Source organism: Cibotium barometz, chromosome 24 (genome assembly GCF_041138505.1).
Source record: "Cibotium barometz isolate CiBa-2024 chromosome 24, ASM4113850v1, whole genome shotgun sequence".
Taxonomy (NCBI): domain Eukaryota; kingdom Viridiplantae; phylum Streptophyta; class Polypodiopsida; order Cyatheales; family Cibotiaceae; genus Cibotium; species Cibotium barometz.
This window is the reverse complement of record NC_141069.1, coordinates 2,609,409-2,681,497: the sequence shown is the minus strand read 5'-3', so window position 1 is coordinate 2,681,497 and position 72,089 is coordinate 2,609,409. Positions and strand designations below refer to the sequence as shown.

Below are 72,089 nucleotides of genomic sequence, written 5' to 3'. Positions count from 1 at the left end.
GTTTGCTCATGACAAAATGGATGATGGGATGCCTCTATGCGTGTGGAATGAAAACAATAGTGCACATACTACCTTGTGTACAATCTCTCATGATGCTTATGCGGGAAGTAAGGGTGCCAACACATTGAGATTGAAGATCAAGGTGAATGGGAGAACAGCATATGCACTCATTGATACTGGAAGCACGCATAGTTTTGTCAAAAAAAGGTCTTTGAACACTCTCAAAATGCAACCAACTTCTTTACCAAACAAGCACATGGTGCAAGTGGCCAATGGTGATTCAATGGGTTGCAATATGAAGTGTCAAAGTACAGAATTGGAGTTGTCCAAGAGCTACTCTTGCAAAGTTGATCTTTTGGTGATTGAGTTGGGACCAATTGACATAGTACTTGGATGTGATTGGCTGTCCACTTTGAACTCTTTTACCATGAACTTACAGAAAAGTTTCATGAGTTTTGTGCATCATGGAGGGGTTATTACATTGAATGGAATGCAAGGGTCCAAGCTCTTCATGATCAATGCTACTCAAATGAAGAAAGAGTTCAAGAAAGAGGGCTATGTTTATGTACTACAGCTTTGCAAAGAGGAAGATAATAGCAAAAAGAATTGCATCGAAAATGTGGACATGGTTAAGCTACTCAAGGATTATGAAGATGTGTTTACCATGCCAAAATCAATGTCGCCAAAGAGGAGTGTTGATCACGCTATTGATTTGGAACCAAATGCCAAACCAATCAACAAGCCTCCCTATCGTTTGTCAAAGGTTGAAAAGGAAGAGGTGGCAAAGCAAGTCAAAGAACTCATTGACATGGGATGGGTTGAACCAAGTCAATCTCCTTTTGCTTCTCCGGTGCTACTTGTGAAGAAAAAGGATGGTACTTTCCGCATGTGCATTGATTACCGTGATTTGAATAAGATCACCATCAAAAATCGTTTTCCAATACCAAGGGTGGATGATCTTTTGGATGAGTTGAAGGGTGCCACATGCTTTTCAAAGATTGATTTGCGTTCCGGATACCATCAAATAAGGATGAAAAGTGGTGATGAGTTCAAAACAGCATTTCGTACAGAAAGGGGTCTTTACCAACTCATGGTTATGCCGTTTGGATTATGCAATGCACCGGCAACTTTTCAAGCATTGATGAACAAAGTGCTTCAACCTTTCCTCTACAAGTTTGTATTGGTCTTTTTCGACGACATACTTATCTATAGCAAACATGAGGAAGTGCATTTGAAGCACGTGAAAGAGGTTTTGGAGGTCTTGAGGCAAAACAAGTTGTATGTTAAGGAGACAAAATGTACCTTCATGGCACATGAGGTGGAATATTTGGGTCACATTGTGAGCAAGGATGGCATTTGTGTGGATCCAAAGAAAGTGGAATGTATTAGGAATTGGCCGGTTCCTTCAAACACTACTCAATTGAGGGGATTTTTGGGGTTATCTTCATTCTATAGGCGCTTTATTGCCCACTATGCAGAAATTGCAGCCCCAATGAGACGGACAAATTGAAGAAGGAAACCTTCTTTTGGGATGCCATTGCCAACAAAAGCTTTGAAGATATGAAGAAGATGCTCACATCAGCACCTATTTTGGTATGTCCAGACTTCACCAAACCTTTCACAATAAGGGCGGATGCAAGTGGAAGAGGGATTGGTGCGGTACTTTACCAAGACCATGGAGTCATTGCTTATGAAAGTAGAAAGCTGAATGACAAAGAAAGAGAACTCCATGTGTATGAGCAAGAGATGATTGCTATACTCCATGCTATCAAGAAATGGCACCATTACTTATATGGGAGTCATTTTTATGTGAGAAGTGATCATAGAGTGCTGAAGTATTTCCTCACACAACCCAATTTGTCTCCTAAGAAAAAAAGGTGGGTAGCAACACTACAAAACTATGATTTTGAAATCACATACACAAAGGGCAAAGAAAATGTGGTTGCCGATTCCTTGTCTCGTATGTGGGCCTGCTCATTGTATGCTATTTCTGAGGTGCATAAAGATTGGATCATGGAGATACAAGAAGAGTACTTGTTTGATGAAGAAACCTCACAAATAGTGCAGAAATTACAGCAAGGTGTATGTGAAGAGTTACCCCATTATGAGCTGAAAAATGGTCTCCTCTACTACAAAGGAAAAGTCTACTTGGTTCCTACTTCATCATTTATCAAGAAGATCATGGAAGAGATGCATTGTACTCCTATGGCTGGTCATTTGGGTGTCTACAAAACCTTTGATGCAATAAGGAAAAGTTTCTTTTGGAAGGGGATGTGGAAGAGCATTCATGCTTATGTAAGTGGGTGCCGGTCATGTCAATTGAACAAGGATCCTACACATAAACCGGGAGGTTTGCTTCAGCCATTGCCCATTCCCGAAGGCAAATGGAGTCATATATCAATGGATTTCATTACTAACCTTCCGCGCACAAAGAAAGGGTGGGACAGCTTGTATGTTGTGGTGGATAGATTGACCAAAGTGGCCCATTTCATTCCTTCCAAGGTCATATTCAGCCCAAAATGTTGCCAAGCAATTTATTGATGGGGTTTTCAAGTTGCATGGTATGCCATCACAAATTGTGAGTGATCGTGATGTCAAATTCATGAGCACTTTTTGGAGAACATTGTTTGAATATATGGGAACCAAGCTTACTCCAAGCACCGCCTATCATCCCAAAACCGATGGTCAAACAGAAAGAGTAAACAAATGGGTGGAAACATATCTACGCCACTATTGTCATGATACTCAAAGCACATGGGATGATTGGTTACCTTTGGCTGAGTTTGCTTACAACATTATGGTCCTTATCAAGTGATACGAAGAGTTGGGGAGGTTGCATATCAACTCTTACTTCCATCTACAACAAAGATTCATGATGTGTTTCATGTCTCTCACTTGAAAGGATATGTGGGTATGATCGATCAAATGGTTGATGAGTTACCTCCAATGAATGAAGAGGGAATGATTGAATACATTCCAGAAGCTATCTTGGGTACAAGGAAAAAGGTACTTCGCACCCGTACCTTGGTGGAGTATCTTGTTCAATGGAAAGGTTTACCTAAGGAAGAAGCTTCATGGCAACCTATTTCAGCATTGGAGGGATATGAAGCATTGATAGAGCAATATGGGTTGGTGTAAATTCAGCCACATGGAACATTCTTCTCCGAATTTGGGGTATTCATTTGAGGTTTCGAGGACGAAACCATTGGGGAAGGGATGGTTTGTAAGAAAGCGCATTATGGGCCCAAGGCCATGGACAACTAGTAAGTAGGTGTGAACTCTTGGGTGGAGTATAAATACCAATGTAAATGGGATTATGGCTCATTCATGATAATGTTATCTGTTCCAAGAATCAATGGTGAGCTTCTCCCGTGAGATGCTAAGTGGTGACTCCTTCATGAGCCACTCCCTTGGTGAGGGACTAACCCACCCCTATTACTTTCTTTCAAAGATACTTCAGGTGATGAGAAGGAGCTGAAGCTTTTGAAAAGAAAATATCACACCTCAACAGGTGCAAGCTTTTAAGTTGTGGCATGAGAGAGCCAATAAAGTGATGTATTGGTGGTTGTCTATTACTATGTCAACAAATGCTATGACTTATCATATACAGGATGTATAGTATCGACACCTAAGGATGCATGGGATACCTTGGTTAAGTTATATAGCACAAGTACCAAGATAAGAAAGATGCAATTGAAGCAAGAGCTACATAATGAGCAGAGAAATAAGATGAGTATAAGTGATTACTCATTGTTGAATGTAAAATGGATTACCATCGGGTCTATTGAAATGATTTGCATGGGTAGATGGCATGATATGATATTATACCCCAAGCTACATAATGAGCAGAGAAATAAGATGAGTATAAGTGATTACTCATTGTTGAAGGTAAAATGGATTACCATCGGGTCTATTGGAATGATTTTCATGGGTAGATGGCATGATATGATATTATACCCCGAGCTCATAGCGTGATGCCTAGACATTGCGCTTCTTCGTAGACGTGAATACATTAACCACCAAGGTGAGGTTTTATTAGTGTTAAAACACAAGTCAATGGTGAAGTTACTACTTGGGTGAAAAGATGTGGATAGTCCAAGATGCGTCATGATGTTGGGATGCAATCCTAAATGGTATGGTTCTCAGAAGACCGATCCGGAGCCAGATGTAAGACATATTGGTGAGCAGTTTTAGGTAGCCCTGGTGGTAGGCATCTTGTTGAGGTTACATGAAAGGTATAAACGATGTAGAAGTTCTTCATGTGCAAGGGCTTCTTCTGTTGTAGAAATGGCTAGAAACCTTCAATTTTAGTAGTTAGGTAGAAGCAGTCTACACCCCTGTGATTGGGCAATGAGCACTAGGACCATGGAATGATTTGCATGGGTAGATGACGATCTAGATCTTCTTGGAGTGATATGACATTAAATTCAGAGCTGATAGCAAGATGCCTAGAGATTGGGTGTTAAAGCGACGTAGCCGTGCACGTAGAGGAGAGAAGCCCTGGATCACCACATAGCCTGAGAGGTAATGGGGAATCCTCCCCACCGTCGAGCATATATAGAGGCCTGCATGTCCACACATGCTTGGTCACCCATGGAACTCCATCCTGGGTGCCCTCACCCCTGAACCCCGGCTCGTTCGTCGTCCACACTCTGGTAGATGGTCTTGGAGCCGGTCAGGCCTCCTATATGTAGCCGCTATGGGCTACATAACATTACTCCCCCCTTAAGAAGAGTTTTCATCCGCAAACAAACTCCAGAAAATTCTTGGTTAGCGTACTCAAGCGCTCCCATCATGAAGAAGCCTCATCTTCGCGATGTTTCCACTTAACAAGTGCCTCATGGTAACACAGTATGCCTTGTGTTCCGATCTCTAAATCCGAGAATCCTCTCGAGTTCATGTGGAATAGATGGTGGTTCTATCAACTCTCGAGTTCATATGGAATAGATGGTGGTTCTATCAACGCCACCAAAATGCTTAGAGAAACTACATTCTCCCTGACATGAAAAACAAGATGAGCTTGAGAGCTCTCTGGCAACCCAAGTTTGTAAGCTAATCCAGCAACCTTCTTAAGGATTCTAAAGGGACCGCAGTATCTAGGTGAAATCTTTTCTCATCTTTAAAGTCTCCAACTTCGCAGGGACTTTTAAATATACAAAGTTACCTTCTTCAAAGGCCACTTTTCTGTGACCCTTCTCCGCATACATCTTTGCATGAACTTGTGCACTACGTATGCAATCTTTTGCTCCCTGCAGCATATCTTGCATGTCTTCAAGGAACTCCTTAACAGACTACAAATTCTGCTTCTCTAGCCCTATGGCTATAGGAGATCTCGACTGGAATCCATACATCAACATGAATGGACTAAATCTAGGGACAGAATGTTTCAAACTGTTATAAGCAAACTCCAAAAGCGGCAAGTACTCCTCCCAATTGGATTGCTTGTTATTGACATACACACGCAGCATGTCTTCTAACACTTGGTTGACTCTTTCTGTCTAACCATCAAACTTTAGATGGTCTATTGTACTCATGCTAAGAGTAGTTTCCAGCTTTTTAAAGACTTCCCTCCAAAAGTGGCTATGAGACTTCCTTTCTCTATCAGAGACTGTATCTACGGGCAGGCCATATAGTTTGTAGAGATGTTTGATGAACAACCTAGCTAACTCAAGTGTTTTCACCATCTTTTTAGTAGGTATAAAATTGACCATCTTGGTCAATCTGTCAACCACTACCCAAACGGAATCATTCCCTTGATTCGTTCTAGGTAGACCAGTGATAAAATCCATAGAAATACTTTTCAATTTCCCTTTGGAAATATCATTGATGAAGAAAACCTCTGACCTTGAGGCGCTTATGCTTATTGACCTAACACTTCTTGCATTTCAGCAACGAAGTCATGGACGTCCTTAAACAAACTAGGCCAATAAAATTGTTTTTTGACTAGTGCATAGGTCTTATGTATCTCGCGATGACCATCACACAGACTATCGTGACTTTCAATATGAATTTAGGCCCGAAAATCACCAATAGAGCTGGTACACAAACTCTACCCTTGTAGAGCAGGTACTCGTCATCAATGGAATAGTTTCTGTGCCCCCCCCCCCCCCCCCCCGACGAAGTTTATCACCCCCAAGTGAATTAGTATCAAATGATTGTGAAGAGTCCACCCCCAAACTCTCTGACTCGGAACATACGCAGAGACTCATCTAGTCGCTCTCCGGACTAGCGCTCGCTCCGCATCCCGCATAAACCTCAACTAATCTCTCTGGACTAGTACTCCTTTTTAACAAGAGAGGTGGCTGCTACTACTGTGTAGTATAAGTGCAACCGCGTACATCGTGTCATACCTCTAAAAAAGATGAATCATGCTCACATACCCCACATAGTGACTCCAATAGTTCGCTCTTGAAGGTGGTGAAATTTAACTCATTCACCATCGTCATGCGGCTCCGTGCATCTACTACTATGTTAAATTTATCCTTTGGTAACGAAGTGTAAGGTCAAACTCTTGTAGGATCTCTGCCCACCGAGATTTTCTACCCTTTAACTCACTCTGCCTTGAAAGCCATTTGAGACTTTCATGATCCATTCAGACCTCAAATGTAGGACCATACAAATAATGTCGCCACTTTTTTATAGCATAATTAATAACATGTAACTCTTGCTCATAAGCCGAGTAGTTAAGTTAAGCATGGTCAAGCTTCTTGCTTTTAAATGCAACAGGGCATCCCCTTTGCAATAAAACCACCCCAATGGCCTCCCCACTAGCGTCTGTCTCCAAAACAAATGGTTCATTTACAATGCTCAATACTAGTGTCATCGCGATGGCCACCTTGAGCTTCTCAAAATCTTTGAGGATCCCCCCATTGAATAGTTTTATCATTTGTCCTCAACTCATCGGTTAAGCGCACTGCAATCTTCACGTAGTCCTTTACATACTAGAAACCCGACATACCTAGAAAAATCTATAATTTCTCAATATTTCTAGGTTTAGGCTATTTGAAAATAGCATCCCCCTTGTGAGGATCCATCCATGTATCTTTGGCAGAGACATTATGGCCTAAATAATGAATTTTCTTAGCAAAAAATTTACATTTGGATTCCTTTCCCGAAATAGCTTATTTTCCCTAAAGAGTTTAAACAATGAGCGCAAATGTTGTAAAAAGTGTTCTTTCGACTTTCTATATATAAGCATGTAATCAAGGAAAATTACATGAATTTTCCTAAATATGGACATAAAACCTTGTCCATCAGTATCATAAATGTCACTGGAGAATTCGTCAAGCCAAATGGTATGACTAGGAACTCGTAATGTTTAAAATAAGTCCTAAACGCGTCCTTGGGAACATTATGTTCCCTAATCCTGACTTGGTGATACCCTGATCTAATATCAATCTTAGAAAAATACTTCGCACCATTGAGTTAATCAAACAACTCATCAATGCAGAGCATCGAATACTTATTCTTAATCGTTATCTGATTAAGAACACAATAGTCTACACACATCCGCAGAGACTTGTCTGTCTTTTTTACCAATAATGGACGAAGCCCTTGGCAAAAAACTCAGGAGTATAAACCCTTTCTTCACATACTTAGCTAACTGTCGTTTCACTTCCTTTACCTCAGAGTGTCTTAAATTGTAAGGAAGTTTGCTTATAGGTTTTGACCCTGGTAGCACATCAATGCCATGGTTAAGGTCCCTAGATGGTGGAACACCATCTCGGAGATCATCGGGAAACACATCCCTTAACTCTCACAATAAATCCCTCAAAGAAACTATGTACTTTTGTTTTATTGTCTCAGTTTCAACCTTAGTATTAAGGTTTTGTTCAAAAGAAGACAAAACAATGATCTCGACCAAGGCTATTTAAGTTATCATAACTTAAATTAGTTTCAACAACAAAAACTTTATCAACCACATTTATTTCATCTATGTGCAAGAGAGTACTAACATATATCTGTTGTATGTCATCGATGTCAATGGCACGGCACAACTCTTGGGACGAAATCATGGGTACGGCTAGAACCTCTTGCTCACCTTGAAGCCTCACTACTCTCCCCTCATGCACAAACTCTAAGCTATTATCCTGGTAGCTATGACTCAGGGTACGGCCGAGGTTATACAACCACTCCCTGCCTAGGTATATATCAACCCTGGCCAAGTGCATGACCTGAAAATCCAAACTGGCCTCATAGCCCTGCATAGCTAAAGGTATCCCCAAGACCACTGTGTCCCAAACAATCTTATCACGTGACCATTAGCCAATGATACAGTGTACATATGGTCGCTCTTGGTCTCTAGCAATCGTAACTTCTTAACTAATGTGTAGTTAAGAAAGTTGTGAGTGGCTCTATCATCAATCATGATGGTGACTCTATGGCCACCTAACCTGCCATATAAGTGGAGCAAATCATGTGATCCCACTAATGGCTGCCACATCACCTGGGTAATGTAGCAAGCATGGGTACTATTCTTATGTTCAACAGTTATCTCTTTGAACTCTGCGGAACTAAGAGATAACTATTGGATAATATGCAACTGTCGAGAGGATTTACCATCCTTCTTGGCATCACTGAAACTATCTCCAGCTCCTTGCTTTGGACATGTTGCCTGAAAATAGACGCATAGATTTTTGTTTCTAGCTTTCTCGTATTGTTCCTTCTTAGTGCATTTAGATTGATTTTTCTCTCGAAGAAGGCAGAGTTTCTTCTCCCAACGCCCTCTCTACTACTCACTCTCCTTTGTCCCCTATCGCCCCAAAATAATTTTCTCTTAAAATTAGAGCTCTCTTTATCCTCAATTGTCTTGCTAAGCCCGGATTCAGAGCGACATGAAATGTCGTATAGCAAAACCAGAATCCTTGCACTGCTGCGATTTTTTACATGAATGTCTCCCCAGAGGTCCCTAGACTTGTGAACCTTTAAGGAGATCCCACTCGAGACACTACATCCTTGATAGAAGGAAAACGCACCCTCTTGTGTGCAAATCTCGATGCAACAATACTCCTTGCAAGAGTAGCAGAACTAGCACCCAAACGGTCATGAATACTCCTAAACGCCTCGGTCTGGTTTCTCTCCCACAATGCTGGTCCTCGTTGTCGCAAACAACTAGACTAAGAACCCCCTCGAGATATCCATCTCGGCCTCTAACTCCACATCTGTGGGTCGAGTATCATCTCCATAGGCATCCTCATCATCAAGAAGATTGTCCTCAGAGTAATTCTCGTTAGTGTCGTCAGCCTCCTGCAAGGGTTGATCGTCCACTGATTCTATGTTGTCCGTCATTGCGGACGGTCCTACGGGGTCATCTACGAATAGGGAATCATTCGAAGCTATGTCAATGGGAACAATCCCAATCCCTCGCGAGCCCAAGGGAGATCGCGTCATCTCGAACTAGCAAGCGGTCACTACTTAATGAATACGGTCAAGCTCATCCTGGGTGGGCTAGACATGGAGGACAACATTTGAGAAAACCCCCTAACCAACTTAATAGCGACGAACTACCTCCACTAACCATGTTGGATTGGATTTTTCAAGTCTTATTATTTATTTTTTAATATTTTTTATTTTACAGATAAATAACAAAATACGATAAATAAATCAATCACAAGGAAAAAATCTGAACTAGCTACCCATGTCCCATAGAGTGTGTCGGCACCACTGCCAGAGACGCGGTCTCATCGATGTGGATGTGTCAGTGTGCCAACGGTCGATGTACTACAGTGTCGACGGGCAATGTCTTGCACACTACGGTGAGGCTACTCGAAGGGACAACGGCAACACTCTGCGACGATGCGTGCGGAGAAAGACGACCCCCTTTTGCTTGCAAGGCTGCTGCTGTGCAGTCAAGGGGTGGCTAGGGTTGCTCCTCAAGCCAAGAAAGAGAGAGAGAGAGAGGGAGGGAGATTCAACTGGCTTCTCCCCCCCCCCCCCCCCCCGCCCGCCTCCCCCCCCGCGCTACACATGTGCTGTAGCCGAGGTCGAGAGAGGGAGAGATAGTTTACCTCCCCCCAGTCTAGGCTTCTTAGCTTCTTCGGCACTATATGCTGCAGCCTCTCCCAAATTCTTCAGCTTCTCTCCTCCATACAGTAGTGGGCGCAGATGGTGTTGCCAGAGGGCAAGGCTTTCTCCTTCACTTGTTCTTCTAAGGTTGCTGCTTTGTGCTACTGTGTTGGTGTGTCGTGGTGCGGCCGTTGTTGCCCGCACGGCAGTTGCGCTGCTGTGGCTTCACCACCAGCGTATAACTATGTGCGCTGCTGTCCACGCCTGGGTTGCTGCACCCAGCGAATGAGGTATGGGCTACACTTAGTGCCTCTTCTTGCTGTACCCAGCGAAGCTATGGGAGTAATGTTTTTCACGCTAGCTGATGCGCGGGCTGTCCGTGCCAGCGCCTTTGTGTGGGCTATTGCTACTCGTCAAGCTGCGCTTGGTGTCAACTCTTCACACAGTCGTCTCCAGCACGGTGAAAAACGACCCGTTGTGCTCTTGGCTACTGGTGGTGGCTCAACCTGGCTCAAGGACCATCTTGTGTGTTGCGCAAACAATGATGGTTGCTGCTGGGCTGCTATGCAAGCGAAAACGAAAAGTACTTTGTTTGTTGCGCATAACAAAGACAAGAAGGCTCTGGCTATTTTTCACAGTCGAGCCCACATGACATGATGCGATAGTTTCTTTCCTATTTCAGCTATAGCTGCTCTTCTTCTCCACCACACACTATGTGTGTGCTCAGCCATTAGATTCTTCACAATTAAGATTTAATTGAATGGTTCAAAAACCATGGAGTGGACCTGACCCCGACAAACACGAGGCTCTAACACCAATGTCACAACGATGTAGCCGCGCACGCAGAGGAGAGAAGCCTTGGATCACCACCGATAATGGGGAATCCTCCCCACCATCGGGCATATATGGGGGCCTACTGCCCACACATGCCTGACCACCCGTGGAACTCCGTCATGGGCGCCCTCACCCCTAAACCATGACGCGCTCGCCATCCACGCTCCGGTGGACAGTCGAAGCCGGTTGGGCCCCCATATGTAACGGCTACGTAACATTGGGTTTCTTCATGGGCGAATATGTTGGCTAGGGTGAGGTTTTGTTGGTGTTAAATTAGAATTAGAGTAGAGGTTGAATTGTTGTCGAAGCAGAGGTTGCAAATATTGAAGATCTTTGGAGGTACATGCAAGGTTGTAGAGGAATCTCCAATGCGATGGTTCGTACCATGGGCTAGGCTTGTGCTCCATGGTCCCCCCATCCAAAGATGTACTTATAGGGTTAGCATTGACGAGGTTAGTTATAAGTGCATATGTTTGTGTGTGTTGTGAGATATGAGTTATGAAAAAAAAATGATGCTCGTAGTGAAATATGCAGGTGATGTGCATGGGCAATGGATGAAAGGTGTACACCGCCCATGTGTGTACTCCTCCAACATGAAGGTTTCTCCCACTCTACTGCTTTATTTGACATTTTCTCGACATCCCTTTTATTGGGGAGTCAAGATTATTGCATTGTTGAGGCATAGTAGTGAGCTCTGCACATGGTTGCAATGGAGCTGGGCTACCTCTATGGCTCAAGAGATTTGGAATTAGCAAGCACACTGGGGACAGAGGCAAGGTGGTGAAGCCGTTGAAAAGGCTATGGAAGGAAGGTCCAAGCGATGGGTCTAGGCTGACACCCACCATGGTCCCCCCATCCAAAAATTTACCCAAATGGCTATCGACGATCAGGCTTAATCCAGGTGCTTAAGATATCACTTTTTATTCATGTGTTTCTACTAGATGCAGAGCTCATAAGTATATTGCAGATGGCGTATATGGGCATTGGGCAAAAGGTGGACCCCTGTAGAAGCTCTTTCTAGTGAAAACACCAACCCACTTCAACTCTTCCACGTGGTTTGAGATAGAATATTAAGTGTTGATGTGTGGCAAGGCTGGTCGATAAGGGGAGATTGAATGAGGTTGGGTTATCCATGAGAGTTGAAGAATTTAAGATACCCAGTTTGACATGTACGTTGGTAAACTCCGAGCAATGGGTGGCTTACTGGACATGGCCAAATGGAGTTGGGTGTTGCATGAGCCTGTTTAAGTTAGTGGCTACTTGGCCCATTTGCTTAAAGCATGGCCAAGGCGACACAAAGAAGTGAAGCATGACATAATTTGGCTGCGAGGTGAAATTTCAAATAGCCGGACAATACCAATTGTGGTACGTTACCTCTAGGGCATCTCTACCTTGCGTGGTTGGAGGAATGTTTTGCGCGTTGGAGGCAAATTTTGGAGGCAGATGTGGAGCCTTGTTGATTCTTGGGCTTTTTCAGACTTTGGATGTATTTCCAGCTCTTCTCCTAGTTAGGTTCTCTTCCCAGTTCTCTTCTCGAGGGAGGTTTTCATGCTCTCTCTCTCTCTCTCTCTCTCTCTCTCCTCTAAAATAAAGTAAATGAAAAAGCATTAAAAAAATTTGTGATGATGTGGCACCTAGAACCACATGGCAATGTGGGCTTGCGTTGCCATGTGGCGCACACAACCCTTTTTTAGGTGATAATGTGGCACTAGATGCTCACATGACAACATGGACAGAGGCTCCAAAACTGACTCTTTTCGTTACGGCTTCTTAAGGATGCTCACGAAATCAACTATGGCGTTTGGCACGCTTTGAGGTTTCCTTATTGGTTCTATGATTGACTCTAAAATGGGATCAAGGATCTGCTGATGTGGGATTGTTCGTTCGTACTCAACCACTTGCTCAAGTACTAGCTCTACATCTTCCGTATGCATGGGTTTGTTTCATTCGCTCCTTCAACACGGAGGTGGGACACTCTTTAAGCTTCTTTGGAAGGTTTGCATAGTGAATGGGTTTCTTCACTTTGGGAAGAGCTAGTTTGAGTAGGAGATCACCCATTATCTTTGCGACGAGGGAGGCATCTTCAAAGCTATCGTCCAAACCACTTTCAATGGTCACGTCATTGCCTTTGACAAGTGATCATGCGTTGCTATTTTGCATGCTCTTCGAGGTTTTCTTTTGTTGAACTTATGGTTTAGATTTGTTAGCCTTCTCATGGGCTACTATAGGCTTTGGGGATTGCACCTGAGGCTCTTTGGCGGCTGGCTTCGAGGTTGATGCTCAACTTTCTACTTCTTAGCTACCTTGGATGTTTTCTTAGAAACTGCCCTGACCTTGGTCTAGAGTCTTGTGATGTCATTAAGAGGGACCATATGAATAAGTTCTCCTTGTACGCTTTTACAAATTAAGGCTCACCAAAGTGGAATACTCCAGCCACTAGAGTGATTGTCACTTGGTTGGGACAATTATTGAAAGCATGTTCGAATCCACACTTGTAACATGTGCCTCCGTATGAAATGACATGGGGGTTTGGCACTAGGGATGGATTTGGGATACTTGATGTGACAACTCTATGAGGACACTCAGCAACACACAACAAAGTTGCCATTCCAACTACTCTAAAGTCTTTTCTTCCCTATCGCCAAAACAACAACTGCTCCAAACAATGCATGACTGATTTCTCTGGAGAAAGTATGTGAGTCATTGCTACCCAAAAATTGGAAATGATGAACTCCATCGGCACAACTACTTCTCGACCATACACTAATGAAAAAGAAGTGTGACCTGCTGTTGCCATTTTATAGTTGTCTAAAATTCGTAGAGTGCCGAATATAATTTTTGGTCCCAATCTGTCTAATTCTGATTTTAACAATCTTTTTCAAGATTTTATGTAGCACTTGATTTATGGATTGAGCCGAACCATTGACCTATGGATAATCAACTATGAACTTTTTACGAATTATCACATGATCTTTGTGAGACTCTTGATGACCTCGTTCAAGAAATGTCCACTTTGTTAAAGTCTCTCCTCCTTTGTTGCACCATAGCTTCAAACAAGGAGGCATAGTCATCAACAATTACAGAGAGCTGAATAGCTAGTCCCTTTGAGCAAGTCTCTTCTAGCAAGCACAAAGTAAAGAAGGTGTACATCTATCTCCATTATAAGGTGGAAGCAAACCAAGCGACCAGCAGGCGGGAAAGTAAGAGTGGTGGCAACATTTAACACAAAGGGAGCACAAAAAGTGCAACAACAGTAAACAAAACAACCAAGGCTGTTGTCTCAATCAACACAAGCAGGTAACGTGCTTGCAGGAAGAAGAGGGAAGGTGGCCATCTTCAAACAATCAGCTTGTGCAACACAAGAATAGATGAGAGCAACATCAATTCTTCGAACAAACTCTCAATAAGCGCATGTGGTGGGTGCATAGCTATGGCAAAGAGGTATTGCATCCTTGTGTTGTTGCATGGTAACACTAGGCAGTATAGCTAACGTTGAGCAATCATCATGGCTAGCAACAACATTCAAACTAAAGTTGGGCAATAATCATGGCGGCTAGCAACAACACTCAAGCAATGCATCCTTGGTAGTACCTCCTATTATTGTAGGAATAGCAATAGGCAGTATACCTAACGTCAAGCGATAATCATGGCCAACAACAACAACAATCAAGCAACCACAATCATCCCCTAACAGACAAGAAGAACCTAGTAGTACCGGCTAATGTCGTCAAGAAGAACTACTACTTGGGGTCACCGCGTGAAGAAGCATCATGAGCTCGCAACAATGAGCAATTAGTTAGTGTTAAAAGTGTCCCTTTAAAAAGGGTGTTTCACGAGATTTCACAAAGTCAAAATCGCTAACACCTTTCATGATACATTTTTCCATGGACATCATCGCTATCTCCCTTTTGGAAGACCTTTGTTACGTTTATTGTATTTATGAGCCATCTCCCTTTTGGGAGACCTTCGTAACGTTTGTTGTATTTATGAGCACGCATGTGGTGTGAACCAAAATTTAAATGTGATATGTGGAACCAACTTGGACTTTCGAACTCACTAAATGAGTGAGAAAAGTTGAGAGAAACTATAAGGCAATGGAGGCAAATAGAGATGCTTCTCTCTCATAAAAGATGGGAAAAGAAGAGGAAGCTAATGCACCTACAAGCAAACCCATCTCAAGCATGAAAGATTCATTACAGCACAAGCAAGCAAGAATGAGAAGAGGAACTCACAAGTATTATATTGCAAGGAAATGATTGTATATTGCTTATTGTCAAAATTGACTTACATAGAAATGAGTAGTTTTCACATTAGATTGACTTAACTTAAAAATGGTCCAACCTCTATTATTAGTCTTAAGCAAGTATGTATATGAAGTCCTTAAGACTTTCCCTATTTCACATTTTATATGAAGTCCTTAGACTTTTCCTATTTCACATGAGCTCAAGGTTGCATTCATATATTACGTCATCATCTTATAAAAGATAAGTGCACAATGGAGCAAGTAAGATGGCAAAGCACCTTACAATATGTTAATCTTACAAGTAATTGCAAACATCAATACTACTGACAAATTGTGTTCTTTTCTCTAACATAGAATAGGTGACTCCTGGGTTAAAGTCTTAACACTAACGCCCACATCTCCATAGACGAGGTTGCATGTTAATCTTACTTTTGTAGAGACATGTAATTTGAGCACCCCTCCCACAACACCCCAAAAAAAAAAGAGAATAGACAAGTACATACATAATTAGCATAAGACAACTAGAAGTGGGTGAGTAAGCAAGGAAACACCTTAATAAATACATAATCCGTCATTCATCACATAATCATCTTATATAACAGAGACTTACCTATTAGAGATCAAATTTTTTGTGCCCATAAACATAGGTTTATATAATAGACATGCATTCAAGCACCACATTTTCATATACAATTCAAAAATATTTTCCATGCTTCAGACCTTTGCAAAACATTTGGTGACAAAGAGGTGCCCACACCGAACGGCAAGGTTTCTTTCAAGTACCAAGCTCCGGAGTGACGGCTTCTCTTCGAAACCTCAAAAAGATCAAAGCCAAACTGGAAGCCATAGGGTTGAAAAAGTATACACTACTCCTCCCGAAAGTCATCAATGCTCAGCACTGAGCAGAATTTATTGAGTCCTACGGTACAAGGACAAAAAACAAGTGAAGTGACATTGCCAGATGGGACCGCCAAGCAGGTAATGATCAAAAAAGATGATATCAAGCAGGCCATGTGATTAACCCCATGACACTTTGGGCATTTACAGACTATGCCCATTCTCATACAAAGCTTTAAAAGAGATAACCAAAGCAAATCCCCCAGAATGCAGCAAAATTTTCAGTTCAGCTGCTTATGCAAGAATGTTGTACAAATGAGATTTGAACAGGCAAGAATGTGATGTAGAGGAACATTGGGTCAAAATCAACTTGTCAGGACACATACATAGGGGCAACAATGCATGAGTGATTATCTCCGAAATGTACCCCAAGAAAAACTCTGATTAACCCGAAAGTGCACCTAACGTTACTCTAATCCTACCTTTAGCCTACCCTAAATCTATTCGAACCTTAACCCTAACCCTACCCCACCTTAACTGAATTTAACACTGAACCTAACGCTGCTCATGCATTACAACATTCAAATTTCTTCAAGATCTACAATCCATGGGTATGTTTTACTAAAGCACCAAGTTACCCTCTTAAATTTCGCCAGGTCCACTCTGTTCTCTTAACCAACGCAGCAGCTATCTGCTTCTTACAAAAGCCTACACTTCCGCCAGATCTGTTCAACCTGCTCTTACGGAAAAAAATAGAAAGGGCACCCAGGTGAAGCAAAAAGAGAGCCACTCGTATTTTTGGAAGAAAAAAAAAACAGAGTTCACATAATAATAACATGCGTTGTGCTGCCTGCCACTCATTCCACATTTTGTTATCCGACTACCCCTTTCACCAACTATGCTATGATGAGGTTAGCTAAGTTGTGGTTTGCAAGAATGAGACCTCACTATCCATACACTTTAAGTATTATATCATATTCCAGGTTGAGGTTGAGGTTGAGGTTGAGGTTGAGAATATTCGCCAAGGTAATGATATTACTATGGCTTGCAAAGGCTAAACAATCGACCTTGAAGATGTTTACATAAATCATTGACTCATTAGTAAATATTCGATACCAAAATAAATCCCCATGATTGAGCAAATCCTTAGCAGTTCCCCAATCAATAACCTAATGACAAGGTACTTCACACACCATTGCTCTGGTCCAACCCATATCCCTACATTCTATCCTCAACCCGTTACCTGCACTAGAGTGCCATCTTAAGGATATGTGGTCTTTTGGCTTGGCTATGATATTGATTCTCTTCGAGCTTGCAAGAAACTCAAAGCTCACAAGAGACACAAGTCTAGCATGTCCAACTCAAGTCGATTGACCAATGCAAAACTAAACACCAATCTATGGACTTTTCTTATGGTCGTGCATCTTAAAACATCAAAAAGTTCACCCCTTCACTTAGGCCGACTTCACTAAATTAGAAGCAAAGGTGCCCCCCAACAGGAAGGAAAACACTGCTTACTCGCACCATCAACTCTAAGCCTACACTGCAGGATAGCCATAAAGTTACAGACGTTTTCATTACTGCTTGAATGACAATCCCCGAGCAAAAAATGTTTAACAGTAACTATAATCCATAACAGCACTACCAATGCCATAAAGCACCCAAAAACCCTGAATGAGACAGAAAACAGTCATGTATGTCTGCCATTACACCTATTCTCCAACATCCCAATACCTGAACAGTTGTGTCAAGACATCTATGATATTGGTACAACCTCACCTACCTCAAGCTGTTCTGACTTGCCAGCTTCAGCTAATGCCTTGGCAGCTGCTTCGCCAGGAGGAGGATGATCAAACTTGCAACTTAAAGCATACTTGCAAGTACCAGTCTTCATATAAAAAGGGCACGACTGCTCCCCCTGCCATTAAACATTTTGAGCTTTGACAACAGGCAGTAGTAAAGGGCACCCAAGAACAACAAATCTCTACAACAGTAACCAACCTACCTCCCGTCTAGGAAAGCCTGCAAGCGTAAGCTTCACGACAGGCTCTGCATGTGTAGGCTCTTTTCGGTTAAGGGGATGGTGAAACTTACAACTGCTTGCAAACTTGCAGATACCCGTTTTCATGTAGTACTGCAAAGAGGTATCAGGTTATTGCTTTGCTAGCAACAGAACTTTATGCAAAACAAGTCAACCATCAACTTACAGAGCAAGTAGCTTCGCCAGGCCTCTGTGGGTAGATGGGAGCCTGTGCTAAACTCGGCAGTCCAAAATCAGATCCTGGCAAGTTCAATCCATAGTCTGGGAGAGCCTAAAAAAGGGTTCAAAGATGGTTAGTTTCCAAGTAGGTCTAATATGATTGGAGAGAAAATTTCATAGAGACGTAATTGAGCAAATGAATGTCACTCACCCCAGGAAATATAGAGAAATTCCCATAACCTCCAGGAAAGCCTCCAAACAGAGGAGCTACTTTTGTTTGGCTTTGTTGTAATGCCACACTTGCTATGCACATCAAAAGAGGCTAGTTACAGACATATGCCGAAGAACTTAATAGTGCAAGATAAAACCTTCTGGTAACCTTGTTGTACCTGGCTTTTCAGGGTGATTAAAACGGCATGCAGATCCAAACTTGCAGCTGGCCAAAAGAGTGCAAGAAATGTCAACGAGGCATCCACAAGCAGGCATGCCAAGGGACAAAAAGTGAAACATGCTCAGAATGCTGAAATGAAATAAAAGATCCAACTTCACGAACATATCTTCACAAGAATCTACTCGCAAAGATTCAAACCAACTCCCTAGACTACATGCTATGATACCCCAACTCTACCGTCTACCCTAAGGACTTATAACATGTAGACAACCAAGCCATCCATTACCAATTAAGACTGCAAAGGCGGAATTCAATAAAAGCCAGAGACACTACCTTCCAGTCTTCATGTAAAAGGCACACTCACTTTCCCCCTGCGCAACAAACAGACAAGATGGCAACGTGCTCCACATAATTGAGAATAACTAAAAACAATTCTTTATCCAACATCCATCTGTTGATCCAAATCTACATATTTTACTGATATACAAATGAAGGTAAAATAATGACGATCATGATCAAAACGCAATACAGTTTGCAAAATATCCTTACAGGTCTCACAGGTAGCCCTTTTGCATTGAAAGTAGTAGCAGGCTTAGCTATTGCACTTGCACCTTCTACCTCTCCATTCAGGCCTGAAGTGGCTATCTTTGCAGCAGTATCATTCACAGTAGTATCACTTGCAGTAACCTCTGCCTTCAAATTTCCATCAGCACTCTCGTCTGACTTATTTTTCATTACAGCAGTTGAATTATCTTCAGGATGGTTGAATTTGCATTTTGAGCCAAATTTGCAAATTCCAGTTTTCATGTAAAACTACATTAAAAACAATAGAAAATGTATAATTTAGAATAATAATTATATTGAATCCTTTAATAGATTAGTGCAATGAAAAGTCATGATGCAGTGGGAGTCAATTTACAAAAGAGATCCAAAAATTCACGTAATGTGGTGATGTTTAAAATTAACTAACAGTGGCCTGTTTCACACATACCCCTGAATTCATGGCATATCGTTGATGCTTGACCCATGCAGAGCATTACGAGAACTAGAAGAGTGTAGAAACTAATGTGATGTGAAAGAAATTGCATACAAGATGATATTAAAAGTAGGACTCAAATTATAGCTCCAAGCATATCTGCACACATCCAATAGGAGCCACACTAGCCGTTCCTAGTAGATAAACAAGTCAATGGGCTTACTGCACAGTCAGGCTCTCCAAAGCGCACAGGTAAAGACTGGGTTTTTGTTGCAGTTGTGGAAACCTGTTGATAATAAGATAAACCCCCCCAAAAAAAAAAAAAAAGGAATTAGGATCTCAAAAACTCTACTGCTTTAATACCAGCCAATAAACAGACAACTGAAAAGCACATTCCAAAGATGACCCAAATTCTCCCCAAAAAGAAAGGGTACATAATCTGCCAAAACTGCAACTTTTTAATCAGCATTCGCTCGTAGATGCTAGCCTTTTACTGATAAACAGTAAAGCATGTATAGCTTCCATCTGGAAGACATGCAAACCATCACAAAAGGAGGAAGAGAAAGATAAAACCAGTCATTTATCAAACCTCCAAGGTAATTTAGGTGAAAGAAAGACTGTTGTGGGTCCTAGTTAATAAAGGGACAAGATCATTGAGTGATGGTGAGGCAAGGGATGCCCATAGATATACGACTGTGATGGGGTAATCAGAGCCTAAAGGCATTGGCCTATGAGAAAGAGCAGACCCCAAATACAATTGCAGCAAAGAACATTCAAAGCAAAATCAGCATGGAGCAAATTTGGAAGTAATTGGGCACAAAACTCTATTGATGCAGAGACAAAAGGAAACCCCACCACGCTACTTGGAAAACACACTAATAGTCAAATTTTAAAAAAACTTTGGTCCAATTATTGAAATTCGACTTAGATTTATTGATAAGTTACTATAAGATGCACAAATACACATTATATTGTCAAGCACCCCAGATTGGCAATAAAATAAAGAATAGACAAATCTGCAAACAAGAGAATAATTCTTCTACTTTTTTTCCGGAAACAAGATCCTTCTATTAGTTAACAAAGAACAGCCTCTAAGGGCCAAATACAAACTCGCCTCCATGTTCAGGCGAGGACCAAAGAACAAAAGGGGAGGAAGGATGCGATTCTCCTCCGGCTGGCCGCTCTATGAGAAGAAGGCTATCTCATACAAGGGGTGGGGGAGGGAATAACCCCACTAGTGGTCTATAGTGCCAAGTGGGCTCACCACCTCTATCTATGAGAAAAAGGCCAGGTCGCCAGAGCGTTAGGAAGGCTTCCTGACGCTTCCGCATACAATCAGAACCACCCTAAAGCTTCCCCCACTGGCCGCGAAGGGTATGAATGATGTCAAGCCAAATGCTCCCGATGGACTCCGCAAGCGGAGTATGGGTGCCTTCGATGGCTTTCTTGCATCGAGCTCTCCAAATGTGCCATGCAGCAGTGCTGCTACAAATCTCCCATCTTTGGCACGAACCAGGAGTCTAGTGACCAGTAGATGGAGCTAGGACTGGCATTGTTGAAATGTGAAGGTGAGAGACTTGACGGAATAGCCCCCCAGTGCCCACCTTCCTCCTCGTATGCGATGACAACCTTAGCCTCAGTGGCCCAAGCAACAGTGCCCCATGTAATAGTACGGGAAGAGGCCTTGTCCATAGTGAAGATGCAAAGAATCCGCTGCCAAACCTGCTGAGCCTTTGGGCAATCCCAAAGACAATGTTGCTAAGACTCCTCGAGGTGGTCACATCTAAGACCAATGAGCCTCTTCCAAAAATCTGAGAGAAAACACCGTGAGAGGCCTTGAGACTGCCAGTGTCCTACTGCTGCCAGAGTGCTCTCGACCTCGGGCATCTAGATCCTATGGCCAAGCCGTGCGATGTATGTGCAAAACGGGGTACCCAGAGTCTCCTCCGTGTCAGCAAGATCACACCCGTGATGGGCCGGCTCTCCCAAATCCATAAACGCCAATTTCTCTCCCTGGCCACCTTGGCCGGAGGTGTGTCAATGTACCACTTATGTGCATGAAATCCAATCATCCTCACCCTCTGTAAGAGGCATCCACTCAACTCATCCAAGGGGGGCTCCGATCTCTCTAATCTGGCATGAGGTCCAATCGAAAAAGTGAGCAAGGCAGAGCTCTCATCCGCGCAATGAACTACCAAGAGAATATCATGCCTTGTAAACACTCCTAGCCACTACGGGGAAATAGGATAAGGGAAAGGGGGTCAACCACTCCGGAGGAATAGCAGAGTCAATGTCGAGACTGAGTCTATCTCTGCCCTTGATCCCAGTCACGACTCTCCTCAGCCTCTGGTGGAAGCTGTTTGAATACAAGCCAATCTCTAAGGGACCTAGTAGGTCCCGTGCTCAACACTCCCCAGGATACATGAGGCCAGGCCCCTAGCATGTGGCCACCAAGTAAACGGATCAAGGTGTTCCAAATCAGTGTGCGACAATCATGCCCAAAAGGGCAAGGGTCCAAGTAGGCCCTCATTAAAAGGCTAACAAGTTTTTAATCTAGTCGACCAAGCTGGCCGACAGGGCCAGCCGACCTGATCAGCTAGGGGGGGGGGGGGGGGGGGGGGGGGGGGGGGGGGGGCTATATAAAAGCTTGTGCGTAGTGCCCCCCCCACCCCCCCCCCCAATCAATCATCATCGGCTCTACCCCCTGCACAGCATACCACTGCAACGGCCCATCTATCAACGCATTCATCATCGATCATATTAACCAACACAATCGAGCTTCATCTTCATGGCGGCCTGCTTCTTCACCATCCGCCATTCAGTAGCAGCGCTCTGCCCACATCATCGAGCTCAACGCAAATCATCACAGAGCATTCAGTTGCAGCAATCCTGCCCCACAGCATACCGCATCAGGCATACATCTTCAGCATTCTACAGCGCAGCACTCTGCCCCTGTCGCTACAGCACTTCCACAGCTCGCCTTGCCCCTCCACCTACATATCCATCCGCCGCCGCCCTGCCTTTTGTGCAGTCTTGCGTTTGCAGCCTTCGACCTCTACATCACTCGGAGTGCCACCGCTGTCCCGACGCAAGCCTTCGTCCTCAACCTTGCTTCATCACCAGTCTACTAATTAGAGGCGCTTCATCAGTACCTCACACAGAGGCTCTCTTGTACTGGATTACATTCACCATTATACATATATTCATTCATTCATTTCATGCTGTGTTGATTTGCTCTAATCTCTCACACATCAAGTTCTTTCATCCCTTTGCCCTCACAATCAGGGGCTGTCGAAGACGCTCCTCGGAGGCTACCGAAACTTGGCTTGGAGGGCTGGCCTGAGGTGATCCCAAGCTCATAATAGGCTGGCTGCAAATTTGTCCTCAAAAATCAGGCTAAAGCCACCCGCCTGCATCTCCATGAAGATCCATCTAGCGTTCTGTGGCCAAGGCCCCCCCAAGCTCGGTGTACGGGCTGAAATCCTCACCAAGAGGAAATCCTTCCATGACTTGCCGCCTAGGAGAAGTCCTCTAACAATCAACTTGCCCAACAAGGCACGGCTCTAAATGGCAAAGTCGATGATGCCTAGGCCTCCTCTGTGGCGCGGCTGTATGATCACTCTCCATGCCACCTTGGCCTGAGCAAGCCTCCCATCGCTGCCCGCCCACTGAAATTTGCGGATCAACCCCACTAAACCTGACCAATGAAGGCCCCGGAGAAGGCCCGGCAAAAAGTAATATACCACATGGTAGCAAGAAGAACCTAGTTCGCCACCACCACTCAGCCGGCTAAGGAAAGCCTCATTGAACTCCAGTATAGAAGCTTTTCTGAATGCTCAAAAGAAGAAATGTTCAGAAACTGTTCACACCCATCTTTGGATTCACTATGAAGGCTTCTTAAACTTTGAGTTCCAACGAATTTTGGGCTCAACTAAGTAGCTTACTGATATTTCGCTTCAATTAGGAGAATATTCCATTTAGTCAATATCCATAATCATATGACCTAAGACCCCTAGCTAAAAGTCTCACTCCCACCTACAGACGGGTGAGCAATTTCTGAAAATTCGATTTGGTTCTTGTTTTGGGAGTTGGTTTTAATTGCTTGGCAACAAGGGTATGGGACGCCAAGTCATCTTGCAACGCTTCTCCAAGGATGTAGCGATGTCTCTCCTACCGACTACGAGTAAGTGTAGAATGACGATTGTCGGACAAGGAGCGAAGCTCATCCGGTACATTCTTTAGCTGCATCCAAAGAGTGAAAACCCATCCTTTAGAAAGTTTCACCACTTCATTCTCACGACCACCATGTCCTTGCTGAAAAGCACGAGCCTAAATAGACTCCAAATCCAGAACACTACGTGCTCGAGGATTATGTTCCACTCTATCCAAACGCGAAGACACATTTGCCGAAAGAGCCTTGTGTTCCTCCAAGGACGCCTCTATGCTAAGAAGCAAATATCTGTGAATCCATGATAAGTTGCCCAATACCAAGGATAAAGGATGATTGCGAGGATTGTAGCCTTTAGTATTGAGGGAGAGTGGGTGAAATATATATTACAGAGGACACCTATACAACAAAAAAACCCAAATAGTGACTTTTCCCAAACTCGAGCTTGTGCACCCTCGGAACCTAGGGGGCTCTACCCTATAGAAGCAGTCAATGCACATGGGTGTCAAAAAAGAATAAAAATAGGCAAGTTCACTAGCCTCTAATACCAATTGTAGAACACATGTGCCTATGTGCAAGGGTTTTCAAAAACAGAAAAGAGTGGGTCGGATATAGCGGGCACCTATACACCAGATAATGACTTTTTCCAAACACGAACTTGTGCACTCTTCTAACCTAGGGGCTCTACCCTATCAAATGAGTCAACGCACACGCATGCCAGTAAAGGAAAAAATTGCACGTTCACTAGGCTCTGATACCAATTGTAGAGCACTTGTGCCTCTGTTCTAGGCCCCTATACACCAGAAAGAACCCCAATAGTCCCGAGCTTACGCACTCTTGCAACCTAGGGACTCTGCCCTATCCAAGCAGTGAATGTACACAGGTGCCAAAAAGGAAAAATTTGGCAGTTCACTAGGCTTTGATACCAATTGTAGAACACTTCTGCCTACGAGCTAGGGTTTTCAAAGATATAAAAGAGTGCGGCAGAATCATACATACAACACACACAACTACTAATCTGTAAGATGTACAAGAAAGAAGTGTTACAACGGTACCTCAAGTACAAAAGATGGCTGAGAATAAAGGTGTCAATTCTCAACCGACACTCTACCTAACTCCTTGACCAACCTGTACTGCAGAGAGATGCTTTGCAAGCTCTTTGATCATTGAGGAATGTAGATGATTATGACGATTTTCCAACATGCATATATGTAGCACCCTAATATGATGGTTGGCAAGCATAAAATGGTGTCAACACGTTCACGGCCTTCCACGTCATCACTTGCCGCATGGCATTTGCGCTGATTGATTGCTCTCGCACTTGCTGCCTGATTGCCCCGCCCCCTATTTCCCGATTCCTACAGGCCAGCCACGTGTACCTAGGGTGAGGCGTGTCACAAGCAGGTACAAGCCATACGGCTAGTCATGTACTAGTTGTATAATAATGCACGCTCTTACTGTCAGTCACGACTAGCTCATGCGATCTAGATCTCACACTCTGAAGTGGTTTCAGATAGAACCTATGGTTGAGAGTTGAGCTGCTAGGCAGATCTCTCATAGTCTCCGTCAATTCATGGCAGTTTTCTTTAATCGAGGTGTAATACAGAAATGCTCAAGACTTACATGGAGAAAGGTCTCATAAGACCAAGAATTTCTCTATATTGTTCACCTATCCTTCTCATACAGAAGAAGGATGGAGCATATGAGATGGCCATGAACATAGTTGCCATACGTTTCAGAAACACTCCATACAATAAAGGGGTAAAATAGTTTATTTTTCAGAAACGTTTTTTATTTTTCAGAAATATTTCTAGAACTATTCATACAATAAAGGGTAAAAATGTGCATGTTTTAACTTGATAAATACAAAAGTACTGCAATTTTTGTGCATACTAACATCTAAATAGGTCTAAAAGAGCTGCAAAAAACACTGAATTCAAAGTAAAACACCATATAAGTGCATGAAACTATAAACATGAAATATGGCCCAGAGTCCATCATCCAAGCTCCATCGCAAATGCCAAGGTATGCTGCATGCTGCATAATGCATCACAAATGTAACAATGTCTGGACTTTGGACTCTGAATACACCACTAAATGTGGTTACAAATAACTGCCAGTTCCAACTGGTAATCAAATGAGTACAAGTCTCAACTTTCAAGTTGAAATCTACTAGGTCTAAGCTAAAATCAAATAGTTGCAAGCACTAAAGTCAGAGACCCTCCTCCTCAAGTCTCAAGATCCTCCATCTTCTATTCCTCACTCTTATTGCCACTGGCGGAGTGCTCTAATGTCTCCCTATCTAGATCTCCTAGTGTAGCACTGATACTAGCCTCTCCAGTAGCAACAAGAGATCGTGTCACTTGAGCCGGAGCCATAATCTCCTCGTACATCATCACAAATATGTCTCTCCTCCTAATGAATTTCTGGAATCTCCTTGAATCTGGTGATGTCGATCTTATCCGGATTCACTTGTCTAGCCTCTATGAGATGCCCCTTCTACTCCAAACGAAGGTTGCAATGGCAGTACACAAGCCACTCCAACTATTCAATGGGGAGTTTGTTCCTCTTCTTTGTGTGGAAGAGGGCTCTCACATGGACCAGAACTGCAATCCTTTGACAGAATTCTCAAGGCAATGCGTCTCTACAAAGCAAAAGCAACACAAGTGCGCAAGCATAAGTGATACTATCATACTAGATAGATCATACAACAGACTGCAAATTGTAATGCACTACAAAATTCTACTTTCTTACCAAGGCTTTGGAGCACCAATGCCTTATTTCTCCGACCAAGACACAAGCTCCAACTATATCTCTCACAGGCTCCAACTGTCTCTCTCTTATAGCCTATGAGACATCCAAACATGTGGCTGCCATTGCAAAAAAGGAAAGCCCAACCCTCCTCAAGCTCTTCATTGAGGTACTACTACTCATTTCAACAAAGAGAGTGCAATATGCGTGCAACGGTGTGGATTGGCCTATGAAACCAATCCCGACGCCGATTCCATATCTCGATGTTATCATGAACTCTACATGTACGTTGTAACATAAAAAAGTTGAACAACTTACAAAAGTCTAGTAAGTTGTTATCAAATGCAAGTATTAAGGCCCAAGAGAGATGTGGTGGTTGGTAGTAGGTACCTCTCTGTAAACAATGTGGTGCAAAGATTGAGGGTTTCCCCAATCTTATCTATGAACTCATAAAGGAGTCCAATGGTGCTACCCTTCCAATCAATGAGCCGGAGAACATTGTACACAGGCTGAAGTGCCTTCACAAGACCATCTGCATCCTACCACCAAGTGTCTCTAACAACCATACAAGCAAATGATATTGCCTTTGGCTCATCTCGGTCCTCCCATGTTGTCCACTCTCGGCATACCATTGTGCACAATAGACCATGCCGCACCTTGCATAGCTTGTCCACCACAATAAACATGTATGCAAATCTCGTTTTGGAGGACTTTAAGAGCTCAAGATCAGTGATGGCCCAAGACATTGCCAACACTTTAGGCCTTTTGTTGACAAAGTTCACCATGCTAGATGCTACCTTGAAAATGCGGCTAACCAAATCAAAGATTTACATCCTCAATTAACAAAAGTTGTCGGGGCCAATATCCAATATGGCTTGGCGTATATGCCTCGTGATAAACTCCCTTGTCACTACAATCCTTGCCATTGATGCATCTATAGCACGAATAGACACGGTGCCTTTGCATGAAGACATGAGAATGTCAAAAATATTTGTCCTCCTCACATCTATCCGCCCATCACAAAGTAATGTGCATCCATAGTTTGTCCATGTAGCCTTCAAAGGCTCCATCTCTATCTCCACGGCATCTTTCTATTGGCGAAACTTTGTGGTGCACAAAGCCCCATAAGATGGACCTTCCCACTCATCACAACCAATCCATGAGACCACTTACATTGCCTTTCTCCATCTCGAAGTCTAGACAATGTGAAAAGACAAGGCAAATTGTATAAATAACTTGGTCAATTCTCGTGTTGCCTCCCTAGTGGCAACCTACTGAAACCCTACCCTCACATTTCCTTTCTTAAACATTGGCAAAGCACTTCTTTGAGCTCGAGATGCCAAGCTAGTACCTGCCCCAACCTCACCTATGACTTGACTTGGCAATGCATGTAGTTCCTGCTCTTCACCACGAGGCCTTTTCAGAGATTCCTCATTCTCTTCTTCAATCATAATACCTGCAACAACTGAAGCTTTTCAAGCCGACAGGTTGTCATAGATGTGTTTTGGCACAACATTATACAGCGTATGGCCCAATTCCAAAACCCTTGGCACCTTAAAAATGTGCCTTAAGCCTCGTAAGGCTTCCATGATACATTTCCAAGCAAGAGTTGCACTTCCACTTGCCTAAACCTCAGTCTTCTCCTTGGTCACATTGTTCCACAGGGGACTTGATGTCCAAGGCATGGTGCATGCTGTAAACAAAAGATCACCTACTTCCTACACAACAAGAAAACATGAAAAATACAAAAATGCAACATTTGCAAGCCAAAAAAAAAAAAAGGACAAAAAATCACCCCACAATAGCAACGCGAAGCTTTAAGTTGCTATGAAGACCATTGGACCAAATGTTTTTTTTTTTTAACATTTGCAACCTTAAAAAATTTAGGCAAAAAGCCTCACACCAAAAAAAAAAAACAACAATTATGGCTGACCAAAAAACCTATGTAGTATAGCAATGTTGCAGCAAAGAAATCGAGCAAAAAAAAACATTTTTCAAAAAAACAAAAATGACTAAAAGTTGGGCAAAAAGCCTCATGGAGAAAAATCAACACTTCATGGCTGAAACAAATTAGGCATACATCCTTTGCAGTAGAGCAATGCTACGGTAGAGAAATTGAGCCCAAAAAAAAAAAACGTTTTTCACAAAATTAACGAGGCAAGAAGACCTAGAGGAGCAATGTGACTAAGGGAGAGCTGTAAGGAAGTAGATTCAACCTGTACAAGCAACAATGAGCTGTACGGAGACATGTTCAGAAGCCCCAAAAAAGGCCGTGCACACAAAACAAGGAACGCGGACAACTACATAGCAAACGACACCTCACATTTTTTATCCATATATATTTTTATTTTTATTATTTTATTTATTTATTTGTATCTATGTATGTATGTATGCATGTATAATATAGTATTTTAGAAATGTTTCAAACAGTTTCCTGCTCTCAGAAACATGTTTCTATGCAACTATGACCCGCGAACAAGAACTTATAACACAGATCTTCATCCAAATATTTTGCCTTGGATCAATTCAATTTAAACAATTGTTTGCAAAGAAAATTTGTCTCCAAGGGAGCAACAACAGTCTTTGGGTGAAGACTTGCCTTAACAACTAGAGATGAAAAGACAAATTGTGACATAGCGGAAGACTTCATGCCTTTAATCGTTGCCCTTAAGCACCCTTGAGAAACCTTAATGCAAAACGCATATGAGAGAGAGAGAGAGAGAGAGAGAGATTGGTTTTCAATATATGTAATATATGTACATGAAAAGGTTACATGTATGCTTGGCCGATGGCCCTCCAAAATATGACTTCTACTTCTATTGATGACTACCTTTGACCAATCTCCAAGAGGGGGAGAGATGATTATGACTGAATTATGACCCTTCTATTTATAGGACTCATCTACTATTGATCGGTCTACTGAAGCTACTGTCGGCCTACTAATATGTGCACACAACCGGCTGCTTTTGGCATTAAATCATCGCTTCACATGTGTACAAGCTGTTGTCCCCAGATCTGGCCAAACTAGACACCAACCAACCTAGGTCTCTCTTCTTTACCTTGACCAAACCTAAACATGCTACCTAATCAAGGATTAAATATGAGGTTAGCCATGTCCACGTTGTGTGCATGTGACATTCCCTCCTATTGAGCTTGATGGGGGTATCCAACTTTCAACTTTGGATGATTGTCATCACCCCCCCTTGACTACGCTAGGACTCCAACTTATCATACTTCTTCCCTCGCAACTTAACTGAAATCCTTGCCATACCTTTGAATCTACTCCATGACTCGCATTGAAAATGTGCATATTGTTCCACTGATGTTCCCTTGCTTGCATACCCATGTTCCTTAATGCACTGAGGATTCACCTAATGCATGCATTACCTTCGTAATGCTTCTTAAATGCTTGCATTTACCTTCCTTGGACATGTACACTCCTTATGACAATGCCCTTGAGAACTACGAAAATGCCCTCGTGGTACAAGTATGACGCCCCTCGGATCGAGGGCGATGAAGGTAGAGTGGGTGTGGCTACTAGTCCTTGCAAGGCTACTCGTCCGAGGTATGGGAACTTCCAATATTCTAATGTACATTATTGGGACCTCTGGTACTTGTTATCTAGCTGCACTTGCGATCTAGTGGAACTCGTGGCGCTCGAGGGACTAGGACCTTTGTATTCCAAGATAATCCCCAATTCCCAAAGCTCTGATACTAATGTAACTCGTGGCGCCCGAGGGGACACACTTGTTGATACCATCAAAGCATAACATTTAAACATGGCCACAGCCTTAACAACACATATCCATCATCACTTTGCATAAAACATAAAAGCTGGACAAAATAACCACAGATGCTGAAAATGGAGCTTGCACATGTGACACCACATTGAGGCCGAAATGGGCCGACCCCCCCCCTTGGAGTATTTTATTACCCAAGGAGAATAATATCATGTACAAGCTTTAAGGGCCTTACTCTCACCACGGGAGATGCCGGATTATCCATATACAAATGCCATAACACATCCCAACAAAGTGGATCAAAGTGAGACAAGTGGCCTCACACTTGTCACTTCAGCTATTGTGTGGCTCTCCACTTGTCATTGTAGCCTTCTCTTGCCATTTTAGCTCATGGGAGGTCCAAATCTATAAATTGGAGCCCTCTCTCTTCATTAATAGACTCTCTTGCTGCACACTAGCCTCTACCACCGTTACAAGCTGCCCTAATGATGGCTACTCTCTTTCTCTCTCTTTTGAAGGCTGCCCATGAAGAATACCGACTGTTGGGGACTGTTTTGGAGGTTTCCATCGTGAAGAAATACATTAAGGCAAGGGTATTTAATAGTTTTATTATGATTTCTAGCCATTGTACTTGTTGTACCATCCCTTGTACTTTCTATACTTGTTGTACCAGCCCTTGTACCGGTTGTACCAGCCACTGTACCTCATGTACCAACCATTGTACTTGTACTTGTACCGACTGTACCAACCACTGTACCTCATGTACCAACCATTGTACTTGTACTTGTATCGGCTGTACCAACCACTGTACCTCATGTACCAACCATTGTACTTGTACCGACTGAATGGAGAGTTGTACTTGTTGCACCAGCTCTATTGCACGAAGACCCGTGGTTTTTGGGGAAGAATTAGTACCCACACGGAGGTATATGGATTATATTGTTGGCTCGGCATTTCTACAGCCTATGTTCTAGCTTGGTTGCCCGTGTAACAAGTGTCAGGTCACTTGTCTCACTTTGGTCCACTTTCTTACCACATGTCCCAATCTAAGAGATGGGTCCTTCCATAAACTTTATCTCTAAAAATATCCCAACTGGTAGACATTCTGTCATAGGTACTTTGCCAATTCTTGGTATCTGCTCAATTCGAGATGTGATGACGCGAACAGAATTTCCATCGGAGTCGGGCCAAAAATAGCAACTCTCCTAAATTTTAGGAGTGTAGTCCTTTGTATTCCATGATAATCCCCCATTCCCAAAGCTTGTACTTTCCAAATATTTAGACATCTTGGAATCCACAAGACCCTTTTCATACTAGGAAATATCCAGGCTGGTGACATCTAGGGTATGGGAACTTCAAATATTCTTATATACATTACTTAGATATCTGGTACGTGTTATGTAGCTGCACATGCTGTTCTAATACCAATGTGTCATAGCGGAAGCCTTCATGCCTTTAATCGCACCCCTTAAGCACCCATGGAGGAACCTTAATGCAAAACCCATGAGAGAAGAGAGAGAGACTGGTTTACAATATATGTAATATGTACATGAAAAGGTTACATGTATGCTTGACCAATGGCCTTCAAAAATATGGCTTCTACTTCTATTAATGACTACCTATGACCAATCTCCAAGAGGGAGAGAGATGATTATGAATGAATTATAACCCTTCTGTTTATAGGACTCATCTATTGTTGGTCAATCTATTGAAGCTGACGTCGGCCTGCTAATATGTGCTCACGTCTTGCGGCTTATGGCATTAAATGATGTTGCCATCATTGCTTCACTCGTGTAAAAGCTATTACCCCACTACTCGCCGACTATAGCAAAGCTGTCGACTGAACACCAACCAACCTATGTCTCTCTTCTTTACCTGTCAGCACCTTAAGTTTTAACCAAACCTAAACATGCTACCTAATCAAGGATTAAATGTGAGGTTAGCCATGTCCATGTTGTGTGCACGTGACACCAATTAAAAATTGATAAGCTCCTTGATGTGACAAGAATAGCTACAAAATTTTAAAAGATAGAAGTAGAACAAGAACTCAACTTACTCTAGCATATCCAAATCTTCCAATTCTTGTCATAGGGAACATATAAATTGGCCAAATTTCAGCGTGGTAGACTATGCATATTTTGGGTCCTTGGGCAACCTTGGACCAACCCCAAACAGGTGCCGAAGGGCCAAGGTTTTGAACATGAAAGGGCCACAAGGGTTCACGACGCATACTAAGGAATTTTACCCTTTCTGGGAAAGTATAGTAGGCAACACGGCTGGTGGAAATTTGTCTTCTTTCAAAGCTTAACACCTTTCAAGAACATGCTTGATGCAAAATGCATAGAGAAGATGGAGAGAAGAGAGAGAGAAAGCCGTATTGTCAATATATTAATAATGTACAAAAAGGTAGTACAATCCTGGCAAGCCATAGGCTGCCCTTGAAAAGGTGATCTTGACTCAAAGAGTCCTATTCTACTAATCAAGCCTATGATTATCTAAATCTATACCTTGGGTTGCTTATCAAGCACCAAAATAACCAATCGGCCTGCCTAAATCTATGCCTTGGGTTGCTTATATAGCACTAAATCTATGCCTTGGGTTGAACTCCTATTGTCACCTTTGGTTCCTGAGTGCTAGTCTAAACCCTAAACAACTTGTTCTACTGCCTCCAGCCTTGGATAGTTAGCCATGTACATGAGTGCACATGACATCCCCTCTTGCTAAACTTCATGACCGGATTCCAACCTTGAACTTGGATGACTGTCATCATCCCTTACCTTTGTCTCCTCATGAATTCCCACACTTGTCATCCTTTCTGTTCCTGGCAACACTTCCACTAAAAAAACTCCAAACTCTCTGTGACTCCACTCCGAATCTGATGAAGATCTGTGCATCTGTTCCACTTGTCCCCTTGCCTTCTTGGCCTGTCCCTGAACCTTTCTTTGGTCTCCTTTTCCTAAGTATTGAGTCTAGCACTCTCACTCCACCCCTTGGAGGATCATCCTCCCTTGGAACCGTTGCTTGAAAGCCTTTTTGGTATGCTCCAAGTGACATCCGACTCACAAGACTACCATTCCCCTTAGGTCTTGTGGAACACAACCAACCAACAGTCAACCTCCTAGGAACTTCTTCCATGTCTTGTGTTACTCTCCTTGGACTGTGCACCTTCATCTGGGACACCATCAGTGTTTAGCGTTGCTGAGCCTGATGCCAATGTCACATGTGGAAGCTTTGGGAGTCTTCTGTCAGCCCTAAACACCTTTCAAGAACATGCTTGATGCAAAACGCATACAGAAGATGGAGAGAGAGAGAGAGAGAGAGTTGTGTTTTCGGTATATTAATAATGTACAAAAAGGTAGAACAATCCTGGCAAGCCATAGGCTGCCCTTGAAAAGGTGATCTTGACTCAAAGTCCTATTCAATTGATTCAGCCCCTAATGGACTGAGATAATCTAAATCTATGCCTTGGGTTGCTTATATAGCACCAAAATAACCAGTCCGCCAGCCCATCTACCACCAACCTACAAAAACAGCATTAAATGCTGTTGCCCCCACACATATGGATCCAACTGAACTTCTAATGTTGCCTTTGGTTCGTGGGTGCTTGTCTAAACCCACCTCCAGCCTCGGATAGTTAGCCATGTACAAGAGTGCACATGACAAGATTCTTGTTGTTGTGTGTTATTTTGCACGCGCGCATGTGGTGTGTGTGTGTGTGTGTGTTGTTTCGGTGGAGGTGTGTTTTTTTGAGGGGTGTGTGTGGGGGGGGGGGGGAGAGAGAGAGAGAGAGAGAGAGAGAGATTGAGGGTAGCTTATTTTGCTATCAAATAATTCAGAGCAGCAAGTCTTTAATGAGAAGGAGCCACTTCCGCTAGATGCTTAGTGAATAAAACAGTGATTATTTCAGAAACTACATAAAGCTTCTAAATGCACACAAGGGAGCATTTTGGCTAGTGTGGATGGTGTACGGAAGCTGAGAGAACAAGCAGGCAGCATGGCAGCTTATCTTAGGGAGCACTACTAATAGCAAACTTAAGCTGTTTAGGAACAGCCATTGGCCATACAAGACCCGTACTAAAACCCTACAACTCTTGTACTACTACGGCTATGAATGTGTTAAAACAGAGAGAACAGCAGAAGACTTGCAAAAACACAATTCATACACTAGCATCTACTCTAATCTGTTTTCACAGAAATAATATATAAAAGATAAATGTAGAACAACTTCCCCTAAAAGGATCAATTTACTCATCTCAGCCCGAGTTGCAGAGAAGCCATGTTTTCCATGTCACTTGCATCGTCCGCGTGAGGGCAAAGTGTTAAAACCCTACAACTCTTGTACTACTAGGGCTATGAATGTGTTAAAACAGAGAGAGAACAGCAGAAGACTTGCAAAAACACAATTCATACACTAGTGTCTCCTCTAATCTGTTTTCATGGAAATAATATATAAAAGATAAATGTAGAACAACTTCCCCTAAAAGGATCAATTTACTCATCTCAGCCTGAGTTGCAGAGAAGCTATGTTTAGCATGTCACGTGCATCGCCCGCGTGAGGGCAAAGTGGACATAGCTCTAGACATAGAGGAGTATCCCAGGGCAGCAAGGGGAGTTGTGATTCAGAGAAGAAGACTGTCATGTGCATGAACCCTGGACATGCTTAACCCCAGGCTAATCCCTGATTGGGCAGCAGATAAACACAGATTTAGGACATGATTAAGGTCTTGTCAGGCACTCAAACAGATCCAGGTGGACAGGTATGAAGTCAGCTAGGTGTGGAGAGTCTTCTACTAGTGACCATGCAACATTGTATCAGCATCAGGCTCAGCAACGCTAAGTGCTAAAAGTGTCCCAGAAGAAGTGCACAGGTCCAAGGAGAGTAACTCAGCATGTATCAAGACCCCCAGAAGCTGGTTGGTGTCAAGCAAACCCAAGAAGGGTTTCATGAGAGTCGGTAGCCATTTGGGGCTGCCAAGGAAGGCTTTTATGCAGCTCCAAGGGATGAAGATCATCCAAAGGATGGCGCCAAGGGTGCCATGATCAGTTTCAAGAAGAAGGATTCATGTTTGTGCTCAAGGATAGGGCAAGAAGGCAAGGGGACAAAGTGGAGCAATTGCACAGATCCCAACATCAGATTTGGAGTGCAATCAAAGTTTGGCAAGGTTTTTAGTAAAAAGGTTGCCAGGAAGGAAGTATGACAAGTTTGGGAGTCCACAAGGAGATAAAGGGATGATGACAGTCATCCAATGTCGAAGGTTGGAAGCCCATCATCAAGTTCAGCAAGAGGGGATGTCACGTGCACACATGGACATGGCTGATTTCCAATGCTAATCCTCGATTAGGCGACAGATATAAACAATAGGATTTAAGCATTAGCAACCTTAACAGGTATGTGAAGGCTTGACTATAGACCAAGAACCAGTCGGCCAAGTATTGGAGGCGTCTTCCTTGGTGTCAACAGCATATCTAGATTTATGGGTCCATGGAACTCGCTGACCAGCAATCGGTCAATTGAACAAGTCCTCCAAGAGCATATAAATGGCATGCTTAATCCCAAGCTAATCCCTGATTGGGCAACAGATAAACACACAAATTTATGACATGAATAGGATCTTGTCCGGCACCGGAACAGATCCAAGTGGATAGGTATGAAGTCGTCCAGGTGTGGAGAACCCTGCAACATTGTATCAACATAACGCTCAACAAGGCTAAGTGCTGAAAGTGTCCCAGAAGAAGTGCACAAGTCCAAGGAGAGTATCTCACCATGCGTCAAGACCCTCAAAAGCTGGTTGGTGTCGAGCAAACCCAAGGGAAGGGTTGCATGAGAGTCGGTAGCCATTTGGGGCTACTGTCACATGCACACCCTTCGGGTTGCACGGTGACAAGCTGCCATCATCATTATCTACAACATCATCAGCATTATCAACTTCATCATCATCATCTCAAGCATTCAGGAGGAGCATAAGTGCCCACTCGGCTGCCAACAGGGGACTTAGGCAGCCAATCGACCAAGTATAAGGGAGGCCACAACAGAGGTGGATTAGCCAGGGATTAATCGCAGCATTTATTAAGGCAATGGGTGTCCATGGAACTGGCCGACTGCCAGTCGGCCAATTGCATAGTTGTTGGCATACGGTCATGCGATACAGTGCAGTACGATACCTTACGAAAATTTGCCGTACCGTGAATAGGATACGAAAAAGTACAGTTAAAAAAAACACTTATAAATTTATAGATTATCAATTTGAAAGGATAGAGAGCTCAAAGGTTGTTACAAACCAAAGTCCCATTAAAAACAAGTTACAAACAATAGTACAAAGCATAGTACTAAGGGAGACTAGACCATAAGATCAGTGCAATGCGCTCTAAGCGCAAGTACAAAAAGTGAGTACAAAAAAATGGATAACATGGTGGAGGCTAGAATCTAAATCGTAGGACCTAGATGGAGAAGGTATTGCTACCGGAGCTCTCGCTGAGCTCAACTGTAGGAGAAGAGGGCACCCTCCAAGCCCTCGCCAAAGTCACCAAGGCCCAAGAGAGGAAAGCTTGAGAGGCTAGAGCTATGAGAGCTTGAGCTTGAGAGCTTGAAACTTCTGATGGTGGAGGAGAGCTTTTTAAAGGGAGACCAAAGAGTCCAAGGCACCAACCAAGGCCAAGGACCAAGGGCCAACTGTTGGAAGATGGTCTACGAAGACGCAGAGAGAGGGAGGTAGTTGAGGAGAGCCTTTGCTTCTTGTTGCCCTAACTAAGGAAGGTGCATCACCTCAACTCTCCAAATACGGAACAATGATCACAAGGATAGAGAGAACATATCCTTTGCATCCACACCAAAAGTCAACATCCACAGATCCTTGGCTGCTGAGCCTAAAACGAAACCAAAAGCAAGCAAGTCCCATAATAGTCAAAAACAGCCATAAACGGGCAAAATGGCCAATTTTTTCAAAAAAAAAAGGATAAAAAGAGCAACAATCAAAAACAAGGGAGGGGGGAAAATAATAATTAATAAATAAATAAAATCGAGCCGTACAGTACCGTATGACATCGTACCATACCATACGACAACAAGTTGAATAAGTCCTACAAGAGCCTACAAATGGACATTCTTAATCCCACGCTAATCTCTGATTGGACAGCAAATAAACACAAATTTAGGACATGATTAGGGTCTTATCACGCACCAAAACAGATCCAAGTGGACAGGTACAAAGTCGGCAACTATTCAACATCATTTGTCCAAAAGACCTCGCCGACCAGCACTTGGCCAAGTCATGAAGTGTTACAGATATTAAGAGACTAAGGTTATGTAAAAGTAGAGGAGAAGGGTGTGTGTGTGAATGGACTTATGGTCCACTAGCTCACCTATCTAAAGGTGGAGCTAGAAGGCATTTTATAAGCATGAAGCTTAGTTGTATTTTGAGCAACTTAATAAGCAAGATCTTTTCTTGTATTTTGTGAGTCTCTCTCCTCCACATATTTGATCTAGCATGAGCACCACGAAATTCTAACATGGTATCTAGAGCTTAGCAAGATTAGGTCATTTTTGTGGTGTAGAATAGGTCAATTTTATTCCCCTTTTTTTTGTGGAGCTGAACCTCCTGCAAGTGGAGGAGCTCTAGCATCTTGTGGAGGCAAGAACTCGACGAGTTTCCATCTGGGAAAGTGTAGAGGAGGTTCGGGCACTCAGGAACGTACAGCAAATTTATGGGTTTCTCTTCTCCTAGCCGCGTCACTGCGTTCTGAGCAAGCCGGCGCACAAAATCAGCAGCGCTGGTTTTTGTACATCTATTCGCCTTGTGTGAGTAATCTTTAGCCACACAAGCTTAGGGCTTTTGAAGCCCTAAGCCTCGAGGTCCTACAACCCAGGTCTCAGCCCTAATGGCGACCTGAATCGAGCGCTGGAGTCAAAATACCAATCGACTGTCTGGTTTTCAGCCATGGAAGCTTGTATAAAAGCTTTATAAAAGTGTTTTAAACACTAATTAGCTTTCATGCTTATCATTAAAGGAGTACTAATCTGTTAAGTGCTCTTGTGAGGGTCATTTTCCATATCCTTGAAGTGGTGGACATACACCATGGGGTATTCATAAGTCTCATTGCCATCAAGCTTCATCAACATCTTCAAGTGCACAAAGCTTCTCAAAGTGTGCTTATAGGCACTAATAGTGTTGATTAACACTAATGAGGCTACTAATCTAGCAAAGGGGAGCCATTCCAAAGTGTTTCTAAACACTAAGAGTGTTCTTAAACACTAATGGTGAATCTAATCACCAATGCAAGTGTCATTAGATGCTAGAAATGTGCTCTTTAGCACTAATAGTGTTGCTAAACACTAATGGTGATCTTAATCACCAAACAAAGTGTTCTTTGACACTAATGAAGCTAATATAAATCAAAAATAGTGGTTGGGCACAAACCCTAAGTGCTAAACCATAAACTTCACCATCTTAATCTCCTTTTTTATGCAACATCCTTAACTTGATTAAGGGTTGTTGCACTCTCATAAGCCTTTCTCTTTCTACTTAAGCCAAAACATCACAAATTTCTGGTTTTTTCTTCTTCATAAATCAGCCCATTACTCTCTAGTAATCTCCTTCAATACCCAATGTCAAAGGACAGCACCCAAATTAAGAAGTTCTCAGGAGAGGGCTTCCACACTTGGCAAGTCCTTGTCAAGTACAAGATAATGTCCAAAGGTTTTTGGCCATTCATCTCCGGCACTAAGGTTATTAATCGAACTAAGGCTGAAGATATTGAAAATGATGAGAGGGCACAAGCCATCATCATGCTTCATCTTGATGAGACTCTCATTCACCATGTGGACCAGCTTCCGAGTGCAAAGGAGAAATGGGATGAGCTTGACAAGCTCTATGGAGCTCGTGGTAAGAATTCCAAGATCTCACTTAAAATTGAATTTTTCAGCTTGGAACTCAAAGAGAGAGACGGCACTGGAGCCTTCATCTCTCACTTGAAGGGCCTTATGGCTCAACTTGCATCAGTGATGCAGTGGCTCTTTTGCTAAAAGCAGTCAAGAAGGTGTACCCCACCTTAGTCACCACCCTGCAGAACATACCTAATCCCACCCTTGAAGGAGTTATTCAATCTTGTCTTGATGAAGAAAAGAGGCCAAAGGAAGGAGCTGAATCTTCAAATACAACAACTTCATCGAATATCGAACAAGCTTTGTCACATCAAGTGATCAAAGTAAGATGTGTCCATTGCAAAAAGATGGGTCATTTGGCAAATAATTATTGGATCAAATATTCCAACAAAATGAAATGTAACAAGTGTAAACAAACGAGACATATCACTTCCAAATGTCCTAACAAAGAGTCAGAAGCTAACTTTGTATCAGTCTCTAACTCCACTGAGAAATTGTTTTAAATCTCAATGTAACCACACCTATATTCCTAACCTTGTACGCCTAATGTTATAAAGGCATCCTATGTCCAATACCACCTATTCTAATTTTTTCATAGTTGGTATTGAGGGGGGATATTAAGGGACTAAGGTTATGTAAAAGGGGAGGAGAAGGGTGTGTGTGTGTATGAATGGACTTATGGTCCACTAGCTCACCTATTTAAAGGTGGAGCTAGAAGACATTTTATAAGCATGAAGCTTAGTTGTATTTTGAGTAACTTAATAAGCAAGATCTTTTCTTGTATTTTGTGAGTCTCTCTCCTCCACATATTTGATCTAGAATGAGCACCACGAAATTCTAACAACAAAGGCCTATAAAAGGCACATCGTTGTTCATTGTTAGATTACTTCCCAAGGTGGAGCAAGTCTAGATTTAGGTATTATGTTTCCTTTTTGCGTAGGCCAAAGGCCACAAAACATGTACTTTTTGAACTATATGAAATGTACTGAAATTACAACACTTCTCTCTCTATATTCTCTATCTATGTTGATTGTTCTTACATCAAGAGTTCCTATGCAGTACTTAGGGCTGTAAGACGACTCCCGAAGCTTCCGTATGTTACAGGAACAGCAGGTAAGCTTTAATTTATGCATATAGAAGTAACACTAGCATGATAGGAGATGGGATTTGAGTGTAGGTCCCAAATCAAAATTGTGCATATTCATGTTTTTAAATATAAACAGTAGATTTGGTCTACCTTGCCTCTTTTGTATGTAAATTCAGTTCCCAGAACAGCAAGTAACCTTCTGTTCATGCATGTGACATTAATGCCAGCCTGATCGGAGTTGGGATTGGAGTCTAGATCCATGATCAGCATTGTACACGTTCATGTTTTGCAATATATGCACATGATTAGGTCTATATTAAGGTCTTCTGGTAGCCAACCCCACACTGCCTAGCGTTTGAACCTTATGTCTGCCCAGCTGGCCTTCCTGCCTCAGTCCATCCACCCCACTGTTCATGCATGTGACATTAATGCCAGCCTGATCGGAGTTGGGATTGGAGTCTAGATACACGATCAGCATTGTACACATTCATGTTTTGCAATATATGCACATGATTAGGTCTATATTAAGGTCTTCTGGTAGCCGACCCCACACTGCCCAGCGTTTGAACCTCATGTCTACCCAGCTGGCCTTCCTGCCTCAGTCCATCTACCGCACTGCCTACAGCCGGCATCCAGCACTGCTATCCAGGGAAAAAGTTGTGTGCTATCCAGCTAGCCTGCAAGTGCATTCAAATTTAACAGCCGGCTGGCTTGGGCGCTGCTGCTTGGCTGCCCAGCCAGTCTATTCTGTGGAGTTGGATCACAGCAGCAACACAGTGAAAACAGACTGAGATAAGAAGCCGAGAGGAACCACACCAGATCTGTGAACGTTTTGACAGGTGTTTAAGCGCCCAGGTATCACAAGAACCATAGGGATTGTCTGGTTGCAGAGTAAGACGCAGCAGCTGAGATATACATCAGTGTGCTGAGCAGCTGATTACAGATACAGAGGGTTGTCAAAGGGTTGTGTCACCTGCATCCGTCCTCAAAGGCGTGTGACAAGGCAATCTGAGAGCATGTACAAGGAGATGTGCAGGTTGTGTCATGTGCATACATGGAAATGGCTGGTTTTCCAGGCTAATCCTTGATTAGGCAGTACATAAACAGAAGGTTAGCAGCCTTAGGACAAGCCAGAACCCTGTCGGCCAGCCAAGGGGAGCAGTCAGCCAGCAGCATCCGCTCGCACGTATGAAAGGCGTCTCATTTAATGCTGAATATGCAAGTCGTGAGCAGGCCAACAGCCCGAAGGGCAGACCGACCAGCATTGGGGGCCTTATAAAAGGCAAGGCCAGTCCTATGGACAGTTTTGTGTACTATATAATATACTGAAAATACAGCTCCCTCTCTCTGTTCTCTCTTTGTCTTTGTTGGTGATTAGCATTAAGGTTCCTATTGAGTTGCTTAGGGCGGCGCACTCTTAGCAGCAAGTCGAAGCAAAGGGGAGCGGGGGCGAAAGCAAGCAAAGAGCCAGGCTCTAATACCGTTTGATGGTATAATGGTTCGCTAAAGCTATGGTGGATTGAAGGTTTCCATGATGTGCACAGAGAGAGAGAGAGAGAGAGAGAGATGACAAAGCTCAAGTGCATGACTCAATGATGGCACATTAATTTATGCTGAAACCTTTTACAAGTACATGCTTTTGTAGGCTAGTAGCCTTATCTTTAGACCCATAGAAATCACACACATACTATACTAAAGACACATGGCACACTTACAAGTACATGCTTTTGTAGGCTAGTAGCCTTATCTTTAGACCCATAGAAATCACACACATACTATACTAAAGACACATGGCACACTTACCCTATCCTCTCATACACATACTGAGCCCCAAATCCTAACCATGGCATCCCATAATGTCACATGCACGGCCATGGACATGGATAACCTCATCAATAATCCCAGATTCGGCAACGTTTTAGGGGAGATTAAGGGCAGATTTAGAGCTGATTTTGTAGCCCAATGAACCAAATACTCTACAAAGGGTAGAAGGGAATGCAGGCACGAGTAGGGAAGAGGGGAATAAACAGATATTTCCTCCTAAAATTCTGCTGAGTTTAGGGACAAACATGGATGTTTTCTTTGAGTACATTAATTTGCTCTTTCATAAGCAGGGGATATCAAGATGCACAAATCAAGAAGAATCTGGTGCCAAAAGGTTGAACTAGAAGGAACTTGCAACAATGAAGCCTAGCACTTCAAACCAAGGCCCACACAACGATAGGGTGTATTAGCACAACATTTTTTTCCTCTAAATTGCCTCAATGACATAGCAAATAGAAGTTATTTATCCTAAATTTCCGGTTAACTCGACACCGGCAAAATTATTCAACCCAAAACCTCTGGTTTTGATTGCGGTTTTGATTGCATACTGCGATCGGGGCTTGATTCACACCTTACAAACAGTTTGGAGCCTGAACTAGAACACAAAAGACTGTTGAAACCAAAGTTTTCTGCCAACGGCATGAAAACGCTTCATCAAATCAGTCAGAGTAGAGAGCGATAGGCATTTTGGGGTGGCATTCTGTTGCTGACCGCTCTACCCTAAGTCCTTGTTTATAGTTCAGCTTAACAATTGTTAAGCATAGCAAGATTATCTCTCAACATTGGAGCAAGTCAAAAATAAACAATGAAAACAAAAAAGTTGAAAGAGATTGCATTAAATATTTGCCACAATACCCGATATGGTGAACTTAATTCGGTTCAGTATTGGCCATAAACCACAGAGCAAGAAAACTAGTCAAACAATCCTGTAGTCTTTTAAGAGAAAGGACCTACTAAAAAGCCTATGACTTCTTTTGTAAGTGTTTCCTTCCCTAACGATGAACTATTCTATAACCACAAGCTAGAGTATGAAGATTGCACCTCCTTCCAGTCTGGAATGCCACCAGCTGGAACCCACGCAGGATGATCATACTTGCAATTAGCTCCAAAGCTGCAAGTTCTTGTTCTCATATAAAATACACAGTCCTTTTCTCCTGGTCTTTGGGGATAAAAAGGAAGCGTCGGAGCCATCTCAAATCTAGCTCGCTTGGACAAAGCATCACCAGGGTAAAAGACTTCACATATCATAATAAGTAGTCCATAAGAAAAAAAAATCATTTGATTAAAACCACAAATAAAGAAGCCAAGTAAGGATAAGTACGAATACACAAATCAGTGTACCGTTACGTAATGTGCAAGAGTAGAAAGCACAATAAGGAGAGCACATATTTTGTACAATACCGCGATGTTAATTACCGATGTAGCATGACCATCATATATGGAAAGAGGCCAACATATATTGTAATATCATCATATGCAGTATCCAGCAAGTCCGAGTAGTTATATATGTACCGATGCAGCAGCACACAAAAATAGATGTCAGATATTTTACAAATAATGCACTACCTTGAAATACTGTAATGTTTGCCATAGTACGATATTTTAAAAAAAGAAAAAGAAGTGGAACACAAAAGCTTCTCTAGTTAGCAATCTTCTTAGAGATAGATACCAAGCTACATAAGTAATCCTACTTGCAATCTTCTTAATCGTAAACCTAATTAAGCAAATATTTACACACCAGACTATGCATATTTGTAGAGACCAAGATGCAAGCCTCTCTGCTTTTGAAATCAGAAAACGAGCTGGAGACTGCTGGATTCCCAACAAGAATAAGGGGAGATGTGGTTCAAGGCACAGACCATCCCGTAGTTCTAGTGCTGAAGACATGCTTCAAAGGCTTAAACAAAATGCGTCCAAACCACAAGGTGGGGGGGGGGGGGGGGCAGTACAGGCTGTGCATTTTCTTTGTGATAGCACCTGACGACATCTTTACAACATACTACATTTCAGTTCTTCCGCGTCACGCAACATCTTGGCAGAATTCTGTAACAATTTCAACACAGTACCGCCGACTGCGATTTTCTGAGCTCTCACTAATTCCGACAGTGAGTGTTATGGCTACGGAATGCAGGCCATGCTGTCTGTGCAAGGAAAAGATCGTTTCTTCAGCATTAAGATTTTTTTGGTAGCAAGAATACGCGAGAAGGCACTGTAGACAGTCTAACTCTAGGGTTAGCAAGACAGACAAAACATTATTCTCACAACTGCCATGACCCTAGGGTTAGGAATATAATTAGGGTTACAGACAAGAGAACAGAAAGAACATATCAGATTTACGGTAAGGAGACAGGGGGCATACCTTCGTCTCCGGGGCGTTTGAGCGAGGGGAAGAGCGGATCCAGCTGCTGCCAAGAAGCGCCGGAGGAGCCGGCGGGGTTGCTGGAGAGGTAGGACGTGGAGGAGGAGGCGTATAGGGAGAAGGGGTCGGAGGCGTAGGAGGAGCGGAAGGGGGCGTCGAGGCGCGTGGAGGCCGCCACGTCGGCGGCGTATGAAGAAACGGAAGACGAGGCGGTGCCACCGTAGTTGCCATTCAGGCCTCCGCCGGTCGTCAGCGTCGAAAGGCCCGTGTAGCTCGGAAGGCCCGAGCTCTTCTGGTACAGCGAAGATAGAGACGACATAACACCTCCTCCTCCTGCTGCTGCTGCTGTTGGAAAAGAGAAACGCCAGTGTCTACTTCTGACTGTTGCGACCGAGAGAATTTTAAAGAAAGGGTTTAGTAACTATTTAATCTTTTACTTGATCTTGTTTTGCGCCTAAGGTTTTTACACATTCTACTTTATAGTCTTGACAAGTACCGCAGGACAGAGCTTTTCCTTTAGGGGATCAATGAATCTACCAAAAAAATCTCTTCCTTCTTTTTTGAGGTGAGTTCTGTGTCAAAATTAGATGCCATGAAGGTGTATTTGAACCCAATACCTCCTCTCCTTGAGAAGTATGGACACTACCAGCAGGTACTCTCCTCCTTGAGAGAAGTATGGACACTATCGTTAGCCTACATTATAAAATTCTTTTAAGCACACCACAACTTGTAAAGGCAATCTAAGAGCGTGCTTTTTTTTCGGCAAAGAATACATCACACACACATGTCAATAATCTTAGCTCTATGAGAAGTTTCGACTAATGAGTTGTGAAATATCTAGAAGACATCAAACCTTAACATATAGGGGGTAGTAGTAGAATATTTAGTAGGTCACATAGCGGCTTTGAAATTGGTGTGTATGCTTTTAGGTGCAATACGATACGATTTTCTCGATTGGAACCCGTGCGACATTTTGCTAAATGTCAATTGATGGGGCGAAGAGAGTGCTTTGTTTCAAGATCATTCTTACTAGCCTTGTAACCCTATCAAAACTTATGCATTTTTTTCCCTTTTCTAACAAAACTTGCTCATTTCAGCTTTTTTAGTCAATTTATCTTTGTAGTTTTAGCTTTTTCACTCAAACCTTAATCATTTAAGTTTTTTTTTGTGGGGGGATAGGGACATACTCTAGAGCAGTTTACATTATAAATCTCAAACACGTGTGATCTAATTTAATGTAGTGAACCATTTGCTTATATTGGCATCCAGGATCACACGTATGGAGGATGAAAGATATCCATGATGGGTGTGAAGTAGAGTGCAAGTAGAGAGATGAGATGGAAGCTCAAGCCATGATACACAAGGGAGAGATGATACTCAAGCCAAGAGAGCAAGTTTGCATGTGCACTTTTGCCGCACAGGTCGTAGCTGGGGACTTGCCGAGCACCGTGTGCGAGCCACGAATGGCTACAAGCATACAACCAGGAAGGCAAGCTCAAACAGAATGCAAAAGGTGTGTCACTCACCGCTTAACCGCCGCCTTGAAGGATTCCCGCGTCGCAGCCGTGAAGGAGGAGCCGCCGTCGCCGCTCTACCGCCGTGCCGCTACACAGTGCTCGATCGCTCTCTCACTCTCTCTCTCTCTCTCTCTCTCTCTCACGCAGGAGAAGGAAACCAAGGAGATAAGGCAAGAGCACTCTTGTATTCACAACACATGAGAATGAGGATTTTAGGGTTACATTTGGCTCTTATAGATGACTTGGCCGTTCACACTTGGGCGCCCATACATGGCCGGCCGATCCTAACCCTTATCCTACTGATATTCAAGTTGTGCCTCTCATCGGCGATCACCCAATCCCTTCATCCTTAACATATGGTGCCGACAAGCCCGGCCCATGACTCAGAATATTTAAATTAATGACGTAAAACATAGTACGTCTGAATGTCCGTCATAGGTTAACATGCCCCCCTTCCTGATGTAGATTCCGTCCTCGGAAGCTATGGTATGGTAAGCTCGATAGGGTTGTTGTGGTGGACCGTCTGCAAAACAGGGAAGTAGAGTGAAAGTATGCTGGAATTCAAAAGATATAAAGTGTATAAATTCAAGCATGTTAGACCACAATGGATGTTGCTATGAGAACTTAGTTTAAGGGTCACATGAATGAGCTAGTGTAGCAAATTAACAGGAGTTTAAGATTATTGAAAGTAATTCAAGAGTTAGCAAGGTGTCCAAGGTTAATCAAGATTTATAACTGGCCTAAGTCAAGGAAAATAACCAAGCTTAATAAATAAACAGATGACCACACTATGTCTACTCTAAGAACAAGTTAATACCACGAGCCTAGGGACACAAGAAACATCATAGTTACAGGAGCCTTTTTTTTTTGCACGTGACAATTTTTACACATAATGGCGACCTTCCTAAGGCAAAACTAACATCGATCCTGGTACCATGTTTAACACAAAGCATTCTCCAAGAATCTATTAGTTCACCTTAGGCAAGGCTACCCCCTACCAACCAAGGCATCGGTCTGGAGTAGAATACTCCTCGCCTACCAAGTATTAATAAGGCGATAGGCCAACATTAAAGCACATCATAGACTTGCATTGCCATTTATTGTAGGCTTTTTTTTAAAAAATTTAAATTTCTTTTGATCTTCGCTCAAAATGTGTTCTTACATCCTTTCGACAAAGGGGTAAAAGCTATGTCCTAGAGATCCACACACACACAGCCAGGTGTCAAACATTAAGATGGTTTGATCCTAGACCTAAGACAATCGTATTCCAAGGTTAACTAAAGACTGCATGCATTTTCAAGAATATATCCAATAAGGTTAAACTCATTAATGATTCACACTAGCACGTCATGCAACTTCAAAAACTAAGTAGTACATTGACAATTTCCATGTGGTCATGCATTATAGTTCATGCAATTAATTGAACAGAAAAAACGAAAGAGAGTGGGTATGGAAGAATTACACCTGTATTTTGGAGATGTCCTTGATTCGATGAGAGAAATGCCCGCAATTTGATGAGATATTTATGTATGAGTGTTGCGGCTATCTCAGGACTTGAAAGCGAACCCACCTCAAACTTTTCAACCTGTACAATCAACTAACAAGCACTATACCTCGAGAGGCACATCAGTGTGAAAATTTCAAGACTCGTTTAAGGAATCTAAACTAGAAAAAACTTGAAAACACTAACCTACCTACCAGTCACCACACTACTACTGAGGATACGGTAAGAGGATGTTGTAGAGTCTTGGCTCTAACCCTAAGGCTAAGCCTCTATCCGCATCATCCAAACAAATAAAGTCAACCTCAGTAGTGCCATGAGTTTCATCCGTCCATTCATCATTGTCAGATATTCCCTTTTCATTTTTCCATCCACATAAACTCATCAAAAATGTAACCATGCGAGGATAGTCATCTTGTGGAAAAGGAAAGCATTGGGCTATCGGGGATATTTCCTCTACGGAGTAGGGGTCAGTCATGGTCAATAGGCGAATTAACCATTCTAATTCCTCAACATTTTCCTCTCTGGCTAGTACATCTATATGATCCCATTCAGTTTCAATTACAGGATAGCACATGTGGAATATCTGAGAAAGGTACAAATGATACCTCTCACCAAAGGTAGGAGTGGATGAAGTGTATGATGATCGGGCATCTGCCATATCTACAAACACAGATATAGCATCATTAGGTTTATGACAGGTCAATCTAGTTCTTGATTGTATACGGATATTTCTCTTGTTTCTGTGCTCTTGCTCTTTTTACTATTTTTTGTTTTTCTTTTCTTTGTTTTTTTTAATTAAAAATGTATGAAGCTATATATATACATCCCCTTGAATTTGGCAATTACATGGTCAGGGGAGAAGGTTAAGGAGGAAGCAATAGAATGTCGAGCGTGAGTACATGCTCCCCCTTTCCTTGGGTAGATCATATTATTTGCAATGATGTTGCAGCTTCTTGGAACCAATTTGTCCAGCGGGTCATAGGTTGTGATGTGGGTAGATAGCTTTTTATGACCCTTGTAGCCACATCCAATTGCAGAGATGGTAGTGTACGCTCCCATTGACGAATGGAGGAAATGGTTTCCGATGATACTTTTACAAAGGGAGACATAGACTCATTGGTCTCTTGTTGGGTGTTGACAAGAGTAGGTGTAGAGCATGAAGAAACTTCTATATCAATGTGTGTTTGGCATGAAGAGCTAGAAGCTTCATGTGACTCCCCCCTTCCTGAGCTAGGTGGTATTGATCGATATCGTTTGGGAATCCAAACTAGCTCTGGAAGAAGTGGTGCGGAGCACTCTGTTACCTTTTCCTTACCACGGTCTTGAATTGTCATCGGGGTGGCAACAATTGGTTTGCAAGGTTTTATAGGTGATGTAGAGGGATTCACCTTATGTTTAGGGACCTAAATGTGGTCATTCCCCTCGTAGTACCCTTGGGCTACTAATAATTTTTTAGGGATCCATCGCGATGTTACATTGCCCTTTCTCGGGTGGGTAGCTGCTTTCCTTTTACGAGGCTTCTTGGTGGCTGAACGAGATTGAGTAGGGAAAGTAGCTATTAACGAAGCTTTTGGGACCCATTTGTATGTGTTTTTTGGCATAGTAAGCGGAGCTTTAGAGACCACCCTGCATGTTTCCACTCTTGACGTTGAAGCGTTAGAGGGGTGGCAAACAATCAAAGATGGTTTTGCCACTGGACTTGGTGATTTTTCGTTATCCAGCATTTTGTCCAGAGTCGATGGCTTAGGAGCAGGATTTTGAGTGGTCATACTGAGTGTTGGTTCTTGCGTTGTGACTCGTCTGGTTGCCCAATCGATATTGCACTTGGTGGCCAACATCCATTTGCGCCCTAAGTTTACAGTACCTTCCATGGTACCAGCAGGCATAACCAAAAAGCTTTGAATTACGGTCCCCTTGTCATAGGCAACCGGAGTGTGCAGAATTCCTGAGACAGGGGTTTTCTTCTTGTTGATACCTTGAACTTGGATAGCACTCTTGGATAAAGGTGGTTTTCCAAGTTGACACCACACGCCATATGATAGCAAATTGTGTTGAGCTCCTGTATCCAATAATGCATTATACAGCACCTCCCCGTAAGGACTCTGTAACTCAATTGGGTATCTTAGAGGTGGGTCAGATTCCAGTGCATCCTCCTCTGCTTCCTCGAAAAATACTTGCGTAATTTCCAAGTTGGCTTCTCGTTGTCGCCTAGCACGCTGTTGACGTTCTTTGGCTTCGACTCTCGCTTGTATCTTTTTAAGCTCAGCTTGTTCTTTAGCTGCCTTCTTTTGATGGATTGCATGTAACTCCTCCTGGCTCAGGGGGTCATAGTATCTTTTGAATTTACTCCCATTAAGAAATCCAATGGTTTCAACTCCGTCGAGAGTCTCCACTCTGATGGTACCTTGCGGGGTAATTTCACATACTCTATATGGTCCCTTACCAGCATATTTGAGCTTCTTCTTGTCGTTACGCACTCCATACATCAGGACTTTATCCCCAACCTTGATGTCCTTGTCCTTGAGGTGGCGATCAAACAATTTTTTCCTTTTATCCTTCTCCACAAGGTCATTGTATACAGCCAATTGTCTTTCTTCGTTTAGCCGCTCAAGGATATATAGACGCTCTACTAAGGGATTACCATCCCAACCCTCCTGAGTAGCAACACGAAGACTAGGAATGACAAATTTCCACGGCATGACTGCTTCTTGGCCATATACCATTTTGAATGGTGTGCAATTAATAGCCACTTTGTACGCAGTACGATAGGCCCATAAAGCGATCGTAAGCTTTAGATCCCAATCCATGCGATGAGCTTCAACTGTCTTTGTCAAAACAGAGATTAATGTCTTGTTTGTACTCTCGGCTTGGCCATTCGCTTGCGGATAATAAGGAGTAGATTTATGATGGGATATCATGAAATTTGTTGTGAGCTCCTTAATCACTTCATTTATAAAATGCGTACCATTGTCGCTCACAAGTTCAAAAGGACAACCGAATCGTGTGATTATGTTTTCAAACAAAGAGGAACTTGGCTGTTGTCCTTGCATCTGCCTTACGTGTCGCTTTCGCTTCAGCCCATTTGGTCATATAGTCAGTGGCCACAATAATATAGCGAGATTGTGTGTTTCGGGCCGCTGGGCTAATCGGACCTACAAAGTCTAAACCCCACTTTTCAAATGGTTGGTTTACTTTGATTGGATGTAGAGGCATCTGATCTTTCCTCTGGGGTTTCTTGTATCGTTGGCATTCATCGCAACCCTTCACAAAGAGTGATGCATCTTGGAACATAGTGGGCCACCAATACCCTGATTGTAAGATCTTTCGCGCAGTTAAGTCTCCTGAGAAGTGACCACCGGCTACGCCCATATGTGCCCATAGATACTCATCCTCTCGGGCACAACGCCTAAGAACGTCATCCTTTCCTCTTTTATAAAGAGTCCCGGCTATCAGGCAATAGGGTTCGCATTCTTTGATTAGCTTTCGAGCTAGATCTTTACGAAGCTCCTTGGGTGGAAAGCCATTAACCAAAAAGTTAACAATCTTCTCACTCCATTCAGGCATTGTCTCCACCATGAACAGGGAAGTGTCCGGTAAGTCATCATCAACCCCCGTAGGAGCCTCACCATTAGGTATGCGAGACAAATGATCAGCCATGACATGTTTTTTGCCAGGTCTCACAACAACAGTGAAATCAAACTCAAGAAGAATCAATAGCCATCGTGTGATTCTTCCTGTGGAGCATGGTTTGTTTACCAGATACAACAATGCTTGATGATCCACATAGAAAACAAACTTGGTGGCAAGGAGGTAATAACGAAATTTCCTTACTGCATATATCATTGCCAACCCTTCTCGCTCCATAGTGGTGTAGTTCATCTCAGCATCGTTCAACTGGCGACTGGCAAAGCTAATGGGGTAGTCTAGCTTGTGTTCTCCAGGTTGAGTTAACACACACCCAATAGCAAAGTTTGATGCATCAATATGCACATGGAAGAGTAAATCCCAGTTAGGCATTCTCAAGATTAGAGCACTCGCCAAGGCCTTCTTTAATAGCTCATAAGCACGGTCACATTCTTCGCTCCAAATAAACTCGATGAGAAGCTTATACAATGGTCGAGCTATCTCGGCGAAGAATAGAATAAACCTTCGATAATAACCAACATGGCCCATAAACCGTTGGACTCCCTTGTAGTTGGTGGGTGGCGGTAATTCCAGAATGACCTTGATTTTACTCTCATCAGTGGAAATCCCATTTTTGGACACTATATGCCCTAAGATAACTCCGTGTTTAACCCATAATTGGCATTTGAAAGGATTCAATGAGATGCGATATAATCTACACCTTTCAAATATTTTTCGTAAACACATCAAGTGCTCATCCCAAGAGGAATGAACACAAAGATCATCTAAGAAAGCTTCACAGAAGTCCCTTAGATATTCCTTAAAGGCCGTGTTTATTTAATCGTTGGAATGTTGCAGGTGCATTGGTCAAGCCAAAGGCCATGACGCGAAAGGCAAACACTCCAAACTCCGTGATAAATGCTGTTTCAGCTTGGTCCTCGACTGCAATTGTGATCTGATTGTAACCCGAGTACCCATCTAAAAAGCTATATGCCTCCTTGCCTGCCACTCTTTCAAGCACATGTTCAGAATATGGCAAGGGGTAATGATTCCTTCTGGTGGCTGCATTAACCTTTTTAAGATCAACGCACACTCTGAGTTTCCCATTCTTCTTTGGCACTGTAATAAAGTAGGAACTTTATTAAATAGGATTAATAATGGGGACAAGTCCAGGTATAAAAGAGGGGGCTTGGCCCATGGATGTAACTTTTGATGATCATTTTTAGAAATGGAAACTTATGTTTCTTGGAGCTCATGGCTTCTTGGCTTGTGGAAGGCTATTTCCATTCTCTTGGTGTGAGAGACTAAACACACTTAGGCATCATGTTTACATGGTGATTTGCTCTTATTTTCATGCATTACATCCCTTCATTCCAATTGGTATCAGAGCTCTTGATTTTGATCATGGGCATGCATGGGTTGTTGGGAAAATTTGCTTGAAAATTTGAGTTTCTTTTAATTTTTTTCTCATTTTCTTGTAATCCTTGAGTGATTCTTGACAAATCTTCTCTAATCTTGCTTAATCTCATGGAGATGGTGAGCATTTCATGGAAATTGCTTGAATTTTGAGTGATTTTGGCCAATTTTGCCATTTTTGGACCAAATTTTGGGCCTCTGGACCAAAAATTTGGGGCAGTCGGGCCAAAACTTAGGGCAAGTGACTAATTGCAATTAACTTTTCTGTTAATCATGATTAGTAATCATCTTCTTCTTCCTCAAGCTTTCCATAGCCATGGGATGCTCTTCCTTTACCCGTTTTGATGCCAAACCTTAGGGTTTTTGTAGAGCTTTCTGAGATCTTTCATTTGAGCCTCTTCTTGCTAATTTTTTTCTCAAGATTTGGGAGCTTTTGTTCATTCTTCCATGGCTGAAAGTTGAGCTTAACCTACCTTCCATTGAACCATATCTTGCATTGCTAAGCTTCTAAACATTTCATATGCATGATTGGCACTCTAATCATCTCATGGAGGGAGTAAAGAAGCAAACGGCGGGCTGCTGCAGGCCAAATCTGCGCTGAAAATTGGTGAGGGAAGAGCTAGGTGAAGCCTAGCTCTACTACCTCAAGACATGGAAGCTTTGCAATAGGGTTTTTAGCTATTATTTGGAGCATGTTTTCAAGCCTTATTCAAGCACATGGGAGGTGTATTGTGGCTGCAAATTTCAGAGCAAAAGAGAGCTACGTTTTTCTTCAACAAGAGGCTTCTTCAACATTTTCTACCATTGAAGCTTTCCGGATGACATTGGTGAGTGGTATGATCAATTTCTTGCAAGTTTGAAGCATTTGGTGGAGCTTGGGAATGGATTAGGGTTGGACACATTCAAATTCCCCTAATTTTCAGAAATTAGCCATTAAAGCTTGACCATTCACATGCCAATATTGCTTCTCCATGCATTATTGATGGCAATGGTGAAGGGAATTGATTCCACATGAGCTTGGCCAATTCATAGATCATATTTTTGGAGATTCTCTTCACTTTGATTCAATTGGCATGCCATTGATGGAGTATCAAGTTTACTCAATGCTTTTGGGAGCCATTCATGCTTATCTTTATGCCACATAGATGCCTTGAATCATCTACATAGCCATTCAATGCTATGACTTGCATTTTGGCATAAGAAAGCATAGCTCTTGGATCAATTTTGGGGGATTGAACTCATATTTCACAAGTGTCAATGTGTTGTGGGATGTTGTTGATGTTGGAATTTGTTTGATGGATGGTGAACACTTGGAGTGAGGAGAATGAGCATGAGTTCATGCGTATTGATTCATGAGAATATTGTAAATGGCATGAGTCATGCCACACACATGTAAGTGATTTTACCTTCATCCCATTTGTAAATTCCAAACACATACACTCACCATTGCATTCACTTTCATTTCCTAGTGAATCTAGCAATGTGTGAGGGTACCTTGGCGTTGGTTGGAGAGGCCAAGGGGAGCATGTTTTGAATCTACCGTGTCGTGATTGCTTTGGGAAAGCGATACGGTGGAGGATTAGGTACATGGTGGTGAAGACATGGCCTCAACCTTCACCTTGGAGGAAAACTTGGTGAAGGGGTGAGAAGGGCTTGGCCGGGAGATCGGCAAGCTTCAACGTGCGTCCTCAACAATCCTCACATCGACTTTATGGATGCATTTGGGCAATGGGGCCCCTATTCCATCATATTGTGTGGATGTTGCTAATGCCTTGATGGACAAAGATTGCATAAGAGCTTTCATGGCATTGTGGGATGCAAAGAGCATTGTATTTTGATTTCAGAAATTGCATTTTCAGTTGAGATTTGGCTCCATTTACAAAGGAGACTATGGCGAAATCTTTCCAAAATCTTGGCTATGCATGGCAATTGAGGTTGGTGAAACATTAATTGCAGACCTTGGGATGCAAAGGAAGTGCAAAAGGTGCTAACAAAGGTGTGGGAACAAGCAAGGATCATTGGGGGCACAAAAGGGTCACTTGGGCAAGAAAATTGCAGATTTACAAAACCCTAATTCAGTCCCAAACCTTTTGGACTGAATTAAAGGTGATCATATGAGCTCTTAGTGCTTCCTTAGAGCTACCCAATGAGCCCTTAACCTTTCCATTTCGATATCTCTTTGGGGTAGAAATTAGGGTTTTTGCAGAAACAGTAAACCCTAATTCAGTCATAGGGGTTTTAAGGTCTTCAAGATCTAATCACATAGGCTCGTAGTACTCATCGAGGGCTTCGATTTGAACTAAGAAGTTTTGCATTCGGATATTTCTAGCTCAAGTTATGCTCAAAATACTATTTCAGCCTATAACCCTGTAAACCCTAAAACAGAGAATAGTAGCACTTCTCACCTCTTAAGGGTCTTTGTATAGTGGTCTAGTACACCTCATTAGCTCTCCAACAAGCTCTAGACCACTTCAATCGGACATCCCTACCTCAAGTTAGAGCCAAATCTTTGAAACCGATACTTTCCATGGGAACGAGGACAAGAGGGCGACCAAAGCATAACACCTTGACTCCCGACGAGGTAGAGGGAGAAGAAGCAATTATGGAGCAAGGAATCTTAGATGCTCCGGAAGATACTTGTGGGCATACTTCAAGGGGAGTGCATGAAGAAGTGAATGTTGGAAGTGCCCACAAGCCCACCCCACAAGCGTCACATACCATCCCCATCGATTCGATCATGCAAATGCTGATGCAAATGAATGCGAAGATGGACACGATGGCTACAAGGGTGGAGGTCAATGATAGACTTGATACTATGGCCACAAGGATGGAAGTCTTGGAAGAGAGGGTGGCTCGGCCAATGAGCCAACCTTCATTTGATAGTGGTCATGGTGTTTCACATGCAGGCAAGCAATATGGGACAGCTTTTGAAGGCCGTAGGGAAGGCAAGCTACCTATGGCACAAGAGGTTTCTCCCAAAGTAATGCATGAGCATGCCACCAAGAATGCTACTTTTGGATTCATGGCGGATGCACGGAGGCCCCTTGTCAAGGACATGTTTCATTCTTCTTTTCACTCGGGTCCATCTAATTCCAATATGCACATGATTGATGAAGAGGTGGTACTCGATTGGAACCAATTGTCCTTTGCCCAAAGACAAAGGGATGCTCATGAGAAGTGGATGGAGTTACCAAATGATATCAAGAGGGACTACAAAGACTTTGCGCAATTCATGGAATCGTATATGAAGATGCAAAGGTTCAAACCCTCTACCCAACATGACAACCCATCCTACACAGCTTCTAAGGATGTCAAAGACAAAGTCTCACTATCAAAGTTCAAAGGTGATGGATCATCTCCGCAAGAGTTGGAGGAGTGGGCTACTAAGCTTGACACTTATTTCCAACTTTACCCAAAAAGTGAGCGTGATATGGTACAATTTGCTTCCTTACACCTTGAAGATTATGCACATCAATGGTGGAGGCACTTGGTCAAACAAGGGAACACGCCATCAACTTGGGAAGGATTGAAGCGGGAGATGAACTTGGCCTTCATTTCACCCCTAGTGCTTGACCGTTACCATGAAGAATGGTATGAACTTTCTCAAAAGGGGATGATGGTGAGAGATTATATCAAGAAATTTTTGAAGCTTTCAATGTACGTGGAAGGTTTGAGTGAAGACATGAAGATGAGAAAGTTTGTGCATGGGCTTGAACATTTCATCAAGGCGGATGTGTCGGCTCAAAGGCCTAGCTCTCTCAAAGAAGCTATGAGGTTAGCCGAACTTTATGAGCCAAAGTACAAGAGGTCTCAGCCCATGACCTTCGCCATAGACACACCCAAACCAACCACTACTACTTGTAACCTTGGGAAGGATCCTACCTCCACATTACCATCCTCTACTCCAAGGTTTCCTACATCATGTGGGAGTGGACAGCCAAAGGATGGAGTGCATATTGATGCCAAAAAGGGTAGTGATCCTACGAAGAAGCCCTTTCAACACTTCAAGGAGATTCAAAGAATGGATGATCAAAACATTGAGGAGTTGAGAAGCAAAGGGCTATGCTTTAAGTGCAAAGAGAGGTGGTCACCCGGGCATGCTTGCAAATCAAAGAAGATGGTGATCACTATGATCCTCATGGACAAAGAAGAGAACAAGTATGACTCTCATGACATTGAGGAATGGGAGGATTGCAATGATGAAGTGCATGAGGATGGTGAGTTTCCTTTTGACCCGGGAGGGTGAGTTAAGGAAAATCTTGTGGATGGAGACATGCCTACCAATGCAGAAATTTCAGTTTGCATATGCTCTATCTCACAAGATGTATTGATGGGTTGCAAGGACCCAAGCACACAAAGGTTGGTGGGGCCTAGAGTGCTGAAACTACCTTGCCAAATGGATACAATTACCCATGAATATGGCTACTTGGCAATCAATGGACTATGCCCAACAACATGGCTTACTTGTGGATGATTTTCTTGGCCAAGTGGTATGATTTACTTGAGCAAATTGGGTAATATGAGGAGGATTATACATGCTGTAATTTCTGGACAGCTTTGGAAAGGTCTACTATTGGGCCTATTTTTCTACTCCAACAAGCTTCATTCGGCATCAAAATGGAAGACCATGATGTGGGACATATATGGCTGAGTGTACATATCATTTCCAGCCCATTTTATGGAGTTTACATGAAGAATTTTCAAGGTACTTCATCGACTAGAAGGGCTGTCATAACAGTCTCACTCATACTTTTTGGACTTGGAGCTTGGCGGACTTGTGTACATCCGGATTTTCATTGCATATGTGCTTTGGATGTACTTGAGGACTCTCAACCACTTCCCATTGATTACATTAGAGTCTCATATTTGGAGATTGTACACATTATAGATTTTGAGGACAAAATCTTTGGGAAGGGATGGTTTGTAATAAAGTAGGAACTTTATTAAATAGGATTAATAATGGGGACAAGTCCAGGTATAAAAGAGGGGGCTTGGCCCATGGATGTAACTTTTGATGATCATTTTTAGAAATGGAAACTTATGTTTCTTGGAGCTCATGGCTTCTTGGCTTGTGGAAGGCTATTTCCATTCTCTTGGTGTGAGAGACTAAACACACTTAGGCATCATGTTTACATGGTGATTTGCTCTTATTTTCATGCATTACATCCCTTCATTCCAGGCACGATGACTATCGGAGAAACCCATCATTCTGAGTGCTCAATTGGGTATATGAATCCACATTTTACCAGCTTTTCAATTTCCTCTTGTACAATCTTTGCGTACTTAGGATTCATTGGGTAGGGACGTTGCTGGACTGGTTTAGCAGTGCTAATCATTGGAATCGTGTGTTGCACCACCGAGGGTGGAACACCCTTCATATCATGATATGTCCAAGCAAATATGTCCTTGAATTCTTTAAGAAGCTTCGTAAGTGCAGCTTCTTCCGCCTTGGTGAGGTCTTGAGCAATAAAAACTGGTTTAGACTCCTCACCCGGATCTGCTAAGTCTATCTCCTTAACTACCACAGGGCCATCGTAGACACCGCTACTCCCATTGGTAGGCGTTCGTTGGGCTTTTGTGTAGACTACTTTACGTTCCCCTGTGGTGAATGATTTAAAATGCTCGGGTGCGGGATGTAAGTCTACTGGTTCTTGTTGTGCCCGGTTTTTTTCTTTTAATTCCGCCTCCTTTTGTTGTTGAGCCAACTCTTGGTTTTGCCGCCTTCTTGCAGTACGACTTAGTTTTGGCTTCTCTTCGATTTCTAATTGGGCAACGTCATGAGGTTGCGGAATACACCACATGACACTTTGGAGGTATTGTCCCCAATTATCCGCTAACTTCCGATGAGCATCAATGGCTCCTACATAACTGAGCCATTCTTTGGAGGTATTGTCCCCAATTATCTGCTAACTTCCCCAATGAGCATCAATGGCTCCTACATAACTGAGCCATTCTGCAGTGGATCTTTCCTTGTTTATTGCAATGCGTACATTAGCTCGATAGCGTTGGCGTTTATGTCTCGTTTTCTTCTTACCAAGTTTTTGATTTTTGTTTCTATCAGATTCGGACTCACTTGGTCGATCTTCACTTTCGGATGAACTGCAGGAGGTCACTATCCCAGGCCTTGAGCACCTTGCTTCCACATTTGGGTGAATATTTGATTCATTTTTCCCCTCAGGCTCAGGGTCAGTTTCTTCTTGAGATTCATACTCAGAGTTGCATTGGTCAGAGTCTTCGCTACTTTCAGTGTCAGTGGAGTTTGCCACTTTCTCGCCATCAGGAGTCGTGCATAACACCTATCATGTTTATTGGCACCTATCATGTTTATTGGCACTAACGGTGGCATATCTTGCCCCTCAGGTGTTACCCAACTTGTGCCTCTATTTCCCCATGTGTCTGTGGTTGCCGCTAGGTGTACCCAATCCACGTTATCCGACTCAGTCATACCCTGTAGGACATCCATATAAGGAGAATCTTTCCCATCATCAGTCTCTTTTTTGCATGTATAGCAATACCTTAATGGGGCAGAGTGAACAGTGGTATCCGAACGATTATCAATGATAACCTTGCTTCCTAAAGGATGTGCACGACCATTCTCAAGATCAACTCGAATGACAGAGTCCTGGAATTGTAGGTAGACATGGTTTTTCGACCAATCATGCACCATTTGTGCTTCCCTCATGAAAGGACGTCCTAAGATCATTTGATATGACATAGGATGCTTGGAGAAATCCATTACAATGAAGGTATGTCTTACCTTATACCCCAGAACCTTGATCTTAAGGTCCCTTAACATTCCAATAGGTTTAACAATAGTTCCGTTTGCCATCTTAACCACTATGTTTGTGACTTCGAGGTGAGGTCACCCCATAGATTCCCAACAGTTTTTAGTCACAATGCTCACGCCAGCACCACCATCAAGGATTCCCTTTAGAGTTAATCCCTTGGTAGTAATGGGGAGGGTTGCATTAGATTCGTCACCTTCAAAGTACTGTCCCAACTTGTTAACAGGTATTTCAACGACCGAATCTTCATCTAAGTTGGGTTGTAGATCCCAATGCTCCCCTTCATCTTGAAGCGTGTCAGGTCTATCCATATTTGCAAATTGTGGTAGCCCCGCCTTTAGTTCTCCATTGAGAAATGCCCGAAGAGCTAAGAATAGCTCAGGATCTCCGTATAATTTGGATATGATCGTGGTTTTGATTTCAGAGGACATGAAATCCATTAGCTTAGACACATTCAACGATACTTTTCGAGACATCGCCCCTTGACTAGGGATTGGTGAAGATGGAATCACTTCCTCTTCGATGGGGCCAGGCATTCCCTCACTAAACATTCTTTCCAGCAAGAAGGGTGTCTGCCCACTTCCTGATGTCCTATCCTCACTTTCTTCCCGAATGATGCTAGGTATAGCTAACGGTTTATGGTTCCTGTGAGGCTGAACTTGCGTAGGAAACACTGTGTCTGGAATTTTGATTTTTCTCGGGTTTGGCTCTAGTTCTCTTTGTGTTTCTTCCACTAAACCCCTTAAGTGTTGCACTTGTTCAATCTCCTCAACAACTGGGTTTGGGTAAGTTCCAATCTTTTTCTTGAGGGTTTTTGGCCCACGTGGCTTGTCTTGGGGAGTCTCAGTCAGTTTGGGTGGTCGAGAGGGCATTAACTGACTTGGTTGTGGGGCCGATGAAGTTTCCTTCTGTTTTTCCTTATTTATGTACTCGCTTGATTCTCCTTCATTGAACTCCCGAGTGGGTTCCTCCCTTAAGGTAGTGGCTTTGGTCCCCATGGTTTCTATTGAATCAGAATCATCTTCAGGATCATTCATATACACGGGGTCGTCTCCTGTCCCTATGTTAGTCTTTGAACTAGGCTTGGAGCTCGTGGCATTAAGCGATCTCTTCCGCGGTGTTTTCTTTTTCTTTGCCTGAGCGATTGATGCAGTATCCCTCTCTTCAAGAATGTAGTTTTGATTTTGAAGCATTGATCGTGTAACTACATTCACGGGTACAATGGGTGTGGTTTCTCGTGCTTGGTTGGTGACCTCAACCAAATTCAATGGCGTAATCTTGGGTGCATTAGGATTATGTGGACATTGAGCGATCAAATGATCTATGCCACAACGATTACATGTAAGTACCGGCATTCCCGATGTGCTCCCTTGATTTGGTTGCATTTGAGTAGCGATCTTCTGTAGCCTATTAGAGCACTCCGCTACATGATGCGGTCCACCACACTCATAGCATTGAAGAGGTGGTCTTCTCGCCAAGGTATTAAGGTTTTGCCCTCTTGTTGTGGCGAGAGCAGCCGCTTGATATACAGGCTTAACTTGCCCGAAACGATCCTCCATGTAGTACTGGGGAATCATTTCAAACGTATCAATCCCGTATGGAGCAGTGGGGTCTATCTCCTCTTCATAATCCCCACATGCACTATGCGACTCACAACCCATCTGGTTTACAGGGGTAATCCTTGGATGTGGAGGTTATGGTCCTAGCATTGGCGGTGGTAACGGCACAGACTGGACTACATTCGGATTCCTTGGAACTATGTGCTGGACGGTTGCTCGACAGGTTGTGCAGGCATTAGCGCGGGTACTTGAGGTGTGTTTGACCAGGCTAGTGGTGCTTGATTTGCCAACATTCGCTTAAGTACTAGGCAATCTTTAGATTGATGGCCATACTTACCACATGCATTGCAATTCCCATTGAATTTGACTCTGAATGTGGGACATTCACTCGTGCTATGTGGTCCTAAGCACACCGAACACCATTGTTGCTCTCTCCTTGGGTACATATGGCTATTCTGAGGAGCTCGATTACCCCTAAAGTATTCTTGGAGAGCCTTAGTAAGGTCGGTCACAGACATTTCAGATATCTTGGGCTCCTTGGCAATAGGTTTTACCGTCATTGGCTCGTGCCCAGATACTTACGAACTAACGGATTTTGTTTCTGAAGACACCTTTTTACCTGCAATCATTAAGTTGTCTTCTAACTGGATTGCATTGGCAGTGACTGCTTCCCACGTTGTAAGACCTCTAATGACTAGGCCATTGTAAATGTCCTCATGGCGCAATCCTCAGATGAATCTATCGAGGAGTTGGTTGTTATTGAAGCGTTCATCGGGAGTGCAGCGAGAATTTAGATGGTTTAATCAACTTATAAAGTCTCTCACTGACTCCCCTTCCTCGCGTTTAGCTTTTTGGAGTAGAGATGCTACCCCCCACCAAAGCACACCCTCACGTATGTATTCTTTCAAGAACAATCTCTTGAGAGTGGGGTAGTGAGTGCGCTCTTCAACCCTTAAGGTTTGATACCAATCTCCGGCCTTCCCACTCAAGGTTAAGCCTAAGGCTTTACACTTATGCAACTCATTGTGCTCTTCCAAGGAATCACACACGTGTTCAAAGACTTCGATGTGCTTCCTAACATCCTCGTTACCATTGAAGTTTTGAGTGAGCTTAGCCACTTGTACTGCCTTGCTTCTAGGTTCTCTCTCAGGCATACCCCGCATGTTTTCCGCAATAGATCGTCCGATCGTCTGAGCAAACGCTGCAAGATCACCTAGGTGAGCAGGCATAGCTGGTGGAGGCACTTCTGGGATAGCCTGGCTGATAGGAGTTAGCGTTGGTCTGAGTATGTTGGCAAATGACGTAGGATATGATATGTGGCTAGGCCTAGCTCCTCTTGGATAAGGGTTGTGATAAGGCGGTCGCGGAGCATACGCCATTGGCTTACTAAGAGGCGTAGGAGCTACATGAGCATGAGTAGCGATAGGTACATATGGTCGATAGGCACTGGGACGCACTGTTGTAGGTACTGTTCCACTAGGTAGCGGTGTCGTACTAACTACAGTCGTAACAGGTGCACTTTCAGCTATGCTCATCATTGGGGTAGGCATTGCGGATTCCCTAATGGAAAGTTGAGCCAAGGTTGGAAAGCTAAAGTTACTGCTCGTGGGCTCAACCTGCATTGAGACTCCAGGCGAAACAACATATGAAGGGTCTATGGGACTCACCGAGGGAGTCTCCAATTGTGATAGGGTTGGTTGTTTGGCCTTGCCCGTATCCAAAAACCTCATAGGGCCAGTGGAAACTAGGTTCACTCCCCTATTTTGCCTCTCAATTTGGATAATTCTATGAATAACCTCACATATCATTTGCTGTTGCTCTTCTAGATTAGTGGCGCTAGATGTAGATCGTAGGACTTCTAACCAACCCACATGGTATGTGTAACCCGTGTATAGGTCCGTTAGAGTCTCTGTGTGTAGATCATATTCCCAATTTTCATTGAGAAATATCCCATCCAGACTTGGTGTGCCAAACGGTTCTCTTGAAGTGGACGCAATGTCACTTCTTAAGGGTTGGCTTCTAGGGACCTCTACTTTAGGAATAGCATCGGAATGTGGTAGCTCAGTAGGGCCCTCATTGAACGAAGTGGGTAGAATATCCACATGGACACTCTTTGGGAAGGTAGGGTCCACATAAGATGTGAATGGCGAATCCACTACCCCTCCTTCTTCATTTACTTCGCTTGTCGCATGTTCCAAGCGTGTAGCTCTACTAAAGGTCTCTATTAGACGACTAAACATGCTAGATCCGGGTTGTGGGGCCCACACTGGCATGTTTTGGCTTGTCTCCTCAGGGTTCTTGGTAGGGTGCCCTTCCATGGCTTCTGAGTCAGAGGACGAGTCACTATCCACTATTCGTGGATCTTGGGTTGCACTTCCTTGGGTTCCAGCCGAAGGCCAAGATGCTAACGTGGAGGGATGGTGTGAGCCTGCGTAAACTGAAATGCTTTCTAGTGGCCCAGGCTCTAGCACCCGACCAGAATGTAGATGCATGTGACGTGGGTACCCTACGTGCATTGGTAACTATCCTTGAAACTCACACAAGTGGTTTCTTAGGTGTTTCGCACCCCGTTTTTACTTGTTTTTAGATTGTTTTTAACTCGTTTTTGACCCCCTTACTCACGGTCGAACTTGGACTAGGGCGTGTGATAGCTCGAAACAAGCGTATCGTTCAAAGGGTCCTAGTGTGCTTTACAGCACCGTGTTCGCCTATCTAGAGCTCCTGTAGTCCTCAAAACAGTCCGTTTCCCTTGGGGGGAAGGGGCAAAAGCCTATTTGCTTGTGGAGGGAAGGGTGAGGGCTTTATCCCACATGCTCACTTTACTCCTTGGGGAGTGGGCTACATATAGGGCACGACTTCCCATAAGCTCTCACTTGAAAGAAAGCTATGGAGGCTCTCTCCTATATATATATCAACCAAAAGACCGAGACTGAGATTGAGACCGGGGTCGTGGGTCGTGGGTCAATTGGGGTTCTTTCTTTTCAAATTTTTTTTCTCCAATTAGAAAATCTTTCCTCTCCACACGTTTGGTTCTTTCTTTAAAAATAAAATTTAATTTTTTATTTTTTATTTATATTTTTTAATTTTTATTTTCTATTTTTTAAGATAAGTTTTCTAGGGTTTCTTTAGGGTTCATCCTTGGCTGCGGCGCAGTTCGCACACAGCACAGATCTAGGGATTCAGAAATCCCCCCCTCGCACACAGATAACCAGATAACAAAACGCACGCCCACACGCGGAGCGAAAAAATAACAAAAGAAACAGAAATGCAGAAGACAAATTGCAGAAACAGATTGCAAAACACAGAAACACCTCAACAACAAACACACAGTCGCTTTCCTACAGTGTAGATTAAACTTCACGCAGCAGCCGAGCTGCAAACTGGAGCTTGGTGCAGGGCAACTCCCCGGCAGCAGTGGCGCCAAAAATGTGTGCTTTTGCCGCACAGGTCATAGCTGGGGACTTGCCGAGCACCGTGTGCGAGCCACGAATGGCTACAAGCATACAACCAGGAAGGCAAGCTCAAACAGAATGCAAAAGGTGTGTCACTCATCGCTTAACCGCCGCCTTGAAGGATTCCCGCGTCGCAGCCGTGAAGGAGGAGCCGCCGTCGTCGCTCTACCACCTCGCCGCCGCCGCTGTGCCACTACACAGTGCTCGATCGCTCTCTCACTCTCTCTCTCTCTCTCTCACACACGCAGGAGAAGGAAACCAAGGAGATAAGGCAAGAGCACTCTTGTATTCACAACACATGAGAATGAGGATTTTAGGGTTATATTTGGCTCTTATAGGTGACTTGGCCGTTCACACTTGGGCGCCCATACATGGCCGGCCGATCCTAACCCTTATCCTACTGATATTCAAGGTGCGCCTCTCATCGGCGATCACCCAATCCCTTCATCCTTAACATATGGTGCCGACAAGCCCGGCCCATGACTCAGAATATTTAAATTAATGACGTAAAACATAGTACGTCTGAATGTCCGTCATAGGTTAACATTGCACAACTCAAATGATATTCACTATGATAACACCAATGAGAGAGAGAGAGAGATGTGATGCTCAAGCCAAGAGAGCAAGTTTGCACAACTTAAATGATATTCACTATGATAATGAATCCACCTAAATACATGCTTTTATAGGCACCAAGGCTTTATCTTTTGACTCTAAATAAGAGGGTGTTCACACCACTAAAGACACTTGACCAAACTCCATACTAACTCCGAAATACCCAGAGTGATGGTGGAGTGGCATGCAAAACCTTCAATAGTCCCATCCTCTAACACAAGGAAAGACCAAACTTGGACCCTGCAGTTGGCTCAGTGGCTTATGAGCTTGGCTCAGAGGTTCATAAAACATGGCCTAGTCCAAAGGAATCAGAGACCATGTCCTACTTGGGGGATAAAGACCGCCTACATCAGCATACCAAAACAAAACCCCCCTTCCTCCTAAAGCATGGGCAAAAAGGGAATGATGGAGATGAGCCTTTTATAGAAATAAGGCATTACAAAATTCAAAATGATAACTTAGATTTGTGGGGGACATACCCAAGCAGAGAACCCATGACTCAAATTACTCAATCAATTTTTGGGGGACTTCTTGAGCAAATAATTGAACACATACAACTAAAAAGATAGATTTTTGGAAGTTAACAAACTTCCCACATGGTAGAACATCAATGATGATCTGATATTGTCTTCTTGCATCAACGTTTCCAAGATTTCAAGACTTGATGGTTAAGTCTCAGATGTGTACTTACAAGTAACATATGCTGTGATGATGCTTGCAGTACTAATAGGTATAATCCTTTTTAGCATGATGGCTAGGGCAGAGAACCCAAGGGAACCAATGCACTCCTTCATGGTATTTTAACTCAAAGATATTCTAATATAATTACTTGATACTTGATACATGTGCAAGATTATTGTTTCAGAGACCAGTGGAGTAGATGAACACCAAGGAGGAGTTGGTGGACCCACGATAGGCAATAGAGATGTACTACTACCCGATGCTACTGGAGATCACAAGCAAGAAGTTGTACGTGAGTTGTACGTGAGGTAGAGGATCCATAGCACAAGGTAGAAGAGGGCACATAGGTTTGCATAAAAAACACAGCCAAGGGGCTAATTGCAGAGGAGTGGGCTACTTGTTTGGGAAGAGATCGCAAAGTACGAGGCAGGTCGGACGAGGCAGGTCGGATGTGAGGCTACAAGTGCTGTTGCAAGATCAACGACGATAGTAGTACATTGGAAGTGGTAGTAGCCTTAATGATGATTATAATGGCGACTAGCATCAAAACAAAGTTCTAATAATGATGGTAACATCTCAGTTCATAGACAAGCATCCAAACAAAGTTCTGATGATGATGATGATGATGATGATGATGATGATGGCGTCTCAATTCATAAAACAAGTGGTGGGGTGAAGAATAGCTAGACAAAAAACATAACGCGAAGCATAGCTATGAATACATACATAAAGCAAAAAAACACAAGTTTTATGGTGGGGCAACAGAGAAAAACACAGAAACCTAAAAACGTAAAAACTTTTAAAATCTAAAAACCCTAAAAGCCCACAAACCCTAAAAACACAGATGTGGTTCATCCTAGCTCTGATACCATATTGGCATCCATCATCATACATATGCAGTTATGGAGGATAAAAGATATCCATAATAGGTGTGGAGTAGAAAGCAAGTAGAGAGATGAGATGGAAGTTCAAGACATGACAATGATGCATAGAGAGAGAGAGAGAGAGAGAGAGAGAGAGAGAGAGAGAGAGAGAGAGAGAGAGGTGATACTCAAGCCAAGAGAGCAAGTTTACACAACTTAAATAATATCCATTGTGATAATGAATCCACCCAAATGCATGCTATTATAGGTATCAAGGCTTTATCTTTTGACCCTAAATAAGAAGGTATTCACACCACTAAGGATAATTGACCCTAAAGATAATTGACCCTAAATAAGAAGGTATTCACACCACTAAGGATAATTGACCAGACTCTAACTATGAAATACTCAATAACTTAATAATTAAACATTTGCTTGATTGAGAGTGTTATCATGCTTGTAATGTCATGGGACTTCATGTACTTCTTAAAGAAATAATTAAAAACTCACATATACATCAAAGATTAAAGCATAGACTTGAATCAAATTGATATGATAGAGCATAGCATAGCATAAAAGAAGAGAAATAGAGCATCACCATCCACACACTCTTGGGTGCAATCTCCCCCCTCATCCATGTAACTTCACGTATTTTGAGAATTGGATTCAATAAATAGCCCAAGGAGCTATTAATAGTTATGCGTACAAAATAGGACTTGCTTTTCCACTTTTTACAAAAATAGCTCACACACTAAGTGTAAATAATCAAAACTCTTCTAGCATATGAGCTAGTAATATAGCAATGCCACGCACAAGCGTGTATAAATAATTTGTACAATCATTTGGCATGTGGCTAACAAAATAATAATATTCCGAGATGATATATACAAGATCCTCCATGTGCAACATGCGCACTACTCATCACCTATCTCACAAACATAAACACATTAGTTGTTTCAATTAATTGCCCTTCTCTACAATTAATCCCAATATGAAACGTTGATAGGCATAAACACCACATACACTTACCACTTGTTTCACTACGATGAGAGTATCATTATACACATCATCTAGCATGACGTGTATTGCCACTTGCTACACTTCAATTAGCATGGCACATCAATTGCATAAACCACTTGTTACACTTTGATCGTGTGTAGTTGTCTAGCATAGTCCACTTGTTTCACTTTGCCCACAATATAGTCGTCAAGAATGGCACTACTTGTTACACCTCAACAACAGACACTTGTCAAGCATGGTCTCAAGCTATTCCAATAACACTAGGTAACCAGTATTTAATGCGGGGTCAAGCATGGTCTCAAGCTATTCCAATAATACTAGGTAACCAGTATTTAATGCGGGGTCACCCACGATACCAATTCACTAGGATGGCACACTAGCGTCCGGGCATCCCCATACAACTAAAGGGTGGACATTATGTAACATATAATTTCTTGAGAGTTAACATTGAACCATTGCTTAAGAGTGAACCATTTGCTCGAGAGTGTTATCATGCTTGTAACTTCTTGGGAGGTGACATTAAACAATTTGCTTAAGAGTGGACCATTTGGTTTTGAGAGCATTATTATGCTTGTGACATAAGAGTGAACGTGATTTACTTGAGAGTGTTATCTTGCTTGTAATTTCTTGAAAGGTGACATAAGTGAAGAGGTGAGGAATGTAATCTTTCCAATAGAGGTTCATCAGCAATTTAGATAAAAGTTTTGTAATAGAGAAAAATGATTGTTGCAATTGATCTTTTGGTGGTTTATAAAGATAAAGTTGCATAACCTTAAAGGATTTCAAAGGGTAAAAGAATCTCATTATGCTTCTTTGATTTTACAAGCGAAGAAAAATTGTAAAAGGGTGTTTTCTACTTCACCTTCATAAAGTCCTCAAGGGAGACTTATAATGGATTGGATTAAAATTTTGAATTATTTCCTTCCAGTTGAAGACTATTTTTAATTGTGTTGAGATATCGAGCTCAACTAGTGCAGATATGGATAACTCTTTCACACTTATGTCATTGGCTTGGTTGTTGTGAGATTATGGTTGATATGCCGTAGTGGCTTAAAGGTTGTATAATAGACACTTTGGTTTACTAGAGTTATGGTAGAGTTATAGCAGGCGGCGGTAACTCATATAGCTAGGTTCACACTAAAGGCCTCTCTATCATTTCTAGAGTTATTGTGGTAACTCATATAGTCGGGTTTTCAATAGTGATAAATTTTGGTTATGCATGTTTCGCATGGACTATTGTGCACAATGGTTGATTTGAAGAGTCTATAGAGATTTTGTTATGCACATTTATGGCTGATATAAGTTAATGTGATTGGTTCACTTAAAGTGGTTGTATAACAAGTTTACAGTACCATTGGTAAAATTTTGTATGTATCTGTTAGATAAGATTATTGGAGATTGCAGGATTGATGTGAGTGCAAAGTTACTCTAAGTTTTGTTTGGCCTACAAAATGTCATATTTGGTGTGAGTGAAAGTTACTATTGGAGGTTACAATGTCTAATATTCTATCATAAATTGTTAGCAAGAAGCTAGACAAGAAAAAACATGGAAGTTCATGATAATAAACTTCCTCATGGGAAAAGGATATTGGGAATTTATTATAGGTGATAAGAAGGAGCTCGAGCTTTCCAAAGAAAATCCCACTCCACAATGGGTACATACCTTTATGACATGGCATGTGAGAGCTAGCAAGGTAATATATTAGTTCTCTATTAGTATGTCCGATTCTGTGGTTGGTCATATACATGATGCAATGACACCTAAAGATGTGTGGGATACCTTAGTTTAGTTAAATAGCACAATTATCAAGGCTAGGAAGATGTAGTTAAAGAAAGAGCTACATAATACGCAAAGAAATAAGCTATGTATCAATGATTACTCGTTGAAGATTAAAGGGCTTATAGATGTCCTTATCTCTATTGAAGCACCAATTGTTTTGCTGATGATGACTTGGTGTTTGGTCACTTTCGAATGGGCTGGGAAAAGACTATGATTAGTCTCGAACATCTATCCAAGCTTGATAAATTTCCCAATTTTTCAAGACCTTATAGCCCCTTTAATTAGTGAGGAGATGAATGTTGAGAGCCTTTGATAATACGTAGGAACATGCCTTCTACTCGTACATAGGTAAAGGTAGAGATAGATCCTTATCTAGGGGCTGAGGTGCAGGCTGATATGGAAACATGAAACATGAATCATAGGGACAACAATTCACAACGAGTGCGACAAGGGGAGCAAGAGAGGCTGAGGTGGATAACAAAGAAACCAGAGTGGAACTACTATTATTGTGGAAAAATAGGGTATATAGCAAAGGATAGTTATAAAAATTAGAATGATATAAAAACTATAAAGTTGCAGTAAGGAAACTATACATCTTCAAACACCATATTAGTGAATTTGGGAATTTCCCAATTCCCATTTTTGAATACTTAAAAAAGGGGACATGGATAACATGTTGGTAAGTTTCTCAAAACCCTATCATATGACCTATCGTTGGAAAGCGCTTGAAAAATGGAATCTAAAGAGCTATGAAGCGCTCATTTTGGATTAGTGGTGTTCAAGTTATGGTTAATCTAAACTTTTGACCACGTGTCCCAAACTTGTGGGAAATTCCCATATTCCCCAATATGGTGTTTTCAAGTAAATAGGCTAAAGATAGAAGTTTATGATGCAACATATGATGTAAATAGGCTAAAGATAGAAGTTTATGATGCAACATATGCTTAGTTCCATGATAGAAAATGAATCAAATTCAAGTGATGTATTGTATGCTAATTTTAGTGCATCTTACCACATAATCAGCCATGGTGTGAACTGATTCAAAGAATCGAGGGATTCGAAAAAACTAGGTTATGTAGAAATAGGTGATGATACAACACACCATATTGTGTATGTTGGTAAAGTTTCTTTATCTATGTAGGATGGAAAAATGAAGTATCATCTTGCTGATGTGCTTCATATCCTGTTCACCGATTTGAGAACACTTAAGCCTTGCAAGAGAAGAAGAGGAAGAATGTAAGGGTCTTAGTGGCCTGCACCTCTAGCCACTCTTTGTAAAGCAACCCTCTTGTGGAGAGCTACGGTCCTCGACCTTAGTTTCCTTATTGTCACTGCAAGGAAGCTTTGCAAATGGGTGGGGAGCAAAGAGAGAGAGAGCTGTGGAAATCTCAACCTCTCTTTCAATACCTCGGTGAGTGAGAGCATGGGGGAGAAGGGGAGAGGGAGAAGAGAACTAGCATTAACACACCATCACTCACCCATACAATCCTTAAGTGAGCATGCAACAACAAAGAAAAGAGAGCATATAAGCAAGCATCAATCTCACAAGAGCAAGAGAACTCAAATTTAATTGTGAGAATGGGATTATGTCTTTTCTCATTAGTCAAAATGTCTTATATACAAGATTCATATTTATATTTTCTCATTAGTCGAAATGTCTTATATACAAGACTCATATTTAAATTTTCTCATTACTCAAAATGTCTTATATGACTCATATGAGTCTTATATACAAGACTCATATTTACAATGCCTGGCCACCCAAGTAATGTTTGTGGGCCTAAAAGTTAGTCTAGGCTAATTTCCTAGTAGTCTAAGTATATACTATCGGCATTACACAAGTCATAAGCTCGTTTTTTACTATCTTCCAGCATTACACAAGTCATAAGCTTAGAGATTTCCTATAATCATTTACACGAAGTGCTTTGTAAAATACAAAAAATATGGCTCGAAAATGTTACCATGCGTTCGGATAATGTTAGTCAATGTGGTTAACATACCCACTCCCTGATAACAGTTCCATCCTTAGGAATTGGCAGTAAGCTCAATGGGAGTTAGTGGTAGAAGTCGAATCGAGACTTTGTATATTGGGTGGTATGGTGGAAAGCTTTGTAGGATGTCCAAAAGGCGGTTTTGAACATGTCTTCGAAGGTGAGCAGCCATCAACCTTGCATCCATTGGACTTGCTCGTTGTAGTAGCCGAGTATCTCACAAAGAGTGGGGCCTTTATTGATGTCAAAGGCCATGCCCTAGAGACCTTTATCAAAAGGATGCTAATAAGGAAACTCTAGAAGGAGGACAATGATGAGGCAAAAGAAGCAAATGGTGATGAGAATGACAGGGTCAAGCACCTCATCATAATATTGGATGAACTTGTGCATGGTGTGAAGCATCTAGATTTCATCGAGGAGAAGGGGTGGCTGAGCTAGAGGTATCTAAGGAAAGTTAAACTGAAGCTTTGGGTTCTTCTCCAACTCTTTATCAAAAAGGTCCCAAGCCCATCTTCTTCCAATATTTGGCATGGACAAGGTAAGGCCATCGCCAAATAGGTTGTTCCCCCATGAGTTCATACATGATATGGATAGCTTTGGTTCATGGTCCTCTATATAAATTGGGATCCCTTTTGCGATGAGCTCTCGACCATTGGTTGAACTTCTCTCTTCTAGATAACTTCTAGATAAACCTTGATGAGGTAGATATCTAGACGATGAGGTAGATAAACCTTGATGAGGTAGATATCTAGGCGATCATTGATCTTGTTGATATTTGGTGTGGGGTTAGGGTGTTGCCTTTGTTCCAAGATCCAAATGGCCCTGTTGATGTCAATGTCATCCAGTGGATCCTACTAGTTGAATGGGTGGTTCGCGGCGCGCGGCGTGGGCGCGGGGGGGGGGCATCTGTTCTTGCTCTCTGTTAGGAGGTGTTGGGATTTTCCTTCTTCTAATATTCCCAAAAGACGAGGTTGTTGCATATTGGGTTA

The 72,089-nt window shown here is 42.6% G+C and overlaps 1 protein-coding gene across 2 annotated transcripts; it reads right to left on the bottom strand.

The window, feature by feature from the left end:
- Window positions 1-15,604: 15,604 nt before the first annotated feature.
- On the bottom strand, window positions 15,605-44,695 carry LOC147624802 (zinc finger CCCH domain-containing protein 37-like). 2 transcript variants are annotated; one of them, XM_086818030.1, is made up of 11 exons: window positions 44,294-44,695; window positions 42,976-43,169; window positions 19,710-19,772; window positions 19,060-19,323; window positions 18,844-18,881; window positions 18,509-18,555; window positions 18,331-18,422; window positions 18,127-18,231; window positions 17,925-18,053; window positions 17,703-17,837; window positions 15,605-16,001 (listed from the first exon to the last, which is right to left on the bottom strand). In XM_086818030.1, exons 1-11 carry the CDS (start codon window positions 44,610-44,612, stop codon window positions 15,975-15,977), a joined length of 1,413 nt encoding a protein of 470 aa, XP_086674156.1. In that variant the 5' UTR covers window positions 44,613-44,695; the 3' UTR covers window positions 15,605-15,974. The 2 variants fall into 2 exon arrangements, with proteins under 2 accessions (XP_086674156.1, XP_086674157.1); XM_086818031.1 differs by lacking the exon at window positions 42,976-43,169 and having other exon boundaries at window positions 44,294-44,675.
- Window positions 44,696-72,089: the final 27,394 nt, after the last annotated feature.

Bases quoted from the DNA above. Each gene is read 5' to 3' on its own strand.
- LOC147624802 (XM_086818030.1), bottom strand. From the start codon at position 44,612: ATGTCGTCTCTATCTTCGCTGTACCAGAAGAGCTCGGGCCTTCCGAGC. The intron at 19,324-19,709 runs GTAAGCCCATTG...TTTTTAATGTAG, and splicing joins TTGGAGAGCCTGACTGTGCA to TTTTACATGAAAACTGGAAT. The intron at 16,002-17,702 runs GTAGGTGAGGTT...CTTGTACCGTAG, and splicing joins GCAAGTCAGAACAGCTTGAG to GACTCAATAAATTCTGCTCA.